The sequence below is a fragment of the Nesoenas mayeri genome (genome assembly GCF_963082525.1).
Source record: "Nesoenas mayeri genome assembly, chromosome: 2".
NCBI lineage: Eukaryota > Metazoa > Chordata > Aves > Columbiformes > Columbidae > Nesoenas > Nesoenas mayeri.
In genome coordinates, this window is record NC_137543.1 from 141,848,670 (window position 1) to 141,920,758 (window position 72,089).

Here is a 72,089-nt window from a genome sequence, read left to right on the forward strand (position 1 = left end):
CCTGTTGCTGAGGAGAGGGAGTGAGAGAGCGGCTGGGTGGGTGCCCGGCAGCCAGCCAAAGTCAACCCACCACAGAACTCCACTGTTCACCCATTTCCAGATGGAAACCTAACATACACCGTACAGACTTGCACAGCACATATCCTCAAGTGTCACGCAAGGCATATTCTCTTTCTGCCACTACTATAAGATCAGTGCAAAATCTCCAACACGGGTTTCTCCCCCACACTACATACCTTATTTTCAACCAAATCAGTTTGTTTTCCTGTACAATGATCATTCTAGAATAACGTTATTCACACATGAAAAAATATTTTTAAACATAAATAGGACTGAATGCTAAATTCAACCCTGCTGGCAATAGCATAGGCTCTGCAATCACAGTCAAGATGCAATTAACTGTCTTTTGTGTGGGTTTTTTTTCTCCCCTCCCTCTGTTTCCCCCCCCTGGAAGATGTGTTCAACTCAAAACCTGACATTTCTAAGCCCATGGTCTCTTTTCATCATCTTAGAGAGGCAGTAAACAAGTTTGATTAAAACCAAACTTAAAACGATACATCATGATCCAAGGAAAAGATTTTATTTTAGGGCTAACAAGTTGATAATAAATAAAATAATATAATGATGTAATAACAGATGTTCTCATGCACTTAACACATACAATAATGCTGGCTTACACTGCTGTTTGGAGAAACTGAGAAGAGGTATTTGGCAATATTATAAGTTTGAATGGTTTAAAGGTTATAGGACAAGAAATTCTTTCTGCTGTTTTTACATTTCTTTTATACAAATTGAAATAAATATTAATACATCTATTTTTCCTCAGAATTTATGTTCACTCTTAACATGCCCGATAACTAAGCCACAGTAATATACAACTGCCAAGAAAAAGTATTTATGAATTATACTTATTAATTACTTATTCCTAAAAATGTATCATATTTATGCCACATTGTGCAAGCTCTTTAGGTAAAATTAGATTTTTAGGAAAAATTGCAGAAAATTTAAAGTCATTAAAACATATCCAGTGCAAAGGCCAGTCTAGTCCACACATTATGGTACTGTAATGTAACCAATATAATTTAAATAATAAAACATGCCTATATGATTCAGAGGAAGCTGCATATGGTTTATGTTTTAAAGATCTGACATCTAATATGCAGATTCTGCAATATCAGACACTTTTCAACTCTTCATGAGATGGCAAAATAATGTTAAGACATTATAAATAGGCTTTTTTTTTTTTTAGGATAACTCACATTAACAGTACTACAGTGGCCAAAAAAGACAAACTATTATAATAGAAATAAATCTGATTAAAAAATTAAATATTCCAATTAACACTGAAAAAGTGTTTGTAATCATTATTTACAATTAATCAATGATACCAGTGTATAACTTCACACAGTCAAAGTGATACCACCTTCCAAGCAAATACCACCTGTCGTATCTCCATTCAAGTGTTCGATTGTAGTATGTTCTTTATGCACAACATCTCAGTTTAAAGAAGGAGATCGATCTGTGGTCCAGAGTAATTCTATGTATGGCCATTTGGTTTGCAGGCAGCGTTTTACAGGAGTATCGTCAGTCTGTAGCATTGGCTCTTCAAAACCCATAACAACTGCTGTGCCTTCTACATACATGACCTGTCAAAAGAAAAACAATTATGTCAGCCTGTTTGTTTAAAAATCCTAAGATGAGAAAGATGAGATGATTCTTTTCACAGGGTTAGGAGAGGATGTGTTATGATACTTTTTTTTTACTACAAAAATAAAATCTGTGAAATTTTATATATTTTTTTTTTTTTAATGAAATGAGGTATGAAATTAAAAAAACCAACCCTAATCTCTTAGACTCAAGTGCCTGAAAACCCTGATCAGGCCATATTCACTTCACTGTTTACTTTGAGAGACAGTAAAGGGCAAAATGGGGAAAAAAATAATCTAGGAAATGCAATGCAAATATTCTGAGACAACATATGTTCTACTACTGTTACAATGCAACATTGTTATTTCATAAGGACAGTGTTCCTTAGACTTAACTTTATGGAATTTATTTTCCATGAAATGGAACTTCTGTTGCAAATCAGCTCTATTCATACAACAATATTTTAAATGCTCTGAAAAGAAAAAATTGTTTAAATTTTCTTGATTATGTATATATGTTCAATGGTGAAGATAAATGCATCGTTTAATGCTTTTGCCTACATTTTAGGGTATGAAACTGCTGGAGATTTTATAAGGTTAATGTTAAGGACTTGACTCCAAGCTATTTCAAAGACTGAGTATATACATCTTAAAAGGTCTCCTTACTTGAAATAATTTTTGCTCCTCATGTCTATTAATGCCTTACACTCTTCTACCCTAAATGCTAATTCAGAACTAACTCAGAAGCAGTCATGGTATATTAAGGATACCCCTCCTTCCAAGAAAGCTGAAAATGAAAGAGGTTGCTTTTGTATTCACTGAGTGGTTCAAAAAAATATTGATTTTTTGATGCAAGGCTTTTTTCTCCCAAAAATCCAAACATCTTAATTTCCATGTAGGGTTACTTACAGAAATTGCAGTTTGTCTGTGTTACACCTCCATTGTCTTTTACAGTTCAGGTCCCCCTTCTCATGGATAAGCATGAGAAATGCTATGTTCAAAACTCATAGGTTAGCCATCCAGTACACTATACAAGCTAAAATATGACTAGGAGCACAAAGCAGCTTCCAATTCCAAATGTATAATTTTGGAAGGAAATTATCAAAATAATTGTTTTGTAAAATGTTTGTTTCAAGTTAAAGTATTTTGCATGTAACTATCATCAATTTTGCATGTTAATTGTTATTAGGGCTAGATTGATGTTTCTTAAATCTTACCTTTTCATTATAGTTAGATTGCTTCAGTCCATTGTAATGGTAAACAGTGAATGACTCCGAAATCCTGGAGTCCTAGTAGAAAGAAGACAGTTAATTTGACATGATATATACATCCTGCCTTGCCAGTCTCTTCTCTTTACAACTAGACAGATGCATTAAAACAGCAAGTCATGGTTCTTCTTTGTTCACCTGGACACTCTGAACTACATACAGCTTCAGCACTGACCAGGTAGAAACTGTCCTAATTTTTAAAGTCGGACACCTTAAGTAGTGGCCACATTTCTGTGTACTTATGTTTATTTGGATGCTATGAAGTTAAATATTTACTAAGGACCAGATTCAACCTCCACCTCCCCATTTGAGAGCTAAAAAGTAATTTACACCTGTGCCTGCCTAACTGTGCACTAATTGTGAAGACACCTGTGCAGCAGCGGCCCAGTGGCAGCTGTTCTGCCTTTCTCAATCATTACCATTCCAGGTGTTTAAACACTTTAGTCCTAGAAGGACTGAAAAGCTTTGCATTTCACTCAATCAAGGAACACAAATCAGGTGTAATATCATCTCTTTTATATCTGCTGGACCAGGCTCCAAAGAAAAGCTTATCCTTGTTTAAGTACATGGAAGTAAAGGCTGGAATGAGAAGATATCTGTTCAGGTTACAGGACATCCATCAGGTTATGAAAAGCCCTCATTCATTTTTCTCCTCTTAAATGATTCACAAACCTTATCTCTGTATGGGTCTCTCATGGCAACCTTGGCTACTCAGTGGTGGGAGGGTGGTGAAAAGGAAGGTAAGCAGTAACTCTACTTACAGAGATAAATAAAATGAAGCTTTGCTGCAAAGGAAAGAGACACTTTTTTTCCCTGAGGAAGGTATGCTCACCCTGAAGAAAAAGAAGTGCTGCCTTCCAGTTCCTGTCCCATGGGTGTTAAGAATTTCATGCAGTAATTGTTTCCCAAAAAAGGGCTACCAGGGAATTCAGGAATCCTCTTGCCCAGGTGAGTGTCCTAAGCACTGAAGAGTCAGGCTTGCCCTCTCAAGCTGAATGATCTTTGAATGTTTTTATTCTAAGCCAACAGCTTTGAAAAGGAAAGCTGATACACCTTCCTGCTTTTGATGTGGAATTTAGTAATTTCTAGGAGAGCAAGAATGGGGGTTTGAATATTCTCAGCAAAGATGGAATTGAGGCAACAGAGGCAACAGCCCCAGCTGACGGCTGTTTTCTCCTCCAGCCACCCCTGGCCTGCAGTACCAGACAGCTTGGGCACAGCCAAGTAGAGAGGATGGGCCTTCGCTTTCTGAATTTCATTCTAAGCATCTGAGGCCTAAAATTAAGCAGTGGAGTCTTCAAGATTTGCAAGTGTAAAATAACTGTAAGAAATAAGATTAAATTATATTCAGTTGTAAAGATATTTCCACTTCTGGATATACAAATGAAAGTAAGAAGAATCAGTTGGGAAATACACAATGCAGATGTAATTCTGTAAATCTCAAGAAAACGAACACTCTAACTCCTCCTTTTTCCTGTAGATGATGAATCATCTCTTAATGATGTATTCAGTCCCTACCATCTTTGGCAGTGCAGTTCTAGTGTCTTCTGAATGACCAGATTGTTCCATAGTACAGAATACTACATCCAGACAGCGCTGCAAAACCCTTAACAAAGACACTCTTGCTGAAGGCATTTTGAAAATATTAGTTCCACATTTCCTTGGTTGTAAAAATTAAGCCATATAGTTTCAATGACATGTTAAGCCACAAAAGCCTCCAAAGTCCTCCTCTCAGCCCCTTTCTGGCCTCCACCTGGGTAGCTTTCTGTTCCTGGGGAAAGCCTCTCTCTTCCGCCAACACAAGCATTTGCATGGCCGTGGAACAAGTCCCTACAAACCTACAAAGGGAGCGCTCATCCAACCAGTTCCCTCTTCTGGTTTATCACATATCTGTACCAAGAGGGTGCTGGTGGCAGGAAGGAGGGAGCATGAAGGCGGGAAAATGTGACCACAGGGAGGACAGGACAGTGGTGCTGGGTGAACGTGTCTATCTTAATGAACATATGGAACAGACTGAGAGTTTGAAAATATTTCCCATTACCCTGGCAGATACTGACTTCCATATATGCTAAACATAACCCTATTATGACTTTTTGTTAAACTGTCACAAATTTTACAGTATTAGAGAACTACATAAAAAGTTTTAAATATATTTGCAACCTTTCCCAATTTGCTAGCAATTATAGCAGACATTTGTAATATTGACAAAACCAATAAGGTCACTTATTCTCAGAAAAAAACAAACTCAGATGAACTTTCTAAGTAACCAGTTCAATTTCATATGCAAAATGATTATAAGTTTCCTGAAGTTAATTTTAGAACTTGTCACTACAATGGAGTTCCTTTCCAGTGTGAAGCTGACAAAATCACAGACACCTTATGCAAAACAGAAGCCAACAGTTTGTTGTGTAATACAAGAAGTTACTTGCTGGTCAGTTGTGTTGAATGCATGCAATACTTATTACTAAAAGTAGCTCTGTGATACTGATGGAAGTGTTTCATGAATCTCAAAGACAAGCAGAGCAGACAACGCTCTACAGCAATAAAGCTATATTGATTACCTGCTCAGGGAAGAATTCTTGCAGAAAGGGACCCAGTAATATAATTCCCAGTCCTTCTGGGTCTAATTTGGTCTTCATGAGGTTTACACTATGACAAAAACATTGAATATAAAAGTATGAGTAAGACATTTTTATTCTTGCATGACTAAATTATGCTGTACTACCACGGTACTGGCTGCCAAGTATAGCAATACTATTCTATTTTTAATCATTAAGTGACAACTGCACCAGAATGGCATGCAAGTTGCCAAAACATGGTTATTTTTAAATAAAAGTAATCTGTTCTTTTAAATTAAATAAGTGATAATTCTGAAGGACCACCATATTTGGTAAAATAATTTGAAACCCATATAATACAAATCCAGGTTTACAGCCCAAAAGGCATTTTGCTGTCTTGTTAGCATTCTTGAATTTAAGATACATAAACCAGTCATCTTTTAAATACAGCTCCCTAACTGCCAAACAACCTGCTTTTAAAAGGAGATTTGAGAAGCCTCCAAGATTTTCTAAGTACACCGAAATAAAATTTAACAGATCTAGTTCTTATTTACATCATGTTCTTGATATCAGAGAAGCCAAAACAAATAAACAATGAAAATATTAACAGTACTAATCTGAAAGCCTTGCCGCATGAATATGGTATAATTTCAGGTCACTAAAAATGAATGTCAATTATAACTTTATATTTCTGTTTAAAAAACATATCTCTACAGGCATCAGATCACTTAAACATTTATCTGCATCTACCTTCCTCTTGCCTAAGTTACAAGTTGTACCGTACACAAAAATGTCCTCAATGGGTCAAACCAACAGAGCATCTTGCCCAGTATCCTGTCTCTGACACTGGTCAGTAGTGAGTGCTTGTGACAGAGTACAACAGGGCAAACATACAGTGATATCCTTAGTCCACCCTCCCCATTTCCAGCAGTCTGCTGCTCAAAGACATCTTCAGTGACAGACAGTATCTAAAAGACATGTATTTTTTCTTTCCATGCATGTACCTAATTGGCTTTGAACCCATATACACTTGTGGCATTTGATAAACTCCACTGATAAAATTAAAATAGAACTATAGACACTGGGAATAAGTAGTTCCTGATTTGAACCTGTCATCTGATAGTTCAGTTTGATGACACCTCATTTTTGTATTGTGACAAGCAATTAACAATTATTCCCTATTTATTATGAAACTCCTGATTTTAGAAACCTCTCTCACATACCAACGGTTGTCTGTCTTTTCCAGATTGATCAGTCCTAACCTAGTTCTTGCTTGTAGTAATGACATTCTGTACCTTTGATTAGCCTCGTTGCCTTCCTGATACCTTTCTACAATGTTCTTTTTTTTTAAGATGGAGTGAAATCTCATGCATTTATACAATGGCGTAATTCCTAGAAACCCCACTCCATTCATCTATCCCTGATTATGGGTTTAAAATCTGTTTCCTAAATGGCAATTATCTACTTCACAGCCCAAAAATGTGTCTGTAAAATTAGGATTGTTTTATCTCACATGCAATCAATCTACATTTACTGTATTGACACTTCTCTGTTACCCTGTCTTCCAGTAACTTCTGCTGCTCTTCCACACCATTTTTTAGTACCTTGAATGCTTTTGTGTCAGCAGCAAACTATTATATTAATGCCTACCTTCACATCCTCACCAAACTTCACAAACCTAACGCAAATTCCTGTAAAATTCCTCTAATGATTTCTCTCCATTAAGAAAAAATGACATTTTTATCCTTTGATCAGTTATTTACCTACAAGAAAACCCTCCTTCCTATCCCATGTTTACACATGAAAGATTTACATGTGAATTTTCCCCAAGTGGGCCTTAAAAAAATCCTTTTGTAAGTACTGTTGTCTATTTGTCACCTTCTTGTTCTGGTACTGTCTGGTCCCAGGACAGTTAACAGTGCGATGTAACCTAAAACACTTCAGCAATTTGATTCTGATGTTTCTTCAAAGACTGGGGGTTTTTACTTATCTTGACACTTCATGCTCTTACATTACTCTGACCACTCATAAAAAGGTTTAAGTGTGGAAACCTCCCTGTAATCTTTCCCAGAGAAGATGAGAACTAATCCCTTTTGTCTTCCCCAGTGAACATGAAGAGGAATTCACTACTTTTCTTACTGACTGAATTCTTTTTAATACTGGGGATCACCTATCAGAACTACAGACCTCTTGCAAGTCTCCTGGTTCTGATTGGCTTAAAAAAATACTGTTAGCTTTTATTTTATAACTTTGCAGATTAGTCGTCAGAAGATTTTAACTATGCTCTACTTTGTTCTTACATTTAATGTTCCATATATGTAGATACTCCCCTGTATTTTTCACATAGGAATTATATTTTCCCTTCAGAAAACACAGTCTTAGCTTCTCAGAGCTGCCTCCTTTATCACCTCGGCTTTTAACCACCCTGGTCTCTTCTGTCAGGGGCTATGGGCAAAAAGCGTCTTTCTATCTAAGCTCTTATTGATTATTGTTGCATGTAAGCATTTCATCCCTCTGGCTACCACTTTGTCTTCATTTTTAAGTATCTTCCTTTCTTGGTCCTACCATAGTACTAGTAGTAAATTATTTGGCCTCTTTTTGTTTCTGCCTCAATACGCACAGAATACATTACACAATTCTTAAGAGGGTGGTTCTGTTAAGTTCCTTGGAAGAAGAACTTTAAAATTCAAAAACATTACTGTGATATCCTATAAACTACGTTAATTTAGTATCTGAAAGTTTCACTGCTCAAGTGAAACTACAACTGAGGACTTGCAAGATACTGGACTTTCTTTAACCCTTCTATTGTTCATTCTTACTGCTCTCAAAGTACAAAATTTAAGATATTTCAGTAGCTGTCTGAAACCTGCTCAAATTCTTGAAATGCTGTAACGGAGTTCTAAAAACACTGTGCTTGTAAACAGAACCAAGGCAGACTGAAGTAAAGATCATTTTGAAAATGCACTTCAAATTATGTCAGAAAATTAAAGAAAGCTATATGGTTGCTAATGAAATAGAAGAACTGTTTAAAAATGCAGACCCATACTAAGCTTTTAAGTATGGGCAGTGCATTTTAATAAATTTAATACAATTTGATTGCTGTATGTTTCAACTGATGCTTTTTCATTCAGCAAATAGCTAATGCCATTCAGTGCTACCAAAACAAGTGCATGTATGTGTTTCAGTCACTCCAGTGCCAGGTCTGGCATCTTATGACTGTTACGAATGTTGGGGTGGTGACATTGGTGGCTGTTATGGCTGAGAAGTGTGGGGGGACAAAATCCTCCAGCAGTGGTCAAATAGACAGATCGGGTAAAATGTTTTAAATCAGCTAAACCTAGATAGACAGATATACTCAAGTCTGTGCCCTGAAGAATATCAGGTGTTCTTGTAGAAAGAAACCGACAAAACAAACAAGAGAGCTGGGTTCTCAGATTTATTTACTAGAACACTAGAAAATGTTACTAAAATCACATGCAATGGCATTCAGTATTGGAATGGCTAATCCACCCTGTTGATGCACATCTGCTCTACAAAGTTTTCCCCTCTATAATTATGAACTCTAAGCAGGTCTGACTGTTATTCATCTTGAGATTCTGAGAAGCTTAAAGCCTTGGACTGGATGATGACAAAGAATTTCCATTTAGTTCTTGAACTAAAAAATGTAAATAGTACTCTTGGAAGCAATGCCTTTAATTTCATTTATAAACAAACAAACAAAAACCAACCAGAAAATCCTGTATGGAATTTGAAATGTGTTATTTATACTTGTGTTTCACATTAAATAGACAGGACATCCAGAACCAAAAGAGGGTAGGTCCACAAGATGGTAACATCAGACAACATCTTTATTTAAGAGGAGATGTTTCAAGACTGAATATTCCATGGCTTGATTAGGGCTTTTCAATGTAGCAGGCGTTCTGACTGGCTCTTCCTACATCAATTTATATTCAATGTGCTATGGACAATAAAATAGGCCAGGGCTGTGCCACAAACACCCCGAGGGCCAAATAGTCAAATGGAAAAACTGCTGAATGCAGAAAGAAGATTTTTTGCAGATTTATTGAGACAGCAGAACAAATACATCAAAAGAAAGTGTCTCAGACCTATTTAAACTATGGCTTTTTTCTTTCTCTCCTTTTGAAAAAATCTTTTGCAGATTTCACCACTCATTGATGTAATATGAATGGCAGCCTTTTGGTCTTGTGTTTTCTTTGGTTTTAGTTTCCTCAGGGTCTTTTGATTTCAATTTTCACTCCTATTTTCCAGAGATAACAACTCAGGAAACTTCCTTGTACTTAATATTCAACAAGAGGGAAAATGGCATCAATCAAATTTCAGATGGCTGGGGTAAGTAAACTTGCAGCCTCCACGGACATTCTACAGGAATAACCAATTTAGACTCCAATAAACTGGTCTGTATGTTTATGAAAGAACAGAACCATCTCTTGGAGATGGGAGAAAGTTCAAGCACGTGGTTCTCCTTTCTGGGTTAAGCATTTAATGGCAAAACATGGTAAGCTTTGACACTGAAGGTTAACTGCTGTCACTGAATATTGGTCCTGTCTGTCCATATAGGATCTAAAATAAACTACCTTTTAAATTTGTTAGTTTTAACTCTAATCCTAGGAATCAAGGTGTCATTTCTGGAAACAAATTACACTTATAAACACTTCAAGGTACTGAGTGTTGGTGGAAGCAAAAGTTTAACTGAAGCCATTTCAGCTTCAAACTCTGCAGACAGACCCAGCGGCAACGCAACACTCATCCGCCTCTGAGCACCTTGCTTGGTTCCTCTTTTGTCACCGTTTCACCCTCATTAACGCACAGAAATATATTCACAACTGCCTCCTCAATATGTAGTAATGCAGCAGGTCCGAAGGGTTTTCTGGCTTCTAGTTATCACTACTGAAGTTAGAGACATTTTAATTTGAATTCCTCCCATTTAATTTAAGGCTGACTTAAATAGTTCAAAATAACATTCTGTGCCCAGAATGCAAGCTACAGAAAATACAGAAGAAACCCTAAATTATAATTCATATATAGTCAATTGAACACATAAAATCACTTAGATTATAATTAATATGTGGTTAATTATACTTCTGTAGTATTTACATTTTATTATACTTACTATTCAGGATCTGAAACAAGGTCCAGAGCCTTCATTACATCTTCTAGCAGAGTGTCAGGTATGAAACCATTATCTGAAGAAGTAGCAGAGCTTCTCATTAGAAAAATAAACAAAATGCTTTCCTGGAGTACAAATTTTTCTCAAAAATACAAATACTGCACATCCTTCTCTCTCAAATTTGCAAACAAATGGTGGGGTTCTAGAAGGAACACAATTTTCAAACAACTCAGAAATTGTGGGTTTATCATCCATACACTTAAAAGCTTAATAATTGCTAAGAATTAAATCTCTCTGTAGCGATTTCCAGTAGATACCTTGGGATAATGACTGTACATTTTTTCCTTTTAGTTAAAATAGCACCTGAATGTTAGACATGCTCCATCTTCCAAAACAGAAAATTTTCTACATATGGCACGTACATTCAAGAACAAAGTTTCATGAAGAATGAAATCATAGCAGAATTATTTTATGAAAACGTAATATGAGAAATCAAATGAAATTTAAACTTTATGTTAATTACAAAAAAAAACCTTACAAGGTTAAAAAGCTTATGCTCTAAGAACTCTGCCTCCTATTGCACAACACTGTACTCAACCTCCCTTACTACTGAATTCTCAGAAAATTTCTTCATATCACTTGTAGTTGACCATATTGAAAATATCTTAAGTACTAAGTATTTCATTCCTTTCTTAATCAGCTCAGGTGTAAACAGTGGAAAAAACAATGGATTTGAAAGTGCGGTATTTGCAACAAATTTTGGAAAACATTGGTCCTATTTTTGAAGAGATACCCCACACAATGCAATATTTATTCCTAATTGGAATTTGTCTTTACTGAATGAGTAAATTCTGATTATAAAATCTTGTTTCAGGAAAAAGTACAGCCCTTACCCTCAGGGTCATATGTCTGGAAAACCCTTCTAGCTTGTTCTGAAGGTGCTTCAGGAGCAACAAGGGCCATATCCTTAAGGAAAAAAAAAAGAAAGAAAACAAAGGAAAAAAAACTTTCAGAATATCCTTAATTCAGATAATTAGTAAGGAAATGTTTAGCCACGCTACACAGGTTTGGACCTTAAATTAATGAAAATTTAAATACAACAAAAGAATAATTACAGTCATTCAGCAATATTGCTGACAGAGATGTAAAACAACCAAGAAACATGTTAAAGATCATTCCACAAATTCCAAGAAAAATTTGATTTCAGTCTTTTCATGCAGATGTTGTGGCACAAAAACTAATTGGAGAGTACATGTATTATGTGGAGATTTAGATTTCTAGTATCATTTTTTAATATCTGAAAACACCAGAGAAATTCAGTGAGTGTACTACATATACATTGAAACATATAAAAATTATTTAGATAGAAAGCTGTGGGAGGATGTGTTGAAGCCCATTTCACAGGATTGCAGAGCACAAATTTGTTATGTGCAGGAAAATGTGTGATTTCAGTAGTAGCTGTTGTAATGCTTTTATTTATCTATGACTTTTATCATCTCAAATACAATCAAGCTTTCCAAAACATACAGAGAGGCACATGTCTATCTCCAGCAAAAAAGCGCATCCCTCTGGTTTTAAGCCAAAAGCATTATTATAAAAAAGTGAAATTGTTTAAGTCATTAATAAGAAATGAAAGGTGCCATCTACAGGGTAAGAAAGGCACTATTCAAGATACCCTTCAGTTTAAAAAGATATGAAAACTTGATGTTCAAATAGAACATGAAACTCCAAAATAGAGCTCCAAAAACTGCTTGCTAGAAGTACTTAGGTCCTACATCTCCTCTTGCAAATTTGTGATCACTTTGCTCTAAGGGAAACACTGCAATACCCTCTCTATAGTTTTTCTTCCCGTCAAAGCGAAAATTTAATGTTACCTGCTATGCTATGAACAGCAAACACAACCCCCCAGAAATAGCAGCATTGACATCACTCTGAAAAACATTAAACCCTGGAAATACACTTTTGTTCACAGTGTATTAACTGATTAGTTACAAATCAAAAAGTTACCTTAAGCTGTTTTACAAAGTATACATAATCTTTTATTTCCAGTTTATTTCAACTTTGCTTTCCAAAGATGACTTAGATTTTCTTGAAAGAGAAAATCACATCAACATCCTCTCATTATACCTGTATGTGCCAAGGGTGAACTTTGGTCTAAACTGTACAAGTCTGTATTGCTTCATTAGAAGGAAGGCACAGAAAAGAAATCAGAAAATGTAAAATTAAAAGATGCATAATGACCTACTGTTCTTTTACCAGATTAAGAAAACTGCTTCAGGAAAATAACAGAAACAAACCATATATTTGACCAAAATTCCACTCTTAACTGCTTTCTTGTAATAGCTGACTTCAAATCAGCCAAGAATTTTAAGTATACACCTAATGGCATCCAGCATATACTTAAAAAACTTCCCTAAATGAAAGACAACTGCTTAGGACACACCAACAGGGATGACATAGGACACAAGACACTTAAAAATAACAGGCCACAATTTTACTTCGAGCACATGAACGATACAGCTATCATGTGCCTAAGGTGCTTATAGTGGGGGTTGCAGAGCTCCCCCCTCATTTCCACGCACAGCAGAGACAAATACTTGGTCTTATACAGGATCATATTAGACAAAAAGTTGAAAGGAGACATCTGCCCTGTCTTCCAAGGCTCTAGATCACCAGCCCATTATATTTTCCCTCCTAAGGGCTGCTCCATTGCCACTTGAGCACAATGCAAACATCTACACTACCAAGTGATGCAGCGCATGGAGGGAAGGATTTGGGTTCAGTGTCCTGTGATGTATTAAGGGCATCCACACCACATCTTTACTGGCAATGAGGCTCGTGCCAAACCTCAGCCCACAAAGCACACTGTGCAGGAGCAGAGACAGCTGCTCTGAGCCCTTGTGTTCACACTGCAGGCTGAGCACTTTGGGCTTGTCTCGTTTGGAGAAAAGGAGGCTGAGGGGTGACTTCATGGCTCTCTACAGCTTCCTAAAACGTGGAGGTGGCGAGGGCGGTGCTGAGCTCTTCTCCCCGGGATCCAGTGACAGAACATGTAGGAGCAGTTCAAGGCTGCGTCAGGGGATCTTTAGACTGCACATTAGGAAGCATTTATATATTGAGAGTGAACAGGCTCCCTAGAGAGGTGGTTGATTCCCCAAGCCTGTCAAGTGTTTAAGAGGCAACTGGACATGCCCTTAAAAACACAGCAGAAATTTTGGACAGCCCTGAACTGGTCAGGCAATTGGACTAGATCATTCTGTAAGTCCCTCCCAACTAAAATTATTCTATTCTATTCTATTCTATTCTATTCTATTCTATTCTATTCTATTCTATTCTATTCTATTCTATTCTATTCTATTCTATTCTATTCTATGCTATGCTATGCTATGCTATGCTATGCTATGCTATGCTATGCTATTCCTGTAAAATTTAAGAGTTGGTCACATATTACCAAAAAGTCTGGAATACTCCAGAATTGGAAAAGTTTCATTTTGGGGGGGTCAATATTACAGAAAATATTAAGTAGGGGTAGATTGCACTATCAGTGAATTACAGCACACTCCTGCAATGAGTTCTCAGTTTTAAATAGATGATGCCATAGTATACAGAACATAATAACCAAAAAAATGGCCAGTGATTTTTATATTTAGGATTTAATTCTAAAGAGGGGATATATTTATGGCAGGTTCTTATTAATGAATTAGCAGCTCACGGAAGCAGCGTAACAAAGGAGAACTCGTAAACAAATTCCCTGCTCTGGAAGGATATCACCAAAGTAACTTCCAGCTGCACAGACAAATTAACTCCAATGCAAACTACACAGTTCTACTTCGGTTTAAGGGTATGCAGTTCTTTCCACAAAATCTTAATGTAATTCAAGAGTAAAGACTATCATTTGTGTTGTCCTCCCTCCAAATTCTCTTGTTAATGTAGTACTTTCTATAGTTTCATGTGATGCAAAACAGATTTTAAAAAATAAGTCTCCTGGAACTACCAACAAATTTTTGATAGTTCAACAGCAAATAACGTGCATTTCTGTTAGCTTATTAATGTTCCTTTGTTACTTCACTGCACATATACATGGAAGAAGAAGTCAACTGAATGTATCACACTCAGTAATGAAAACTCTCCATGTCTCTCAACAGAACTTTTAAATATGATTAAGCCTCCCAATTATTACATTAATGCTTTTTTATTCATTAAGTCTGATTTACTGACGCCCTAAGGAAGTAATTTCAGGAAGCAACTTAGAAAAGTTACCTGCCTTGGAGAGATGACCAGAAAAACCCACCCCCTCTTATCTTCAAAATAATTCTAACCTTTCACTGAGACTGTTATCCTATAAATAACAACAAATGCAAGATTTTAATCCTGTATATACAAATCCCATGCACCTCCTAACTTATCATGTCATTTGTTTCCAGTATCAAGAAAACTTTCAAAGTTCAACTAGTCTGTATATCTGTATCCGGGGCATGGGGGAGAAAAAATGTAACATACCTTCTTCAGGCAGCAAAGCTGAAAATGTGACAAACATCTAACAAAAATGTGTATCAGCTGCCCAGGCTGACATTTCAGTATATGTGCCAAAATATACCCCCCCCCCCCCCAGACTTATGAATTGTATTTTGATGTATTCCATGCACTGAAAGTTCCATATAAGGGAATCTCATCAGCAGTTAATTATAATTATTTCCAATAGTAAGTGCATGTCCCAAAATCGTGTTTCGCTCACTGGCTCTTGTGATAAACAAACAAGACATTTTATGTTACTTTGAAAAATTATTCTCATCAGAAGTACCAGCTATTTTAAGATCCCATGTTTACCCTGAGAAGCAAAAAATACTCTTCATAAGTTTTAATGAAAACATTCCAGAAGTTTTCATTCTACAAATCAAAAGCAGAACATAATGGCAAAGCTGCACTCACATCCTGGCTATGAATTTTTAAAAAGATTCTGCCCTGAAAGTCCTGCTTCCCTTGAAAATTAAATCTGTTCACATATGGACTGCTGTTCTACACCACTACTGTTGAGTGATACATTGAAGAATTACATATTGTAGTGCTAACTTTCTTCTTAAAAAATTGCTTAAGGACAATATAGAAACAATGATAATTTATCCAACAATTTAACTTGCTACAAGAATACTGATTATTTAATCCAGTCTTGTATTACAGAGAAAAGTGTGCATTTTTCAATGCCATAATCAGTGGCTTTCAAGCCAGCAACTTTTCCAAAATGGTTTCCTAAGAAAACAAAGTTGATGGGATCTCTGAAACCAATCTCCACCACTCTAGCTGACTTCTGAATCCATTGCCCTATTTCAGTTTTATTCGACAGAGTGGGTGGAGTCTCACAACTGGTTGCTGAAACCGGAAGCCACACAGGGAGGAAAGATACACATTTGTACTCCCAGCCAGGGAAGGCAGAACCCAGCTGCGAATCACTGTGCTCAGCAACAGGGGGACAACCAGCCAGCCAGCACGGGCACAAGCCTGGACCTGTGACCGCAGGCCTGGCTGCTGTTGGGTGGACCATCACAGGAGGCACGTGGTGGGTTACTGAAGCAGGTATTTGTGTGTAGGGGAGAGGGAGACAGAGAAGGTAAAGACAAAAATGGAAAGGAAAAGGGTAAAAAAAAAAATAATAATTAAGAAAGGGTGTAGGAGACAAGCTACTGGAAGACAAGCTTCAGGTGGTCTGCTCTGTTCTACTCAAGGCACAAGTTAAACAAGGTGAAATATAATACCCATCTCTTCAACCATGCATGCCATCAGTGGCAGTTTTTAACAGTGGTGAAGTAAAAAGATAAAACTCAGATCAATCCCAATACTGTGAGACTACCCAAGCAACACCCAATGCATGGTGAAGAGGAAAGAATGCCACTTGATCTCACTGTGGAGTTGTTCAAAAAGAATTTGATTCTAAATGGAGGTAAGATTATTTTGGAGACTATCTTTTGAAAGAGAAAAGATGTTTCATCCAGTCCTACTGATGTACGACATGACTGTACCATTATGACTTGGATGCACAAGTCTTCCACATATGACCAGAATGCATTTCAAACTGGATAGCACTCTAAAGTAAGAATGTGAAGCTTCAATTCCTCCTGTGGCTGTAATCCATCTGCAATGAATCTTCAGATCTGTAAAAGCCACATCCAATGTCAGTATCCTGGAGGACAAAGAGACTCAGAAAAAGTCTCTTTTTCAAATGCTGAAGGGATCCTGCCACCAAAGCCAGAACTGATGAGGTGCTCTTAACAGCCTGAGAAATAACAACCCACTTAACTGAGGGAGAACAGACTGAATGCAGCTTTATTTGGGGGAAAAGAGCAGAAGCGTCATATGCAGCACCACACATACAAATGAGGTTAAGTGTCCTAAAGGTGTCAGATACAGTTTTACTTGCAGAAACTGGCTAGGAAGTGAATTGGAGAAGAAAATGTAATGTAGACTGGTGTCAGTTCACAAGTAGGAAAGCTATCATTGCTCCAGAAGTAAAAAAAGGTTTAAAGTCTTGCTGTGATATAAAATTTAGTTGTTGACTCTCACTGAGACTGAGAAGATTAAACAGAACCTGGGCATTGCTTGAAACTAAATAAACAGCTTTCCTGTAGGTCTTCCTAGGAGCCAATTATCAAATCAAGGAAAGAAGAAGAATCCTTCAGATCTGAAATAAGAGGCTGTTATTATCATCATACAAAGAACTGAACAGGTATGGAAAGGCCATAGATCTTTTTTCCTCTTAGGCACTGCTAAGTAGAAGCTGAGATTGCTGAGGTATTTGGTTACTGTCTATAAAAATACTCATCAACATAGCATCTACTGTCAGTTTAAGCAGACTATTGTGACGGGTCCCTGAAAAGGGACAGAGTTGGAAAATTATGCTGTGTCAAAAAAACAAATGAAATCCTACAGCCCCCACCTATGAAGTCAATACTAAAGCATTTGATGTTATTTGACATCAATGTGATTTGAAAGACTCTGAACAGAGAGATGGCCAATAAAGACAGGTTCAGGATTCCCATTTCTGCTCAGGTCCTCATCATCCACACCAATAGTTTGGAAGGGCCACTGCCCATCGTTGTTGCAGTGACAGAAGTATCCTCTCCAGGCTGCTTACAACGCTTTTCTTGTGCTGGCTGGTGGAATATGAGATTGTTCTGTGGCATATTCTATGAAAAAAAGGCTTTCAAAAATGTCAAACAACTAGAAAATACCCACAGAATACTTTAAGGAGTAGAAGATTTTCCACCTTGAGGCCTGCACATGGAAGAACTGAAAGAAATGTCCTCGACTTAGCTGTCTCTATACAGGAGGTCTGCAGCCACATATGTTTCCACTTCAGGATGTCGGGTGTCAAAGATCATGTCCTGGATCCTCCTCAGCCTTGAACAGGGGCTTTTGGTCCACGTAGGATCCAGAAAAAGCCAAAAGAAAATAATTTCCTTGAACAAAAGAGGGAAAAGACAAAAAGGGCAGCATGCCACCCCCAAGGTAGCACGGTTCTTATCATGGGTCAGAAAATATAATACAGGCCTTGTACTTCAGACCAGAAAAAGATGACACAGTTTATCTGAAAGTGTTCATCAAGGGGCAGAGGTGGTGGTGGAGGAGAAATTCACACATAGCAATTTGTTTCAACAAGGTGGCTGAAAGGAAGCAAACTGGCTCCAGTAGCACTCTGCCTTGTGAGGAAGAGTGGAAGGATTATTGCCTTTACTTTACAGTACCTGCAGCACCTGACTGGTGCTGCAAATGGAAGAGTTCTCAACAGGGCAGAAGGAAAAGCCACACATGGATGACTATTTCAGATCCTTTTTCACCCTCACCCGCACTACTCAGACAGAAGAGAGCCTACTTGATCCAAGGGTTGGGTGACGCTGTGGGGGAAAAGCAAACACAAACCAAAACCAAAGAGCAAGAATTAATAACAGAAATCTACAGCGAGCAGGCTGTCAGCCTATCCAGCTGGAAAGCCGGGCTTTTAACATGCACCCAGCTAAGTCATGGAAACCACAATATCTGTTCCATTCCTGTGGGAGAGGATGGTTTAATGAGACAGCCAACAAAAAAGCCAGCATTGCAGTTTTTCAAAAATAAGAGAAACTCAAACTGCAGCAAATACGTGTTTAACAGTTACACTGCCACAGATGGTGGTGGTTTAGTTCAAAACGTTACAAGAAGGCAACAATTCACTTGTTGACATGTAAAAAACATAAGGGCTTCTTCACCATGTTCCCTGGTTTGCAGGACAGATGACAAGAGATTACTGTAAAACAATAAAGATTAGATATACAGTCATCTTTTTATTCAAAGTTACTAACTTGGTTTGCTCATCATCACAGGACGAAGTCTTTGTTTTGAAAACAAAAATACATTACTGGAATTACAGACCAAGAGTCAGCAAATTTGAGTTTACCGGAATTCTTATCTAATTACTAAATTACATATTCTCCAGCCACAAATTTAATCTGAAAAGGCAGCTTTTCAAATTACCCGTTGTCTGCCGTCTTCAGATTTCCCCCCTCTCCCCAAAAGACAGAATACAGTGCTATACAAAAGCCAAACTTTATTCCTGAGAGGAACCAAACTGGAAGCAGGCAAATTCCATGGTTTATGACTTCCAAAAACTTCCAAATGTAATTCACTCAAGATGAATGGTAGCTTCTATTATCATGCTACACTTTTTTTTTTTTTACTTTAAACATTTTATATTTGCATTAAATACTATTTCTATCTCTATTTCAGCCTATAGACATGCAGCATTTGTTATAGAACCCATGGTGAGTATTAATCACAGAATCACAGTATGTTTGGGATTGGAAGGGACCTCGAAAGATCATCTAGTCCAATCCCCCTGCCGGAGCAGGAACACGTAGACGAGGTTACACAGGAATGTGTCCAGGAGGGTTTTGAATGTCTGCAGAGAAAGTCTTTTTGGCAATTACAATAAGGAGATGGGAAATGAAGAAGTACAACAGGAACATTTACCAGCAGAGTTAAAAGCCAGTGAAGATGTACTGCAAAACTTCAAATCTTCCTAAGTGCAGTTCTCACAGTACTGTAAGCTGCAGCTAATGTTGAAATCAGGCTTCAAGTGTTCAGTTTCCCACTTAAACCACATAATTCTCTCTTGGGATGATGAAAACCCTCTGGTTTGCTTCAATCCAGAATGATATTTTTGAAAATGGACCAGACAAATTATTTTGTAACGCAAATATGACAAAAATATTTCTAAAGGACAATTAGTAGCCTGATTCATGATTCTAACAGTGATATCTTATGGCTTCACATGTGAAATGCATGAGTTCTATGAAGCAATTTAGAAAATATATTAATAATGACATGTATTCCCTTGTTATTTTGTACTGTTAAGTTGTATTTTAGGGAATCCTCATACACACGGGTTGATACACATATGGAGGAAATACTAAAATTCCCAAACTTTACACATTTTCATGTATTATAAAAACAGGATCTCCTCTTTTTTCATATTTGAATTTGGTACTTCAAGTAGCTAATTCCAGTAGTAGCGGAACAGCACAATTAACTACAAAATCCAGTATGCTTATTCCTTTACTTAATACAAAACTTGTGATATTTTTCTCCTTAAAGATGTCTTATACAGTAAAGCCAAACTCACATATCACTCTAATGACATTAGTTTTCTTAACTCTGCATAGGCAGTCACTGAACTTTTTGTCTCTGTACATCCACACTGTCTCAGTATTTCCATATCGAAATCTCTTTAACACATTCAAGTCTTGGATTGAAAACTTTAGGACCTCTCTGTAACACAAACAAGCTATTTTTTTAAGTACATGTATAAATCTATATGCACATAAAGATTCCCTAAACGATCAATTGGTAGACCAAAATGACACTGGACTCCCTATAATACAAATTAAAATGCAAAAATATATTAATATATTTCACGCCCTTCTTCCATAAAACAAAGTAACACTGGAAAAAGTGCACTTATACTGAACTCATGTTACTACCCTTTTAGAAAAAAAAACAAATATATTATTCAGATAGCTAAACAAATGTAACTTCTGGTGTCAATGAGAGGAGAAATAAAGACAGAAAATTATGGTAATGTCTTAATATCACTAAGTGTTCTTCTCTGCTAGGAAGACCTAAAAACTTCCTCCACCATACACAGTCGTGCCCCCCTGGCTTTTGTGTATTTTTTTTCTCCTTCCACATTTAGACTTTCAGTTCATTCATTCACATAACCTGAAGTAGAGCTGCCTTAGCAAAACATTATTCTGTATTATTATTATGTACACAGTAAAATTGCCATCAGCATGAAAGAAGACAACACAGGCATGAAAACCTCATTTTTTAATGCTTCTCAAAAAGTGGTTAGAAATGGATAAGGATAAGGGTATTTGTGACTGCACTTGTAAAAGGTTTATTTCCTGACATGCGTTGGTTTAGCAACTTTGACAGTCATGCATATTTACTTGTTGAAAAAGCATGGAAACTAAACTCAGCTTTTTTCCACCTCCATGTGCTGAGGCTGCATCTTATCACTAGAACAGCATCTTTTACCTCTGCCTTATCTCTCTCATACATACAGTCACGCCAAAGTCTGATGTGAACGCTAGAGCATACCACTGCATTTACATACTTTCTGGAAAGGAGTATTCTGCTGCATGAAACACACACCCTTCTTTCTGTTCTCCACTTGATGCCAGATTAACCATTAAGAAAGCTAGTATTTTCTTCCTAATGGTCTGCGTACTATTCAATGATTTGCAAACCAGCAGGAAATGGAAGTGCACTAAATTTACTGAAGTCAAAGCTTTTGGGCTAAGACTGTAGAAGGTCTTTAAGAGAATAAAGGAGAAGTTTATGCCTGTCCCCTCCATCTAGTCATGAATACTGAATGAACTACAAATTGATTAAGGTGCAATAATACCTGTTCCACTATCAAGAGTGCTCAAATAAAAAGGATAGGTTTATTATTTGGGGGAAATTTGAAAAATATCCAAATACACAGAGAAAGCTAAAGTGTAAAATCATTTTGAACACTAAAAAGCCAAGGTATAAACATCCAAATGAAAAAAGGGTTTTTGAAGCAAAGTTGTATTTTTCAGGCCAAGATCTACTGTGAGCCTTTAACCATGAACACATACACAACTCGGAAGCCATCAGACACCAGAAGGATTCTAAGTTGTGCTGTATAATACTCAGTAGCAATAACCCAATAGAAGGAAGGGTCTGTAAATCAATTACACAAAGACATATATATATAAACAATACCTCAGTTCAGAGCATTATGAGCAGACTGGAATAGCTGCCAACATAGCATGTGCCAAATGCAGAATCAAGACGGCAACCGGTAAATGTTAATGCATTGAGTGAGGTGAACGTGCCTTGTGACTCAGAAAAAAATGAAAAAAAAAAAGTAATGTAACATATGAGAGTGCGTTACATTAAAAAAGTTGTGTTTAAGAAAACTTCAGGTCAGTACTCACTGGCTGGCTGTATCCTATTGCTATCTGAGCAACAGCATAAACAATACTTCGCTATTTAATATACCTGAAAACAGAACTAAAGTGATAATTGTGGCAGAACTGAGTAGCAATTGTACCTAGAAAGGCTGGGGCACCTCACTAGTGGAAGAAGCAAATGATGGAGGAAAAAGTCGTCAGCAGTTTGTTTTTCACTTGATTTGGAATTAGGAATAACAATTTTTCACACAAAACACTTCTCTAAATATAAATTTAACTGATACTTAAAAACTGCAATACTATTAAAAACTCTATCAATTTATTCAACATATTTTAATAACGAGCCGGGATGCCTATTTCTCCAAATTTGAAAAACAAAATATCTACCCGTCATGTGATGACTCAGGCCCAATGTCTTCGCTATTGTATCAAATATAGCTGGAACCAACATTGGTTTCACACCTAAAAGGGATACAGAATGACACAATGATGTTCTCCGCCTTCGTTTCTCTGCTGTATGTTGACTTTCAGAATTTACTCGATACAGTGACTTATAAACTATACAATTGCATTTAGCAGTGTCTTTGACACAATTACTATTTGCAAGCCGCTCTACATATAGTACCAAAAAGAAAGAAGAAAAAAACAAAATGTGTTTCTTTAAAAATCAGCCTTCCATAGGATAGGCTAATATACATACAAACTATATGTTGCTCATACCCTCCTTTCTGAAACAGGAGGCTATAAATCCTTCTAGATGCTACTAAGTACTCTTATGGGGCAGGACCCAATCCATTACCTTCCAGTCCCTGCTTTCAGTTTACATATGAAAGTCATTTATTCTAATATGAGGAAAAGGAAAAAATACTGCTCAGGACTGCTGTGCCTACAAATGGACAGTAAACGAACCACCATTTTTACGCTGCTTCGTGCAGTTTTCACAGCAGGCGCTTTACACATTCACCACTACAATCTATTCCACTATCATTTAAGCTATAGTAAAAATATAATTTCATGGACATGACTGCAGATTAGTCTCAAGTATATTCCCAGGGCCTACTGATAACATTCACAAATCAGACAAAAGTTTGTTTCTTAACCAACTGAAATGCAAACTCAGCAAACTGAAAGTAAACAGAGCATTTGCTTACAAGGGAACTAGGAAGTTGGAAACCTGAATAAACAGATAACTACTAGAATCACTTTTCGTAATTGTATCTAAAATAGACATGCAATGATTAACAATACAATGTTTCTAAAAAATGGTTAGTGTGATATTCATGGTCATTACTTGAGCATATTTTCTTTGTAAGTTTTCCAATTCTGAAGTGCTCCTACAATATATTACATTGAGGGCTTAGCAGTGGGAGTGTTTTATTTTGAATCTTTAGATCTAAATTTTGCTGGATCAGAAGTTCCTACTGAAACTGCCCCACACCCCATTTTACAAGTTTTCATCTATTAACAGGTTTGGAAACAGCATGCGAGAAGTCAGTACAAAGTCATTCTTTCATCTGCCTCAGCACAAACCAGTATCAAAATGTGTAACATGTCAGGAGAAAGAATTCAGTGACACAAAAATTGGAACAACTCAAACATAAACACATGAAAAGTGATATCATCTAAGCAGCCCTACTCTCAACTACTTCATACATAAGAACTGAACCTCCCCCTCTGAAAGAAAACAGATGGATGAGAAGTCTCTTCCCAAAAGGAAGTAATTTGCTTATTTGCTTAGGGTTATATACAATTACATTTCATGGTCTGTATCAGGCAACCATGAACAATGTCCTTAAATGATCACTGTGAAAGCTGTATATAATGGGATAAATGGTAGAATTTTTCTAAAACTTTGGAGAACATACAGATATGATTAAATGGCTGAAATTAATCAGAGAATTATGGTAAACACAGTGAATGCAATTCTTCTAATACAAGAAATCCCAAATAATTGATTAAATTAAAATTCACACTCTTACATCTCTCAGTTTAGTGACCTGCACATTACAATTTCTGTGTCTCAGCTCTTAGAACAAATAATGCAAAACCTCATGACTGAGTTATCTCTTTGTGATCTAAGCGATAAGTCCTCACAATTGCTGCTCATTAGTACGGGATCCACAGCAATTCTGACGAGCAATACAAGCATTACAGGACCTTGACCTAATTCCTACATGTTCTCACTTTGGAGTTTTTGCCACAAGTTACCAAAATGCTGACCACTGCCCAAAGATTCACTTCTCCAGTATTCAAAGACATCAGCTTTATTACCCAACTTCAGGAACTGGAAGAACACCAGAATGCTCTTTAATACTTTCCACATGCAATTTTCACAACATATATGGGTATATTATTGTACTCTGTTCTTGATGAAAAATAATCATGTGGCCTTAGATTCCATGGTTATGACTTTATCTTCCTAGCTCCACATTTTTAGTTACAGTACTTGCCTAGAAAAAATGAATTCTCTATAGCTCGATCTCCACGGCCTCTTTAAAAATGTGTGGCAGGGACTCATAACACTTCATCCTCCCAAAAACACCTCAAAGACCCCAAAATCCTGAGTAACGAGTCCTTCCTGACCCTCGGAAGATGGAGTGATGATCCCATATCACCAACCCTAAAACTAGAAAAACCAAGTCAGGATCCACTGAAATCCTGAAAGCTTCAGTACAGCCTCTTGATTTTCTTTGATTTAGGATAAAATAATGTATGCTATAATCATAGTGTTTCCAGTCTACTGCATTTGAATAAAATTTGGCATCTGTAACATCTATTACTGGATTTCTTCTGGCACAATGACCTATGGGTCCTAACCTTCTAGCTCTGCAGATCAGCCACACCTGCGCATCACAGACATGTCCACCTCCATCTTCCTACTCAACCCTTCTGTGGTCCTCTGCATATCTCTGCTCTTCTTGGAAGTCCAGAGTTCTCCAAGACACTTTGTAGGCCTGAAAGTATGTCAGGGAGGTGGCAAAATCAGAATTAGTTCCTCATGTCTTGGACTGGAGAGGGCATATTTGGCTTCTTCACCACCTTTTCGTCTTTCCCAAACCTTGTGCAAAACATGGAAAGGAACATGTCCTGCAGAAAGTTGCTATAGCCACTCCAAGGACCTTTAGTTTCTCCACTATTCAACAATTCTTTTAGAACAGTTGAAGTACAAACCATTAAAAACTAAGAGGAGACAGAGAGATGGGATTTTTCCTTGCAGCTATCACTGTTCCTTGCTCATTCCAATATTATTACAATGAAAAGTTTAGACAAAATCTAGAAGTTACTTGGATAAATACTGGTGTGAAAGTCACTTAACATAAATGAAAAAACCCACAAGTTTACCCCCGAAAACTTCCCAAACAATAAACAAAGAAACCACCCAGAATTGCCGATTCGTAGAAACACATATCTGTAGAAGGAACAAATTCATCTTGAAGGAAAATTTGAGTAGACCCACAAAGAGCAGAATAACGTTTCACAGTTGTGCTCTGTGATCTTGCAGAACTACAATAGGGTGGATACCTTACGGAAGTATTTTATTTTGAGGTGCCCCCTGCCAACTCTGAGACCTCGAAGTTGGCCTTTCTGCTAGGAAACTTATATGGACAAAACAACTGTTATAAACTGGTGCATTATTCGGAACAACTTAAATTCCTTTAGCAATAGCATTTACACTGTGATGCTTACACCAACCAGCAGAGTAACTTCAGTTGTCTTTGAGGGTCCATAATTCCCACAGGAAACACCCTGCTCTAACATAAACGTTTAAAAGGGGTCTATTCCTGCAGAAAGGAACTCTTAAATTAACGGCTAATATAAATATTTGAAGATTCTCTGCTGATTCAGCCAAATCAGAGCTATTGTCAAGAACAGAGCAGCATTTGTCTCCCTGCTCTTAATCAGCACATAGAAAACTTAAATCTTACTTTCGCCCAGAAGTTACTGCTGCAGTTGCCTCACAAATCTCTACTCTTTCTATCAGATATCCAGACTGTCCCAACCACAACCAACTGCATTTATTCATGGAAAATAAAACTCTGAAACCACACACTCTGTAACTATTTCCTGAAGTGGAATTCTTCAAAATCTGATTTTGATTCCTTCTCTGATGAAGACTTTTTCAAAATTTGATTACCTGCATTCACCAGTCATGGGAGCAAAAAAACAAAAGGAAGGGTGGTGCAGATATTTTTTGCTACCTTCCCAAAGTAGAAGAGTTCCTGAGTTAAAGGGTAGGTACAATTTATTTGGATATCCACAGGTTACTTTTGCAGAGACCAGAGCTGTTAACACATACTAGTATTGGCTGAGTTTTTGCATATAAATCTTATTTTCTTTGATGGTCATTGACATTTTCTCTTGATGTTCTGAGACTAAATGGTATGCCCAGTAACACTCCCCCTAGGCCTGTTCTGGTAAACACCACTGACCCAAATTCAGGATCTCAAATAGCAGTGTCAGTGTTGCTCAGGTGTCCCTCTGTTTAACTTTGATGAAAAAGATTGTTTAGGGAGAGAAACCAATGTTCTTTCTTCTGAGAGACAATACTATCAAGGATGCTGAAGAAAGGCCCTGAGAACACGAAGAACACGTTACAGTGATCAAAGTTAGAAAAACAAAAAAACGTAACCCAAAACCGTAAGTACAGTCCCAACACAGCAAAACAGGCACACTTTCCTTGAAAAGCAATAATTTGTTACTTATTCAGATGTCCCAGCAAGGAGTTTCCTCTGCTTATCTGATTTTTCAAGTCTAGTAATGCTACAATGCTGCAACTGAAAATGGATAGCCCATTCTGCTGTGGCCTGTGTGCTCCAAGACCTGGGAACAGACTAAGGGAATAGCTGAAAAGTTTACCGAAGTGTCCCCAGGGGCAGCTTCAGTCACCTGAAGTCAACAGATATACACTCATTCTATGCTGTCATTTCACTTTCCAAGAATCTGAATTCAAACTTCCATACCATATGAGTTTGCATGTCAGCAGATAGTACTGAGAAAGCAGCTATTAACCTGCTGTTGTTGATCTTATTGTTTGCACTGAAACATTTTCTTGTAATATTTCACGTAACATTTCAACCTGTTGGTATTCTTTTATACAGTGTCTGACCACACTCCGACATTCCTAAAAGTTTTGAATAGTCTCAGGTTGTCATAACTTCCTACGTTACGAGTATCCTAAAAGAAACAAGAGCTGACCATACAGCATTTGATCCAGACCATCACAGCCTTATCCCTGCATGAAATAATTTAGAGCCACCCCCCTTCTCATTCTCTTTTTTCCCTACAATAAAATAAAGGCTGTAACTTTAAAGTTGATTTTTAGAGGACATTTACAATACTGTCTATTTGCCTTAGCACCATCTGACAGAGCATGCGGGATACTTAGTGTGTCAGATGAAAACTTTCTTGTTTATTTTTGTTGGCCTGAGGCCATTTGAAAGTTTTCTTATTCACTGAAAGGGAGAGCAGGGAGAGGCAGAAGTGATGGCTGCTTGCATTTCAGTGTCACTTTTCCAGGGAAAATAGACCTTGTTGCAAATGCAGAGTCCATGACCACTAGAAGTAATAGCCATCCTTATTTTTTCAGTAAGTGTTAAATTTGGATTGCTGATCACCAAGCAACTTTCTGGCCTTACATACACACAATTGTAATTGAAACAAAAAAAATATGCTGGCACTAATTAAGTTCCCTGCTAACATTTGTCTCCCCTCCCAACTATTTACACAACTTTTTCAGCTCTATTATTATATGCATACGTGTCAGAGTTCTGAAGAACTATTTAGGCAACAGAAATGTTTGCATGTCATTTCCAACTCATTACATACTCATGTGCATACAAACTGTAGTATTTTTGCTCAACACAGTCTATCTTAGAAATGAAAACATGGAAGATCGGAGGTGAAGCTTCATTTCAGATGCTTCCAGATTCTATTTCTTTGTCTAGAAAGAACACTTCCACTGAAGTGCGTGATAGTGGATGAAAACATTGTGATGAGTATTCTCGTGCACAGGAGACTGTACACTGCATTTCAACTTGTTGTGTCTGCATGGTTGCCTCCAAAATATCTAATTTATATTATTATATTATATATTATATATATTATCTAATATATAATATCTATTGTTCGGCTGCTGACAGGTCAGCTAAGTCCCAGGAAGAAAAAACACTTATAATCTCTTCAATCAAAATTGCTCTTTTAAGGAAAAAAAAGATTTCTGAAGTTGTTTCTTTCTACCTCCAATTTCTTGTAGTAAAATGAGGCTAATAACATCTCTGTACATATCAAATGAGTCTTGACCATCCTGATGTGGAGATGAAGACCATGCAAATAGAATGAAATTTCTATTATTTTAGTAACAGGGGAAACTGCTGACCCACTCGTAGGCTTTTGTTAAAACTAGGAATTGACTCAGCTGTCACCATTTAGGGCTATTTCAGTTACAAGAGAACTTAAGCCCAATTACATGCTTTAGTTAATTTATTTTTATTTTCACTTTAAGCTATAAGTGTGATCTTCAGCCCAAAGATGCTGTGCTGCATTTTCATTAAAATCCACTGAAAATGCAGAGAGTTTTAGAATGGCAGTTATGGACAGATCTATGCATTTTAGAATGTATGACTGAAAAACATGTCTTTGAAAGTCACAAGTCCAGCAGAATGGTCCACATTTAATGTAAATATATTCTGGCACACAGCAATAGATGTCTATAGTATTTAATTCAAAATATTCTGAGACAGAAAATCAAAGTGGATGGTGGGAGGACAATGTTTATTGCTGTGCTCCACCTCAAATGCAGAAATCTGAGGGAAGTACCTGAGCAGTAGAGAACAGCAGCCAACTTTCTTTGAGTGGGGTGGGATGCAGAATTTAAGTTAACTCTTCTGCTTGTTGAATCTCCATGCTCGAAAGAAGTCCACAAGACAGCTATGTCCCATTCCCTAATTTCCCCACACTGCTCGTCCATAGTGACAGTATTCTAAGACAACTGCTTTTTTCTAGGTTTCTAGGCCAAATTACTCAGCTAATGACGAAAGTGACTGCTATTCTGCTTAATTGCCTAATAATTGCCTAATATTCTTCTTTTCAAACATAAGGTATAGGCTCCTGTAAATCATGTGCGGCTTGAAAGAACTGTATTTTTCTTCAAACTTAATCTGCGCTGCTTTTGGCTCCAGACTCCGTTTTCCTCATTTCATTCTGAAGATTTCTTTCTCGTGCAATCAAACTCGCCATCAAGCTGAAGTTATGTTCTCAATATCAAGCCCCATCTAGACAACTACACACACCACTTAAACAACTTGCTGACTGACCACTGGCAATGAATTCAAGTTTCTTCCTGTAGTTTTTGGCAAGTAGCTTCAACAGATAAACTAATGGATTGCCGACAAAATTCTTATTTCCAGTGAACCTGACATCTCTGCTCTACCTGAAATGCTCACCAGCCCTCACTTTAGAAAGGGCGAGGTCAGATGTGCAAACTATATATTCAAGGACTCTTGGAAGTTTTACACACCTTCAGCTCCCACTTCTTTAATAAGAAAAATTCTGGGAAATTCTTTGCCAAAAGCCCGTTGCTTCCTTTTCCTGCTTTTTAGTATCTAAGATATTAATCAGAAGCTGAAACCTTCCCCAACTGAAGCGGAGCTCAGCGAAGAAAGAGGAACCAAGCTGCATTGGAGGCACCAGATGTTGATGCCAAATTACTTTAAACCCAGCAAACAGCCCTCAGCCTCTCAAAAGAAAGAGAATTACAAATGGATTTCTACCTTGAAATGGTCACCACAGACACAAAACATCACAAGGTATAACAACATTCTGGACAGGTACACTTGACTTGTACAGTGGAGTAATTATGCCTATTTGCATCAGACTGCTACCTGTACAACACGGTACTGACTTCAACGGTATAAAAATTGTGGATAAAATTTCAAAACTGAAATAAAAAAACAACTTTACTAGGAAAGACTGTTTGGGGAGAGAGGAAGGCAGAAAATAAACCTCAAAGGATGATAAGGATTCTTCTGCTACCATGGAGTAGGGAAGAAAGAGCATTTATCAGACACAAGGAATTCAGGGAAGCTCTAGTATAGCATTTGCATCAGAAACTGCAATAAAATAGAAAATGTGTAACACGGACTAATTAATTTAAAAGATTTAAAATTTAAGTTTAAAGGTAAACAATACTGCTACACATAAGCTTCCAATGTATTGTGTGGTTTTTGTTGTCGTTGTTTTTTCTACAAGAAAAATCTCATGGGTGTTGTGTCCTCTTTTTAAAGCTTAGGTCAAAGTTTTCTTTGAGGAAATCCAACAACTCAAGAAATTATGCCTTTAACTTTGTCATATATTCTCGTACTTACTATCAATATTTGTACCCACAATACTCATTCATTTTTGAGATATTAAGTACAGGAAAGTTCATTCCTAATAAATACTAATAAATACACTAGTAAGTACCATTTAAAGTTTCAATTAATACTTTTAATCAGAAACACATGTTCTATACAAATTAAAAAAGTAAGGAATACAATTTACAGTCTTCAACTAAAATAGAAATTGTTTCCTCAGAAAACTCATCTCAAGAGCATTTAGTATGCTCCACAGATTACAGTACATAACTGACAGAATAAATGTAAGAAATTATCATAACACTCCTGATATCTATTTTTGATCTAGATTAAAATTTGTGAAATTACTGTCACTAAAAGGCATCCACACAACTATTTTCTTTTAATATCTCTCTTGCACTATAGAAATTGAAGACAGTATTTATCCCAGGTATGGTGTTCTAAAGCATGCCCTTCCCCCAGCCCAATAAATTAAGATAGAACAAAAGACTTCACTAAAATTTATGAGATATCGTTAAACCATTTGAACAATTCTGTCCTCAAGGGAAAGCTTAATTAAAGCTTTGGTGACCACATTTTTACATTAAAGCCACATGAAACTCACATTGTAGCAAGATCTGAACTTTGAATTTATGTGGTGTTTATCTGCCTGAGGTTATCAAAAATCACATCTAACATACCTTGGCAAAAAAGACTGTGAGGTGTGTTTCACTGCCAAGTATCCAAATGGGAAATTTTGGAGACTTCAAATACGAGCCAACCTAAAAAGTTGCAACAAAATAAGAAACATAAAGCAAATCCAGGAAACTCATCTAGCTACTGATCAAGTTAACGACAATTCAGTTAGCGAAGTCCCAACTGCTCTGAAAACTGATATAAAATGTCCAATAAAGTGACAATATAGTGTGAAATACTGAGATTCTGATTTTGATCACTGATTCCTGTTTCACTTGGAAAACAACATAGCTTATGATAATTAACTGAAATGAGACATCAGTGAGAAAGTTATAACAACAGCATGCCTTATCCCAACCTTGAAGACACGCTTCAAACTCTGCATGAGTAAGTACTCCTGTCCTTAACAATACTATAATCAGATGCTAAATGAGGTAGAAGTCCACCGGATTTATTAGCTGGTTTTGGATGAATCCATTTGGAATCGACATTTATTTAATAAATGAAGGCACAGTTAGTTACAGTCAATACACCAGTGCTCTGCTAACTGCATTATCCTCTTGATTGAAAAGGAAGCAAAGAACAGCCAAAAGCCTTTTGAAATTAAGAGTATTAACGCTGTTTCAAAAGTAGTGTTTGTAAAGCACAAAATTTCTCAAATAAAAACCTTAAATCCAGAAATTCTGTGTCACAACTATATGGACTAGGTTGCACTTCAGTCACAGATGTTCACAGACGAATACATAAAGTAACTTTTAAGTCTTGAATATACTATATTCAGAACACATTTACTTAATAGTAGTTTTACCATTTGTACTTATGGCTATTTATTTTAAATGGAAAGCAGTGATAGCATAAAATACCCCACGCAGTGTTCACAAGCCACTTTGGGACTTCACAGTTTCATAACTATCCACATAACTTGCAATATGCTTTATTTTAGTAAAAACATAGGCTTCTAACTAGCTATATTACATTGGTACAACAAAGTTCTTATTCAAATATCATCAAACAACATTTACTCAATAAGATGCATTTAACAATCTTGTTATATACCTGTTCTAAAATATTATTATTCACAGTTTTAATTTGAAGTTGAACAAACTTTGGAAGTTCTTTAACATCTCCAACTGTACACAGTGTAGCTTTTAGTAACACTGTTAAAGACGCCCACAACATCTTAATGAAAGAAGCATTTTAAATGATGCAGAAATCGGCTTACCTTACAATATCTCAGGGATTCCATCAATGTCAAAAAGCCTACTGTTGCCTGCTTATGTATACCAAGAAGTTCTGTGCAAAACAAACCACAAAAATTATTAAAACAAAACCAACCCAAAACAAACTGCAAACCCTCTTTTAAGTCATTTTTTCTTAATTTGAAAATTGGTCAAGTAACAACAATTTTAGAAGTCATGCAGTTTCAGCAACAACGGTAAATCATCAAGTTATAGTCAGAAAACTACAAAGGTTTAATAATTTCCTCCTCTATAAAATAAGAAGACCCAAAGGCATGGCTTCAAAAGTTTTTGGGTTTATTAGTACATGAAGTAATTGTGATTTACACTAAAATTATTCTCAGAAAAATTTAAGAAAAACAGCTATCTTGAAGGGGAAAAAAAAGTATATATGCATGTATGTATTTTTCTTTCCTTCCCTTTTTAATTTTTAAGACTTCCCTTGCTATATTTATCTTAATCATTTGACATTCTGAATAATAAAACATCATTTTGCAAATAACATTTTTGTCAGTAGGAAAGAAAGTATTAACTCAATTTGATTTTCTGTACCAACTTAATGTATCATGCAGCTCTCAAACACACAGCTGTCAAAAACAGCTGAAATACTTACATACAACAGATTGGAAAAACACTTACAGAGCCTTATTTGAGGCACTCTAATTAAGAACGAGAAAGTACTTCAAAATTCAAGCTTAGAAACTAGTTATAATCATAAGTATTCGAAGCACCTCTGGGCTTATACATCATCTGAACAGTGCAAGTACTATCCACTCAAAACAGCTCTACTGAATCCCTAAACATTGTCTAAACAAAGAGCAGAACATACCTGATCCTGCAAATACACATGGGAACATCTACCTCAGTCAATTTAACAAGACCTCTATCTCCTTTTTTCAGAGAACTTTCACTTTTGTATTTGAAAGTCCCTTCTAAAACACTAACTCTCAACTATATTTTTTAACATTGATCAGTCATGGACCTCAGAACCATAGCAAATAAAAGAAACTGTTCAAAATTTAAAAGATTTCTGGACTTCCAGAGATCAGCTCTGCATTTCACTGTAACTCCCAGCAGCAGACATGGTATGCCATGCTTCCTTCACCAGCTTCAAGATCACCTCACTGAATTTTGCAACAGTGTAGAACAGTTATTATAGTAATAGATTAACTTTATCCTCTACTGTTAAGCAAAAAACTACCCAACTCCAAAAAAACAAAACCCCCGAAACTTACAAACACTAGTTTGTTCACTGCCCTTGTGGCCTAGAAGTACAAATCTTTCCTTGGAGTTGTCAGCTATAACTATTTAAAGGCTTTATTTGCAGTGACTATTCCTTTGACTTGAAGCTGTGCTTTCAAGGATTAGGATTATCTTCAAACTTGCTTGGAATTAAAACATTTGGGGGTGCACAGATAATACTTTGCAGAACCCCATTACCTCACTGACTTATAGCTGTGTTGCTGTAAATTGCTGTACACTGAGACACTTCATCCTTTCTTTGAGCCAAGGACAAGAGAGCTAGCCCAGTTAAAAAAATAGTGAAGGATCCTTCAAGCTAGGGAATAGTTACTGTTCAGACAGATATTTTTCATTCATTCAGAAAGATACTGTTCATTTATATGTGCAATGAAGGGAAACGAATGGCAGAAATTAACAATAGTACATTAAAGAAATAATTATAACACATCACATGTATTTCTTAACCATTAACAAAAATTAGTGCAAAGTTCAGTCTGCTAAACAAGGGCTTCATATTCAGGACCTGATGCTTGGAACAGAACAGCAAAGTCACATATAAAATTTACTACTCAGAAAATAATCAGATTATTTAAGTATTTTGTTCCCCTAGCGGACAACTAGATGAGAACTCTGTCCAATAACTAGAGAGAGAGATGGGGTCTCGGCTACAGCAGCAGATGTAGAGTCTGAATGTCCTGACTAGCCAGTAGTCAAGCTACAGAGAGCATACATCTGAAACCTATTAGACCAACTTCAGCCTGTAGTCACTGGTCTGCCCATGTCTCCTTCAGAATTAGCCAACAGAGAAGACAGACGCAAAAGCAAAAATCACCCTCAGATGACTTATAAGGAAACAAAGGGAGACTAGCTGCCCTAAACCACAGTTCATCCCTGTGAACATCCTCACCCCACAGAAAGAAAAAACACCTCTGGAAGAGATCTAGTAACACCAAAGACCATCTAAGAAAACGAATATGTATGTCTCTTGTCAGAAAGTTTCTCCTTTCTTTTTTTTTTTTTTAAAAAAAGTATTTTTGCAAAGTACTCAAATGTCTAAAAAGGAAGAAAACCAGCCTTTAAAAACCAGTCAGGCCCAAACTAATGATGGTTTTAAAATGTAACAACATGGTTACCAACTGTATCCAAATACCACCACCTAGTGACAACATGAAACATCACAAAGTCTTGGCACTAAGAAAAAGCAACTACAGCATTTTTTGTATTCATACTAAATTGCTACACTTCACCTAAGAATGACAGTCTTTTATAAAGGAGAAAAAATATCTACCTCCCCATATCGTCCTACCATGAATAACTGTGGCAAGAGAAGATATTAGAGTAAGAAGAAAGGTTTAAAGGGGGATATGTAGATAGTTGAAGAAGAGGGATCATTTCATTCATATTTGTACCAGTGGTGGCCAAGAGCAATTCCAGTTAGTAACTCCTGACCTATTTGGAAAATACACAATACCGTGAGAGTCGGAGCTCTGTGTATAATCTGCAAATTACCTGGTAATTCCTCAAGTTTGTAATTTGGTATGTTCTTGTCACTGATAAAATTACCGACATTCACATTAAAATGGCTATAAAATAATTTTAAAGATTTATTTATTAATTAAAATTGCGTGGCTAAACAGTTGAGCAAGAGGTAAAGTGGCCTTACACAACTTCTGAAAAAAAAGTGAGTGCCATTCTGAAAATTCAGTTTAGTAAATGTGTTTAGTTATGATAACAGCATCACCTATCTAGCATTTTTCCTGCTCCTGCCTTGAGACTGAATCTTCTCACTATTGCTTCATTGCTGTCCCTGCAAATATGCCATGATTCACATCACATCCAGTGCTTTCTGCAGTTCTTCAGCACCACCTTTCCCTCATGCCCAGGGACACCTCTCCTGCCCTTCCCTTTCAGAAGTTCACCTACTGATTACACCTAATCAAAGAAGTACCCAAAATCTCTTTCCATTATGTTTACGCATGGAAAAACCAAGCAGCACTGGCAATCATCTCTGATGTCAAACCTACCAACTTGTAGTTGCTTGAACAGAGGAATTTAAGACAAGTGACCAGTAATCAAACCAGAATCACGGAATCTTAGAATCATTTTGGTTGGAAAAGACCCTCAGGATCATCAAGTCTAACCATAATCTAACTCTGGCACTAAACCATGTCCCTAAGAACCTCATTTAAATGCCTTTTAAACACCTCCAGGAATGTGACTCCACCACTTCCCTGAGCAGCCTGTTCCAAAAAAACATACATGAAGCCCACTTCAGAAAACAGTCAGCAAAAACCTTCAGTTGTTTCTATTTTGACACTTGCAACCCTTCTGCATAAGAAACTCATAGCATTGGCAGAAAGGAAGCTGAAGACTAGAGGAAAAGTGAGCCAGATATGGGAGAAATGATTGAAGGACAAAATAAAATTGAAGAAAATGGAGGGCTCTCAACAGCAGGTAAGTTCAATTACTCAACTGGTAAAAAAATAACAGGACACATAATACCAAATTCTTAAGATATACTAAAGATTATTTTGTGCTCTTCTTCTCCCCCCAAAGAGAGACAGATGTTTCTATGGGAGTCCTGGTTAACGACTTTTAGGGCAGATAGACTGAGAACCAAAATGTGGAATATTACTGTGTGAAAAGAGAGTTTGGTATTCCCAGAAACAAGAAAAAAATCCAGCTTCAATAACTAATGAATAAGGTCTACCAGAAAGATAACCTGAATGGGAATGAACTGTGAGATTTCAAAAAAAGATACATTAAATTGCAGAACATCAAATTATCTCAATGTAAAGGAAAGTTGCAAGAACAATTCAGACTGATCATTATCTAATAATTCAGGTTGATAAATCAAAATTAAATTTTCAAGAGAAAATTAAAAATGCTCAAGAGAACATACAGATAAATCCAACAAAAACCCAATAAATTTCAGTTAGATGGGGGGATAAATGACAATGATGTTCTATACATGCAGCATGAATCAGGGCAGGAATTAACTGATAACATAAAAGAAAATGATACAAAGAAAATGCAAGTATTCAAAGCCATCTTTGCTTTAATTCACAGAAAGGTAAATGATGTTGTATACTCAAGAAGACTAATAATGAGACAGTGGTGCCAGCTGTGAAAAAAGAACAAAATTGGCTAAAATAACTGTAAATAAGACAGACATGTTTAAGCTTGCAGATCCTATGCAGCCTTTCAGTACTTAAAAGGCGCCTATAAGAAGGATGGGGACAGACTATTTAGCAGGGCCTGTTGCAACAGCACAAGGGGTAATGGTTTTAAACTAAAAGAGAGGAGATTCAGGCCAGACATGAGGAAGAAATTTTTTACAATGAGGGTGGTAAAACACTGGCCCAGGTTGCCCAGAGAGGTGGTAGATACCAAGGCTGGGCTGGATGGGGCTATGAGCAACCTGATCTGGTTGAAGATGTCCCTGCTCATTGCAGGAGGTTGGACTAGATGAGCTTTGAAAGTCCCTTCCAACTATTCTACGATTCTAATGAAATTCACTATATAACACTTAAATAACTAGACGAAATAAGTCTCTGAACCACTGATGATTACATTACATATCAAAGATAAAGGAGGTGTCAGAAGACCAGAAAAGATAAAACAGGGAACCTACCCTACAAAAAACAACAAAAAAGCCTAGTGGAAAAAACCGAGGAGAAAGGATGATTTTAATTTCCAAAGGGTCTTGAAATGAATTAGTAATCAATTTGCATGCACTAGGGAGGACCAAAAAAAGAAAAAAGGCAGCCAGTACAGGCTCATCAATACTACACTGCAATAATCCAATCTAAAAACCCTGTATAAGAAGTCTAAGAAGTCTATCAAACAGGGATGAGAAGAGTTACATATAATATCTAAAAGACATTCCGAGAAGTCTGATGCTAAAGTACAGCCTGTATGGAGTCATAATTGGGTGGAAGTCTAAAATGTTTCAAAGGAGATTGTACCATTCATTCATTATCAAACCAGAGCATTTCAATTCAGGTCTTGCACGGATTTGTCTTGAACCTCAGTTCAAGTCAGTATTTTTAGTGATGACTTAGATGATGGAAAATCCTGGTAAAAAGCATGCTGATGAACCTGAGATGGACTTCATAGCAGTGGAAGAGAAGATATGAACACTTTCAGAATTCAAAGCGTTCCTGCTTTTAGATCATCTTCTCTGTAAGATGAAATGCAATAAACACAAAAGGCCCCTAATCACCTCGGTGGCCTTCCATTGGACTTGCTCCACTATGTCAATGTATTTTTTGTGCTGCGGAGCCCAAAACTGAACACGGCACTAGAGATGTGGTTTCACAAGAGCCAGATAGAGGGAAAGAACCACCACTTCCAGCCACCTGCTGGCTGCCCTCCTCCCAACGTAGCCCATGACGCAGCTGGCCTTCTTTGCCAGAACGGCACGCTGATAACTCACGTGCAACCCACTGCCCACAGCAACCTCGGGTCCTTTTCTACAAAGCTGCTTCTCAGCCAGCCACTGCTGCCCTGTGTTGTTGCACAGGCTTCTTCCATCCCAGATGCAGGACTTTCATTCCAGATGCAGGATGCTCAATTTAGTTGGGTTCCCTTCCGTCCGCTTCTCTAACACAATGTGGCTGTTCTGAATTGTGCCCTGTCTCCAGTGTATTGACCAAGTTTCCTAACTTGCAGAGGCTGCCTTACCTTCCATCATCCAGGCCATCAGGTACCTTATCATTTCAACTTGTAGCTGACAATCCTGCATTCACTGATCAAAGATTCAGTGTAAGTATGTTTTATTTCCATTTGAAGTCTGCTTAAATCAAAGGACACTGAACTAGGAGACTTTGAAAACAGAAACAGAGCATACTCCAAACCTATACATCAGCATCTCATAGAATGTAAAAATTAAGAACAAGCATAAACTGGAATCAACTTACTCATTCCTGAACATTCTCTGTCTCCATCCCACACATTAGAAACAGCATGCCCCGTCAACAGGAGGTTAATCAAACTTTGGCTATATAACAGAAAGAAAGAGCCTATTAAAAGGGATATACAATTTATTTCTGAAAAAGTGGTTATCTCTACCAAATTAAAAAGTATTGTATTACCCAGACAGCTATGCAGACATTCTCTAACTATATTCCTTTAATTAGCGTGTATTTGTAATTCAGCAATGCTAATATGATCTCCATTTTTTCCACCAACAACTTGATATATGTAGTCCTGAATTTGAGAACTATTCCTCTAAAAATTCAGCAATAACAGAAGCATTTCCTCATAACTGGTGCATTAAATGGAGTAAGCAGTGAAAAAGGCATGCTATATTAAGTGTCAGTTTTAGCTATTATAAAGTTATAATTGAATCTTTGTCGTAATGTCAATAATTTCCTAAAAGAATGATCATTTACAGAAACATTAAAGAGTAGCCCACTCATCTAAGTGGTAGCAACCATATTTTGCAGCTTACCTTCCATGACCATAAACAGGATCTATCAATGGCTCAGTCGCATCTTCAATTTCATTTTTTATGTTTTCAATACCCTGCAGAAAAAATTACAAATACTTTTGCTCTTTTAAGGAATGAATTGCAACACTTACAACAACAGAATGCAATAGCAAAACATAGGAGGCTGGTGTTCTTACATGAATTGATACCTAAACACAATTGTTTCTCTTGATAAGAGATGGTAGGAATATAGAAGGGAGGATGTTTCCAAAACCTGACAATCGCCCAGATAACAAAAAAAGACTGAGCATTTCAAGTTTTTATGCTGGAAATGTACTGCAACATGAATGAAGATACCAATCCATTCACTTATCTAGATTTGACTTATTTTATTGGCTGAGTTCAGTGTTCACCTTTTACAGAAAAAAGGGTTACAGGATCAAACTTTCTCTTAACAAAGAAACAAACCAAACACACATACATAAAATATCAAACAATCCACAAACCTTTGTCAGTATTACAGAATACAGAAAGAGCAATACTCCAAATCTGTTTGTCCACACTGAATATTGATCCCAAACTGCAGCCTTTAGCTCAGGGAAGCTTTTGAATGCTCGTTTGCTAAAGACAAAAAACCCAACAGAATAGGAAAATGTATTTAGATAAAACATTCGAATAGTGTCACAAAGCAAAACCAAGAATTATTAACACGTGACATGAAAATGTCCAAGTAAAAAGCAGAGTAAAACAAGTGTTATATATAGAATGACACAGCAGCTCTTCTGGAGTTACTATAACTGCCACAGAGTCATTAGTATTTACCCATCAGAAGATATATAATTGTGGGCAACGTACAAAAATGAACATAGTTTCTATATGCAAACACTAACTACAAAGTTACATACAGTTGTGAAAGAGTCAAGTGGCTTGAACCAGTAATTCTATAGAACAGTTACTGAAATGGGGAATAGACTGTATGTCACCAATATGTTTGCATTATGTACTGTATGTTCTAAAAGACATTCAGTCCATAAATAGTGGAGAAAAACTTCCACTTAAGCAGGTAAGACTATTTTTCAGGCCTTCAGAGTAATTGCTACTTTTCCCATGACTATTTGCTTTTGTTAGACTCCAGCAAAACACAAAATGTTTAAAACCATGACTGGTACATTAACATTTGGGAAACTAACTGGTTGTACAATAGGGTTGCTGTCTGGATGATACAGTAAGACCAGGTGATCATACATCAGAAAGAAAAAAAGTAAAATAAAAACAGAGGAAAGAAAGAGATTCATCATGATTCCAGTGATTCCACTTTCTATTTCTTGGGATATTTAGAGCTAAATACTGCTTTTCAGAACACAAACATTAGTTCTTATTGAGTAATACAAACTAGATCACACTCTCTGCTTATCTTACACAAATTCAGGTATATTATTTACTTTTTGATTCCTTGGACACTTTCAGTAAGTCTTGTTTAAAAAAGAAACAAACATCTGCAAAAATATATCCATTGATGGGTTTACTCTCACCAACACTTGAGATTTTTAAACTACATTATCAGTGGGGTATACAAGGCATAGGAGGCAAAGTCAGTTCTGAACTCCATCACTCAGCTTGCTCTGAAGGTGTATGCCAGAGCGTTCATTCTCATTGAGAAAAGACTGAAAAACAGCTGAAGTGGGTACCACAAGTCCTAAGATCAAGGGGGTGAGGTAAAGTTACAAAAACCTCTTTCTTCTTTCCTCATATGACAATGGGTTTAAAGAACAAACTGTAACTACTACTGATAGAATAAGAAGCAATTATTTCAGTTCTAATTAGTAACATTTTCCACCTCAAGTTTTTTTGAATTCTGTTGCTTTTTATTTCCTCTTTGGGGATTTATTTGCATAATGGTTACAACTGTTCACTGTGCAAATAAAAGGCTGTTACCTTTAAAGATAAACTCACTCGAACTGTAAGCTCTGTATTTACACCACAAAAAGAAAATAGTGTTTAAAGTATGAACCAAAAATTCATTCTTGTATCTGACACATTTTTATAAATGTTTCTTACGCTATCTCAAATAAAGAAAAATACTAGCTGACTTTTTTTTTTTCCAGCATATATAGTACAAGTATTTCAGATAGAATCACCTGTGAAGACTGTGCATAAAAAATTGAGGATTAACATCTTTATCTTAAATGTACCTCTTAATTAGCTGTGCTCATGTACTTGAAATGCACAAGTTATTTAGCCACTTTTGCACATTACATTGCTCCAGTTTATTTTAAAGCCTAATACTTATGCTCAAAATAATATTCCATTTTAAATGGCAAAATGCATAGGAAAACCACCAAAACCCCCAAACCAAAACTTGAAATTAAAGTTTAACCTGACGTGTAACACATAAAAAGCTCCCCAACACACCCCCTCCTTTCAGGGCTGTGGATGTTAGCGTAACTTCAAAATATTGTATTTTAAATGTTCCAACATATTACTTACTGAATTAATGCATGAAATCGCTCAAAGCCAAGCTCTTCGACAGCCAAGGCAGCTATACACAAGAGACACTTTTCAGCACTACACATAGCAAAAAAATGACACAAGATACACACAGCAAGCTACTATACTTTCAAGCTTTAATTAGATTCTCGATTTTTAATCCTCCCTTGACATTTAATTTTTTTAACTGATTAGTATAAAGTAATTTAATGCAACATTAACATTCCACCATACAAATTAGTGAGAACATTTCTATTTTGACTAATCAAATTATTAAAAGCACAAAGCCACTCAAGTGCGTAGACTTGAAAATATTTGCCAAATACTAAGCTGTTGATTTTGTACAAAAAAAGTGGCTGTCACAAAGTCATCAAGCATATGCATACTATAGATATAGTTTTGCAGGTCAACAAGAAATACTATTTCCTAGAAAAGCAAGCATGATTATTTGGATCATTTTATCAATGTAGGTAAGCTGTATTTTTTATTCAAATATACATTTCTGTTACTGAAATTCTAGGGATTTTTCCCCCTTTTTGTGCTGACTTATTACAAACAAGTTAGTAGAATTATTCTACACAGTGTTTTCTTTTAATAATGGACAAAAAGCCTTTTAAATAAGTTTCATGTCCAAAAAAGAAAAAAAATACAGCATTAGTGTCTTCCCAAGTTCAACACAGGCTTTATACCTTTGTTTCCCTCACAACATTTCCGAATCAAGGAGATAAAATGAACTTTCTAAATCAAATTTTCTTCTACCAACAGGAAGTTACACTCACCACTGTGTAATTATCAAATTCTACAGGCATTCAAATAAGAGTGCAGCAGTCTTTAATGCCCTCTATGTCCATAAGGACTTTATCTTTCTGCCAGTAGAATAATACACAAAACAGATAGATCTGCTTTCTGATAAAGGCCACTTAATGCTGGATATTTAAATAATGTCTGATCACCTAGCTACTGAATTTGACTGCATACAAGTCGTTAAAGACCTGAAGCCATTAGGGCTAAGACTACTTGTCAATGCTTCTCACAGGAATTCCAGAAAGGGCTTTCTATGCACTTTTCAACTGCATTTTGAAAGAAGCACTTGATTTGCCAACATGCAAATACAACGTATTCTGCAGTGACAGAATACTTTTATTTTCTACTTCAGAAATAAGGCAGCAGTTGCCTTCAGAGTGCTAGTTTCTGCCTTCTGAAAAACTAATGGAATTGCTAAAATTAGGTTACCAAGAGCAAAACTAGACTTAGTAAAATGTATTTTTAAGATTTTTTTTTTTTAAATATGCAACCTTGAAACTAAATTGCAGAAAATGCTATGGAAACTAATCCTGCTCTAAGAACATAGGATTTTGTAAGCAGAAAGTTAGAGGGACTAAATCATATAAAGCAATCTTTGAACCTGGGAACTTGCACTACTACAGCCAATGCATGGCCAACAACAAGTCACTGGTATACACAACAAAAGCAGATGAAAAATGCTATTGCATTCAGTAAGTGTGTTCAAATCCACCTTTTGTTCACACAGCAGGATTACAGTTTCACTCTGTTACTACAAAACAGAGTAAAATGGCAAGAGAACTATTTGAAACAAAGGGAAAGAAGTAGAAATCTGAAAGAGAAGTGTATCTCCGCACAATCCAAACAGGGCTAAATAAAGACAGTGCTTAATAGAGAGGAAAAGAAAGAATAGCAATAGAACATGAGCTGTATGAGAAATACAATTGTATAAAAACTCTTTAAAACAATACTAGATCATGCTGTGCCTAATCATATTTCATGGTTTTATTATAAATATATTCCCATATGCAATTCCCAAATAGCAGTAGCCTGCCACGTGGAACTGTAGCTTTAATACTCCCTCACACACATAACTCCTCTCTTAGGACCTAGCAACTATGACAATGCCTGTTTCTGTTTTTATTGATCACAGCAACCAAGCAAGAAATAAATGTATTCCTTTGCATTAGCAATAGCAGAACTCTGCATTATTAACAATACCTTATTCTCCACATCTTTGTCCCAAGCCTAACCAGCCAAGGAGCTGGTTTATAGTTAAATAGCAGGACAAAAAAAAAATCTCTAACAAATATATCTTGAATCAGGAAGTGTATTGCATTATACACACAAGATAAAATACTGTTTGAACTGTAGAGGATATACAAGAGGTACATCCACTATCTAGTATGGAACATAGAATATGGACAATGAAAGAGATTAACGTTGCTTATGACAAAAGCAGATTCTTCATGGTAAATGCATCCAGCTCTTCCTAAGCACATTCCATGGTATTAGGGACAAGTCAGGCAGAACTTGTAGACTTGTACAGAAATAGGAAAAATGTAGATATGTAGTAGAATGGATTAGTTTATCAAGTGTCAGTGTTGAGAGTAATTACTAATCAAGTGTGTGTTTAAAAAGACTTTCTGCTGAACATTTGCTGCAGTGAAGAGTTCTATAGAATGAGCAATATATTAACAAAAAGGACAGTAAAAGTCTGTTGATAACTAGGCTCTGCTTCACTTTTTCTTCAAATGAAACTTTATCATACGAGCAAGAGCTTCAGAGACAACTGGAAAATTCACAGGAATTAGGAGTTTCAGACTTACAACTGTCTTACTATTAACTTGCAAAGGAAGATTTTTTTTTTAGTAGAAAACTTGTAGATACAAGTTTCTGTATAATACTTTTTCTTAATAAAAAAAAAACTTGCTCACTTTCAAACACTTATGTGGTGACCTTTTGTTTTTTCAAATAAGTAACATTAAAATTATTACCATTTGAGCCTTCTAAAGCACATGGAGCACTTGATCAAAGCAGATAAAGATGACTTGTAACATAAAGAACTCCAGCACTACCAATTGCTATAGCTAACTGTGCATGTATAAATCTACTTGCACAATTCCTAATTCGTAGTTGTGCCACAAACTGCCAAATAACACATCAGTTCCATCAACAGAAGGCACCTTTACAAGCATGTTTTCATGTGAAGAGTTCTTCATACTTCTTAATAAACACATTGGAACAAAAACTCAAAAGAAAAAGCAGCTTATCTCTTAACACGTTAGATATCTCCTATTAAAAGACTAATAAATAAACATCTCAGTGATCACATGTGCATAATAAGTTTTCCATGTCGCTGGCTCCTCAGCAGTTAGATATGACCAGATGCCATATCTTAGTGCAATAGATGATGATCATCAGATCCTTGATGTCAGTAACTAATGAAGTAATCAAGACTTCTGCAAAAAGCAGGTAAGTGAAAAATTCTAACCTACAAAAAAATTCTGTTTATCTGCTAGAAGGTGATTTGACTAAACTGTTTTGGTACTACACAGAATCAAACAAAGGGAAAAAGGCTACTTATCCATAATGGGATCCAGAATATTTTAGAACAGATAAAACTTTGCAGAATTTCCTACAAAAACTCTTCTGAAATAAAGCAATGAGTGATATGTCAAAATATTCATCCAATGTTAGGAAGCATGTAGACTTTTCCAAGTTAAAGACGTGTGAGGTCCCAATAAATTTCAAAATTAAACTGAAAATATTAAGAGAATTGCCCAAATTCAAGAGAAATTCCAGAGACAGCACATTCCTTTCTAGAAAAAAAGAACAATGCCTCTAATTATCACAGACAAAAATTCATCTATTACTAACGGAATCACAAAGGCAAAAATCCCATCAGTATCATAATTAAAAGCAGTGGCCCCTGAAAAACAATGTAATACTTCACTAAGCAATGGGTAATTTAGTATAGAAATATATCTTACAAGTTTGTTCCTCTTGCCGACTAGATTCTGCAGGACTTTCAGAAATACTAGCAGTTTCTTCAGTTGTTTTTCCTCTTATCCACATTGCCAGAGAGTACGATTCAGAATTATCAGAGCAAGCCATTTCCAAAATATCACATAATGTATGACAGAGAAGGTTCTTCTGCTCCTCTTCTGAAAGATCAGAAACCTAGATGAGTTTGACTGCTGCTAATCAGTATCTTATACAAGTTACTGGTATCTTTTTTGTACCTTAATGTCATCTAAATAATTGAGTTTATTACTTTTATCTTATTAATTATTAATGTTAATTGCTATTTCACTATACTGGACCAAAAAATTATAAAGCTATCTTTAGAAAAATGTGGTTTAATCTGATTTCTAATCCATTCTCTTTCCTAATAATAGATTTCAATCAAATATTTCTAAAATACAGAAATACTACAGACAGGCAAAGACTTCACAAATGAGAGTTTTGAGGCAAATAGTGCACATACTACAGGTCTGATAAAATGGCACAGGAGCACACTTAAACAAAAAGGAAGTGTAAAATATTCAGATACTAGGATATGCTTTACAAATAATTAAAGCAGAAAAAAATAAAGAGAAGAAAAAGAGGTCTCAGTACCTGGACAATCTCTCCAAGTAGAACTTTCACTGGTAAAAAGCCTCTTCAAAAGGAATGCCTTTGTTATCAAAGCAAAAATAATATTAAAATACAAGACAACACCAACTTTTACATTATGTCACAAGCTCTATACCAAAGCATTTTTGCACATTATTAGAAGAGTTTCAAGCTGCTCATTGTTCTGTGAGAGATCCTGAGCCTACAATCTTTACTGATTTTTCCCATTCAAACTAACTACAAAGGTGGCCTCATACCTACATTCAACATTATTGAGTTTGAACCTCAAGTACCCTTCAAATACTCACAGTGCATATTTATATGAACATCTCCAGACTCACAGCACTGCAGTAGGAGCCACAAATATTTTGCAGTAATACTGATGAGTAGTACCAGGCAACTCGAGTCACTCAGACAAACCCCTTTAGTAGTTAAAAAGCTCATCTCATTTAACAACTCGAAGTCCCAATACATGTCATAATTCACAGATCAGATCGAAGAAGACCTATGCATCTCCATGTCCCTGCTCTCTTTTCCACCAACACTAATGTTTCAATTAAAAAAAAAAAAAAAGCAAAAGCAAAAGCTGTGTTCTAAATTACAGAGAAGGAACAATGAAAGAACAAATTTTGAGAAGTGGACTCTTGGTCTTTCTAACTACTCTGTAAGATGCTGTTTCAGGTATTTGTAGAACCTTAAAAATACCTGCTTCAACTTTCCATTCCTCCCTGACAGACTCACCCTGGTCTCCTGTCACAGATATTGCACACATCTTTTTTAGCAATTCACAGCAGCAGTAGGCACTGCAAGATTTGTTTGATCCCATCTTCCTTCCCCAGCTCACTCGGCTTACAAACATGCTTTAAATACATAATTCCAAGGAAGCTGAACTACGTACAAATCTGGGAAAACACTGCCAATAAGAACACTTATAATGTTAAAGACTTAGCATGCCCTTTAAGGAGCTGGCTGGCCCTTGTCTTTACTCTCTCCACTTCCCCCAAATAAAAGACTTGTAATTCTAACATCAGAGACCAGACACGCTACATCTGGTTTTAAGACCTCAGGACCAGGCAGAGCCATGTTACAGAGTGCAACTCGTAATAAAATACTTTTCTGTTGATTGTTTACAACCTAAACAAGTGGTGCTCCTGTGGTACAAGATTTTTGGTGGGATCGGGGTTCAGTGTGTCCTGAAGTAACCATAACAGAGGTTTTATGGAGTAAGAAAACCAAAAAAGCACAATCGCAGTTGGTTGAGTGTATCTGAAACACAAGTGAAATCCTAAGCATGTATCCAGAATAAAATATATTCACCTGACATAAGTTGATTATTCTGCTAAGCAGGACTTTGAAAGTAAAACATTTCTCCTTTTCTTCCATAGCAAACCTTGTTAGGTTTGAAAATCAATTACTTCAAATATTTCTAACACAGTCTGCTAAAGCAGCCATTGTGACACACACATTACCTTTCTTCAGCACAGGGAATTTGAGAGATGAGAAAGGATTAGGATTTCATCTCTACCTGTTCTTTTACTTGTCTGCTTTATCCTGCATTACCCACTTTAAAGTTACCTCTGCTTGGATCAACCTGCTGCACTTCCTCAAACAAATCCAATTCTGCAAAATTATCGTTCAAGATGCGCCAATCTCTGCCTTTTAACTGAGATTTTATCTCCTCCACACTACAATTATGAAATCAAAATACAATTGATCTGCAGTTTTGAAAATGTTTTAGTTCCACATATATAAAGAACACATTTTGGGCTTACTGTTTTTAAACCATTCCTATAATAAATGCATCTTACCTGTACAGGTGCAATCACTGCACAAGGGCCACCTTCAAACTGTTCTAATGCAGTTGATTCAGATTCACTAAAGACAAATCCTGTAAAATAATAATTAAAAAAAGACTATATTTAGTGAAATATGTAAACAAGCACGTTTATGTATACTACTTTCCTAACAAATGACACCTGACTCATTCGCCTTTAAAGATCTCATAAGTTTTCAACACTTTTTCCCCTGATAATGCAACAGAACATGGTTAAATTATCTGAAGAAAAAAAGTCATGAACACAGGTGAGAGCACAGAAATGAATCATTTATCTCAGCAATGAAATCAGGACCAAGAGGGCCAACAGCTAGGGTTTTAAACAAAATAATTTTTAACAGTAAAATTGTCACTAGTGCACATGTGGCTGGATATGTAAACCACAGTTTTTCTTTTATTATGGTTTATTTATTACAAATCAATTAAAATTTGCTTGTAAATGATAATATTTTGTCTCACATATGTAAATAAAAAAACCCGCTTTGGATCTTCCCTGAACATGCATAATATATTTCTGTTCCCTATGAAGGGTAGAGTATACCTCTCACGGATCTCATTTTTGGCCTATCAGTGTTTCTTATTAAGACTGAAATATGCTGAATAATTCAAATATTCACTTGTAACCACTGAAGCAAGCCTCTTAATGGTGTTTTTTCACAGAAGACACACTATACTTACTGAGATGCAAGATCACCTACTTCCTCCCTCCATCTTTAATGTATGTATTTGTATTTCAGAATTGTCTTACAGTCACCTAATAGAACAAATGCTGGAGCAATTGCTACAAAATTGTTACTGCCTTGCCCTTAAACTTGTCTTCAAGACAGAATGATTCATAGCTTGCACTTCTCATAGAAAAATGCATATAGACAATTACCTGGATGAAGCTGACACATGGCAACTTACAGTAAGCGATATTTTGCATCATTCTTTTAAGTGCTGATAAGATTGTGCTGAAGTGATTCTACTTCAGTGTAATCTAGAAACCATGCAACTGTAGTCAGCAACTAACCAGCAAGCACAAGCAAGAGAGGGCAGGAGAAAGGGGATACACATGCACATTTTCACAGCAGTGTCAGCCTCAGCAGAAATAATATTCAACTCTGCTTTTCCACAATTTCTGTTGTTGTGTATCATTACATGCTGCCATATCAAAAGCGTTCCTCACCTCTGGATGTGAATTTGAACCGGGAAAATGCCTCCCCCCACTGTGCATGACAGGGACATGATCCCAAGCAGCACAGGAGAGGACGACTGCATGTTTTGTAGGCCATATTTCATCAAAAAAATGACAGCTGTTCAACAACGTGATTTTTTATTTAAGATGGATCAATGAAGCCATAGTTTATTAAAAAATGGATTTTGCACTGTATCTGAAAGAAGGCTCTTTTTTTTTTAACTGAATGAGCAAATGTGCATGACAAAGATGCATTTTATACCCAAAATCCAGATGCACACCAGCATACATACTCAGATCTAGCTTCACCTAATGTAGCAACAAAGCCCCACTAATCCATACTTCAACTAAAGTTTGCACTAGGGCCATTTAACTGGCCTGTTAACATGCCCTGATATGAAATATCACCAGTCCTTTAAGCTTTCTGAATTAGTTTGTGCAGGCCTATCATATTAAAAGGTAACTCTCTATTTCGAAGCATTACTGCATGCCATCTAAGCACACTGCAAAAACAGGGGGTTTTTAGTTGTTTTAATGATTTAGTCACTGCAGAAAAACAACATACTTGGATGTAGTACCATTATACCAGACATAAATCTTGAATTTGTTTCACATTCTTCAGGCTTCTTATAGAAAACATGAATTTTTTCAGCTTAACCCTGCCCTATTTTTCAAAATTGCTTCCTAAAAATAAAGAAAATAGAGTGTGATACGCCAGAGTGAACACAAATTTGTGATAGGAAATTAAAAATTGATATTACACAGAATTTGACAGACTACAACCACAGGAAAAAAACATATATAATACCTAAAGGAAACTTTCATTTCTTTTTACCTAAATGCTGCTTAATGCTTAATAAACATCAAGGTTTTAAAAGCTGCTAAGCAAAAGAATGGGTTTCTGGGATTTTGGTCTTGCACTCTTTTTTAAAACTACAAAATCTGAAGTCAGCTCAGGTAAAATTTCAGAAACTAGCAGTCTGAAGTCCAGATGGGTCCAAGTCCACCTCAGCATGCAATTGCACCTACTTAACCTTTTTTGCTCTCCACAAAATCTGCATCTTGAGTCAATCTCTATAAACACCTATCAACCCCATACTCTTCCTTATGATTGACAGGTACGGCCTGGGCACCCTCTAAGTGACCAACTGAGACTAGCATCTCTGATCCAAGCTAAACTACACTTACTCTCGCTCTTAACCAGTCATATCTGTCACACAGCTTTTTTTACTCAAGATAAAATTTTAAGAACAAAACAGATGTAATGCAGCCAAAATATTTTTTAATTAATCTGCCTGCCATTTGTCCACGAGTATAATTATTATCATTTACCTATCAGAAATATAAAATAGTACAGTTATCATTCATCTTCCTTGTCACTTATAATGCTATTAAATGCCCTATTTAGCTCATTTTTTTCAACATTACTACTGCTCTACTGCTTTAACCTTTCTGGCTGCGGAGGGGGAGCAGGGATGGGGGTAAGTAGATCTAGATTCCTGTTGGTAATCAGTGTATTGCCTAATATTTGGAGCTATGGTGACAATGATATTCCCAAACCTGTCTTTATATCCTTTGTCCACCATTAATCACACAACGTGAAGTTTTATTCTCCTTATTTCCCCAAATCTTAGCATTTATCAAGGTCCAAGTTTCTTTTCGTACACCTGATTCTTAGCTTTTCTACATATAGTTTGCCAAAATGAACATATGACTTAATTACCTGCTCTTATATTTCATTAACATACCACATCTTGGCCCAAGGCACCACAAAACCCATTCATTTTTCTATTATGACAACCTCACCTCTTTCCTGCATCTTTTTATCATTTTCCTATTTTTAAAAAAATACCTCCTTTTTTGACATCTAAGACATTCTAGACATTAGTAACACTGCCATTTTACAAAGGATGCTGTATACCTGCAGTGTTTTCACTACGCAAAAACTAATTCTAGCTGAATGAAAGAGACAAGGGGAGTAGCTAAAGAGCACACAACATTAACCACACCAGGAAAAAAACTTGCTCTATCTCTGATCCAATCTAGCTACAACGATGCTGCACTATTCATTTTTTCTCCTGTTCTCTGCTGAGCTGGCCTCTCACCACCGAACTGCATTTCTTTTTCTCTTTTGGGATACACAAACTGCCTGACAGAAACACTAGAATAATCCACTATTACTCAAGTACATAATTTACAAGATGTCTTAATGTTTCATCCTCTCTCCAGAGCTGGGTGTAGAACGATAGACACATTTTGCATGCGGCTTCAGGTTTTCAAAGTGCGTTTTTATAGTAAAATGAAACTTCTGAAATTTTCTGTGTGAAAAGAAAAACCAAAAAACCCCCACTTTTTCCCACACACAAAAAGAAAGGAGCATTTACTACAGCAATACCACAACAAAATTCCACTTAACAGGTTGTAGATAAAGAGCCAGGAAGTCCTGGAAGGGTTTGAGGAAAGTATCCAAATTACCTGGTAGGCTACCGCTAAATTGGGCAACAAGCTCCCAGAAAACAAGGTAAGATTCCAACATGTCTGCCTTTTTTCACATCTTTGTAAAACAAAACAGCTCTGTGAAACTTCTGAATTTTGTCTGAAACTTCTGAATCCGTACCCTGGTATAAACCTGCTATGTGAGCACCTTTTATTTTCTTTAAGCCTGTCAGCCTTACCCAGAGTAAGGAATGAACTCACTAGCACCATATTCTTCCTTAAAGTAATACCAATGTCTTTTCAGATATTCATTTTTGGGTGCAAGCAGCAGCAAATAATTTTAGGTGGCACTAACTATTTTGCTAATTGTGGTACAGGACATTTCAAATTCTTAATGCTCTATGTGTATTCCAACTACATTAGCCACTATGCCCATTAGCCAGAAAATACAATCTTCTTAACAACTTCACATACATGTTCACACCCCATTTTTTTGCAATGAATGGTATCTTCTATTATCTTTCCAGTTTACCAGTGTTGAAAGGGCTGTTACTTACACATAATGACACAGACAGTCTCTCAAAAACTGATATTTCTGCCTCAAAGCCTAACTTTTCATCCCGCAAGCTTCACAAGAGGTTTTGTGTCCTTCAGAACGAAACCATTTTAAGACAACTCTGCATCACAGAAGCAACCAAAAAAAACCTCAAACCAACAACTAAACCACCAAACAAACAAAACTCGAAACCAACAACAAAAAACTGCAACAACAGCTTTACAGCCATGCCTTTGTTAAGTCAGGAATCAAAACAATATATTTAAAGCTGCCAACGCAGCAAACTGAGGGAATTACTGTCACTAACTTCCACCAGCATATCCACATTAGCCAGATCAGTTCCGTTAACTGCCCACAGATCAGTCTCTCTTCAGCTTTGAGCAAAAGAATATGATGGTTAACGAGTCTGGTGTGTGATGAGGATACCTGGAAAACTGGTATCTCTACTGAGAAACCAACTGGTTGGAGTCTTACTTTCCTCCACATCCTCCTGTGGCGGATGCATTTGACTCCCTGCCCAGCCAAACCAGCAGCAGTTTGGTCCAGGCTCCAGAGAAGGTAAAGGCCTGAGCTGTAGCCAGGCCCAAGAACTCCTTCCAGGAGACCCACAGGGAAGCAGAACGGCAACTGAACACCTGTGGCTTGTGGGTGCAGGGAGTCTTGTGCAGACTTTTCCTACTGTATGCAATTTGACTACAAGTCAACCACTCCATTCTATAACTATGACAGCCTGGATGAGCCCACTTGGAGCTTTCCCTGCTAAATAAGTGAGCTGTATGGCAATGGTTTTACTATTCAGAGGTCAGTGGATGAGCCCAATTCAAGTTCAATATCAATCATTTAGCTTAAGTAGATACACACCAAATGTAATGGATTATTTAGAGATATAAGGTTGTATGATTTTTAATATACGTTGATTCATGTTACTTGGTAGACTAGATTTGCTAAAATTTTAAGCTCATATTTACCAAAAGCAACTGCAGGCTACAGTAAATGCCTGCAAGATTAATTTTTTTTATTTTCTGAGAATTTTGTTTCCTGAAAGTCTGTTTTGCAACGGGCCTCGCCTGAAAGTTTGCCACTGGAGCTTTAAAAATAGGCTCCAGAGCAAAAGGTTACCAGGGATGTAATGCCTTAAAGTTCGCTTTTGCAAATGGCTATGGGCCTCCTTTGAAAGTTTGCCTTTGGAGCTCTAAATACAGGCTCCGGAGTGAACGGTTATCAGGGAGGGAAGATGCCTCAAAATTTGCATCGTGAACGGATACAGGCACCCAGAGAGAAGATCAGCAGCATTCGGCTTGGCATATTTCCCCTATGCAGTAAATAATAGAGTGAACCTGCCACCGAACTCTTTTAAGTTGTGCTTCTCTTTAAGAAATCTAAACGTTGTTCTGCAGCAAGCAGAACACTAAACTACTCCCCTATAACACCTCCTTACTTTATACTTTTCTTTCCAAACAGAAGTTATAGTTCTGAACTTCCAAGGGGTTTGAGAAAGGATCAGACAATATCCAGAAACTATCTGAAATAAATAATCAGTGGTGGCACTACACTCTAAAACACAAACAAACAAACAAAACAAACAAAAAAACCCAATACCAAAGTAGTTGTTAAAGCAAGTGTCATTTATACTTCTTTGATACTTTTGGCACATACGATGAAAACTTGGAAGTCTTTGGAAATAGTAAAGCTTGATTTTTATGTTTGTTTGGCTTTCCTTCTTTGTAATCTTGATGACTCAGTGTTGACAAGACTCCACAGCAGGTAAATAGTGCAGAACTTCTTCGACAAAATAGAAACTGAAAGCTGGGTAAATGTATTATGCTGCTACATAATGTGAGACTGACTTATTTGATTCCCAGCACAAGAGCTCCAAACAACACACCAACTCGACATCATGCGTTTTTACTAACAAAATTGATTATAATAGAGAGGATATAGAGAAGACAACAGATATACTATACAGTATAGTTACAAGACTTTCCTTAAAGGCAGATAGGAAATAACAGCTCCTTTCCAGGAACGTGAAAGGCCTTTTCCATTAATCTTTCACAGGATCACAAGGATGGGGCATTACAATGTACATTTAAACAATTTTTAAAACTGCTGCAATTTCATACACAAACAAGCTAGAAAATGAGAATTTTGGTAATCTAACATTACCAGTTAAATAATTAACACCAATTCTTTTCTTCAGAGTTTACAAAAACCTTGCATTGAAACAGCAGATCTAAGAGAGATTTCAGTAGGTATTTATATTTGAATAAAAATAACCCAATCACTAGGAAAAGTAATGGCTGGACTAGGTCTGCTTAAAGTCTAGAACTTGGGAGGAATTTGGCATTTTTTTCTTTATATATTTCTCCCTGAATTATTTGAGTGCAGATTAACCTAAGGAAAACAACCTAAGAGTCTGGTATCGCAGCCCATGTCCTGTGACAGAGGAGAAGCTGTGCAGCTACCAAATCAACACCACACATGCATCTACTGAAACTACAGATGACAAAACTCATGTTAAAAAAAAAAGAAGAGCAAGGAACAGAGGAGGCTAAGAGCATCCTTTTGTTCCAGTCAATTTTACCCTGAGATCTGAAAGTATATTTTTATCTATAAATTCCACTATAAATTGTAAATTTTCTCCAGGAATTATGGTTGTTCTTATTACGATCTTCATAACCATTACCAGAACTCTTCAAATCCCACAGTAAGTTATAGAGAAGGATATTGTTCCCTTCTTTCACCCAGGACAGGTACACGGACTCATTTCTTGCATATCATTTTTATTGGTACGTCTCTGTACTATGCCTTGCAATCACAGTTTTAAAGGAATACCAGAAAGTCCCTATCAAAAAATAAACTATGTGCAGGTTGCATTATTTAAATATAGAAAAAAAATCTTACAAATACCCCAGGTTCCAGGGTTATTGGTGCTTTATCTCCTGTCACATCCTAAAGATGGTATGCACCTGCTTCAACCCCCAAAGAACCAGTTTAAAATAATAATGATGATGATAATAATAATAATAATAATAATAATAATAATAAAGTGTGGGTTTCTGTCTCAAGCCTGTCCCCACTCTTGCCAAGTCTATTTGTGACTCCCATTTCCCTCACACACACAAAAAAAGAGCAACTTATGTTCATGTTTCCAAGAGCTATGTAAAATAATGGCACACATTTGCTTCCCTACTCTTTTAAGCTCCTTTGAAGATTCCCGGCAAAAGACGACCAGGCTGCAAAAAATATTATTTAGCAAGCGAAACTGCTGCATCATTTTTCCCGTGGGCCCCACGCGGAGTGGCCGGTGATGCAGGAACACGAACGCAAACAACCAGCTCTGTCCCCTCCGCGGAGGCGCGGGGAGGCCCCTGCTCGCGGAACGGCCCCACACAGACTCACGGACACTGCCGGACAGGCGCCCCAGAGCCCCACGGGGGCGGCGGGGAGAGCGGTGGGTGTGTCCGGGCAGGTGGGCCGGGAGCGGCGGGGCGGGCCGAGGAAAGGCCCCCAGGAGGAAGGCCGGGCAGGCACAGAGGTGGGGTAGGGACCGGGCGGGGTGTGGGGCTAGGGTAGGGCGCACGCAGGTACCTTGCGCCCAGCGGCAGAAGATGGTGTCGGCCAGCCCGCGGGGCCCGGCCTTCTTGCCCCACACCAGGTGGACAAGCTCCTGGCCCGCCTCGGACATGGCGGGGCGGCGACGGCCCTGCGGGCGGGCGGGCGGGCGCGGCGGAGGCGGCTGTGGCGGCCGCGGCGGCCGCGTCCCCTGCGCAGGGGAGGGGCCGGGCCGCGCCGGGTGGGCGGGGCCGGGCGGGGCACTCGTGCGGGAGGCGGGGCCTCGCCGGGCGCCTGGAGGAGCCGCGCATGCCCAAAGGCTTTTTCCCCCTCCCCAGCAGGCCCTGCTGCTTCCGCGGGCGCAGGAAGCCGGGAGGCCGGGCCGGCGGCTGCTGGCGGGGGCTCCGCGCCGGTTCGGTTCGCTCCGCTCCGCCGCGGTAGCGACAGTGGTGTCGGTAGCCGGGTGGTGGGGAGCGCCATAGCCCTGCACAGGTCGCACACCGTGTGTGTGTTGTGGGGGCGGCTGGCTGGGCGCGGCGGTGACTCCGCGGTGTCGCTGCCCGGCTCCGCGCAGCCTTCCCTCGCCCGCCGCGGTGGGCACTGCTCCCTACGGGCTGCCCTCACACGTCTTTAAAAATTGAACGGCGCAGAGTGGCTTCGGTGAGGAGGTGGTGGCGTTTTAACGCTTAATGTGAAGCTGGCAGTAATCATTGTAAAGACTAGATTTTACAGGAAATCTCAGGAATTCATAATCATACCAGTATAAGTAGTATATTTGCAGAGATTTATGTATTTATTGTGTAGTGTCTTGTGGAAGCACTAATATATAGGTAAAATATAGTGCTTGCATATACGCATGAAATATTTGTACTGTTTTAGAGAAAACTCTTACCAGGCAGTACCTATATCCATACAACAGCTTGAAATGAAGAATAAAGAGCAGACGTGATTTTTCTTAAATGAGTGGTGTTAGATCGACATCCCATTAACTTAAAAATTTTCAGATTTGGGAAATAAATGGGGTTTATCTAATTTGGTAGTGATTTCTTTCCAGTAGAGATTCTAGAAATAAAGACTGGGTATTTTTGTAAAAGATAATTGCAGGGGTTTTTTCGGAAAGTTAATTGCCATTCTAGTTGGAATTCTTCATGGAGGCTTTGTGGTCAGTGTTGTGCACAAGCTTAATATAGACCTTACTAAACTAAATTCTTCAGAAGGGTGGTAACCATTAAAACTGACAACTCTTAGAAAAAAGAGTTTCAATCTTAAAAATTTTCTAGGCGAAACTGTATTGCATATGCCACTTCGAATTCTTCATGTGGCATACAGATTAAATTAAGCTGTGGTATCGTGCCAATCCACTTAATCTTACACTTAATTACTTTTATGGAGATTCACCGTGTATTGAGACTGTTACATGTTCAATCGTTCTACAGCAAGTATGAAATAGCCAATATCAGGATATCTCTAAGCTTTCTGAAATGTCATACCACAAATTGATCAGAAGATGGTGTGGTTGTACTTCTGATTTTTAAGCTTTTTCAAATGCTTACACAATTAAGCATTTTCTGAATAACTACTCTCAAGCCATCAATTTCCTTCAATATTGATTAACAGAATGGATTCTGGATTTGCATAAGTAATGCTCATAATGCACACTTTCTGATTTTTAGCATAAAGAAAGAATAACTCCAAACAAGTGGATTGAATTTAATTAGAATTTAAGGCATCGTAACAGAAGAATCATGTTCTGTACATATTATAATAAAGGCCATCGTGTCATTAGTTGTTGTGTATTTTGAATAAATTGTTCAGTAAAATGCAAATTTTCTTTTAGTACTTTGAGTGTAATACTAGGTATAGCAGGCTTGAAATCGTAAATGTCCCTTGAGCCAGAGGAAAATATCAGAGTATACATATTTTACAGTGTATTGAATATACATTTGAAATATTTCAGAGAAGTATATGTATCAAGATTATGTGATAAGGCAAGCGTAAGTCAGCTAGTTCAATGAAGTTCAGACTATCTGTTGACAAAAGGACTTCAGAGGAGGAGAAAAGAACTGCCAAATTTTAGTCCAGCTCTTCAAGATGTTTTGAGGATGCAAACTTATGTTTTCATGGATGGTCGGAGTGCAAACTGACAAACAATTCTGTGAATAAGTAGAGAATTGAGGGGAGAAGGTGCTGTAGGACAAGAATGCTGAATCTATAACTGGACAGTGGCTGCTGCTGTATGGAAGAGGAGTTGGAGGCACTGAAAGTCTGGAAAAGCTCCTCCTCTACATCCCTCCCTGGTGTGTTGGATATCATTGTCGAAAGGAAGTTAATGAGAGTGCCCTCCAGTTTCATGGGTGCAAACAGGTATTCACACTGAAAGAGATGTAAGCAAAAGTTCACTTACAACCTAGGGACTTGGGAGCCAGAAGAGGTGCCACAGTTTTAACATGTTCTAAATAAGCATAGCTGTTTTTTGTCATAGAGTGGAAGAATGCTTATCAGCCCCACATCTGTATTTATAGACCCACAGATGAGCTGGCAACTAATGCTTCAGTAAGGTCACAGTATCAAGTTAAACTGAATATTTCTAACCTGAGTTAGAATGACAAACAGCCATGTTTTGGTGTAGCAGCAGTTTATTGTGTAGCAGTGACAGGTTTTAGGCTAATGACCTGTGTTGTGTAAAACTGATTTCACTTTTAAAATGTCTTGCCAGCTACTGACTGTTGTGTACCTCTGATATTGCTAATTCGCTCCATATAATTTGAATGCAGAGATGACAAAACACATCATGAGAGTTACTCACTAAACTGACAGAAACAAAGACAGTAATGAGAGACACAAGATGCAGAGTGATTTGACCCATCTTGATTTGGTTGGCATAGAGCACATGGAATTCAATATAGACAAAAATGAATGAATGTGGAAACAAGGGAGCAATTCTGGGCATATGTGCCAACCATAACAATCTGCCATGTGCTGGTTAGGGGAAGCATTAGGAAATTATTTTGGAAATACCACTGAAATCATTAGCCTCACTAATACAAATGGTAAAAGGCAAACTGTACAGTCAGCTGTAGAAAACAACACTGAACAAGAGAGAGACTGGATGTCGTCAGTTATGACATCTCTCATGGATCATCTTTTAAGTTTTGAGCATTCGTAAGCTGGCGATATATTGCATATGCATACCAAAGAATTGGACTGGAAGATATGTATGTATGAGAATTTATGTAGATAGTTGGGTTGCAGTTAGGGAGGAGGAAACTAAGAAAAAGAGGCTTAGGAGGAAAGCATACAAGAAAACTGGTATTTTGGAATTAGGAATGCACCAGGACTAAGCGCTCAGTCAGGTCTAATATCAGGTTGACATGTATATGTATACTGTACTTCAGAAACAGAATGTATGTGGATTGGAGTGTGAACTCTGAACAAAGAATGTGCAAGTCAGCAGACTAACACATGGAAATAGTATTTGCTACAACTATGACACAATGTTATTTAGATCTTGTTTCTGCGGACTCTGGGGTGTATGAACTGTACTATGAAGTCAGGGTTTCACGGAAGATATAAAACAGCAGACCTCTCTGCATATAGGGTCTTTACCTCCTTAAAAATGTTTAGAGGTACACAAATCAAGAAAGATTAAAAATCACTGCTCTTTAGCATTGCCTGAATGTATTCTGAGAAGTATGCATGGATTTGAGCCACTTTTTCAAGTAGTTTCTGTTAAATGCACAAGTGGTTTTTTTGTGTGGTGTGTTTTTGTTTTATTTTGTTTTAATGTTGGAGTGCCATCATGTGGTTGGTTTGCTGACTTACTGCACACTTTTAAAAATACCTGTAAATTTTCTTTTTCTCCTCTTACATAATATGCACTATTCACTTATTTGTTTTTTCCATGTGAAATGCTGTTAATTCCCTCTGCAGGCTGGTTTGGACGTTTTGGTTTTTTAGGAAAACATGGCAACTGCCATTCTCTCCCTTCTAATCCCTAATCCAAACTCACTTGGTTTAGCTTGATTCTATTAATTTAGTATGTGAGATTTTAGAATGGTTCTTTGCTACACAGAAGAAGGTAAAGAACATAAGTATGTACTCTGTATGCGTGCAGCCCCTCTTGGTTTACCAAATGTGTTTTTTAATCATTAAACATTTTCATGAAAGTTTTTGGATTAATTGAGATTTTATGGGTTTACTGCTGTGAACTGTTGACAGACTGCAATACAAGTTACAGACATTGTACATTTTTGCCAGACAAATCTCAAAGATCATCCACACTGAGATAACTTTATCTTACTTGTCTTTGAAAATGCATTGTCTGGCTTGGATGGTAGGAAAAACAAGTATATTAATAAATGCCAAGCTACTTTGTGCATACAGCTCTGAAGGGAATCACAGTGGTGGTGTACAACTAAATTTTTGTGATATTAGTGATGACCTGTAATTGAGGATTACAATTAAAGTTTTCTACAGTTCCTTTTTCTGTTTACTTCCATTTGATTACCTCCAAGCCACCCCCCAACAAAACAAAAATCACACTATCAGATCTATAAAGAAAAACTATTACTAAGAAGTTGAAAAATTGTGGTGGGCTAGAAAAGGCCATTGAACAAATCATAAAAGTGTTTAGTTGTCTATCTGTTGCTTGGACTGATGAGAAAGTATCTGGATTTTGTTGACAGTGCTACAAGAAGTGTTATGTACCTCTTTGCTCTTGCGATGATTTCTGAGAAGGAATTTTGATATCAAAAATCCTACTCAAAATCTATTTGTGGGCACATTTGTGTCTGGGAAGTAATTAGTGTCTCCAGTTTACAGAATGCTGGTCGCTCCCTCTGCTGCAGCAGAGGTAGACTCTGGACTGTGGGTAAGCAGCAAGAGTGAGTGACATCGACCCTTCCAAATTACTGTCAGTTAAGAGCTAAAGATAAAATTCTAACAGTGACGGCAAAGTGCTGTGGAAGGGAGACACTGATCCGTGTTTTTTTGCTCAAGTCAGCCAGTGAGACGCTATACAGAAGAGACAAGAACAAAAGGTCATCCTTGTCTGCTCAGTGTTGCCATCCTGAATTGGGGGAGCCCTGTGAGGTGTGTTGCCTGGTGAAGAGCAAGGTCCCACACTCCTGGGAATGGGCAGAGTAAGTTGCTTTCTGCCAGCAGGAAGATGGGAGGGGAAATCGGAACACAAAAGAGAAATTCTTCATACTGAGGTGCTGAGGCTTGCATGGTTAATTTTTTTCTCTCCTTAGGCCTCCTTACTTTGAGAAGAGGGTAAACTTTCTTATATTTTGACCTGTGCATCAGCACCAGATTCCCTGAGAAGGTAGATTCCCAGTCTTAAGAAACATAAAGCTCTGGTGTATCCTGTTTTCTCTTTTTAAATGGTGAACTAGTGCTAGATTTGAAAAAGTTTGCAAAGGACTGATTCCTACTGACATTACAGAAAAGAGAAAATGGGCAATTTCTTGGTAGATATTTGCCCTCAGGATCTGTTGATGAGACAAAATGAGCTACTGATTGTCCTGAGTGTGTGTTTGTGGCTAACATCCTTGGTGGAAAGGGAAGGAATTCCTGGGGAATCGCAACTTCCTGTGATAGCCAACAGAGCTAGTTAAAAAGAGATCTTTCCTGCATATATACTATATATATGTTAATAGTATCTTAATGGTATAGATAATATTAGTTTTAGGTAAGCTGTTTAAAACTGCTGGAGCTGTAACTCCCATCATTTGCAGAAACACCGATGAGGGAATATCCCTGTGTTTGTAGTAAAACGTAGATCAGAACATAGCAAATGTAGTAAACGTACATCAGAACATAGCAATTCCACTCACTGTTGCATTTTATTTAAGATTCATAAGTGTAAGTGTAAAAAAAAAAGTATGATAAAATGGACTATTTTAGAAACAGTAATTTATTCATTTTTTGCAAGTTACCATGGTGTTTTGACATTGTTTAAAGACAAGAGTCCTTTTTTTCCCCTCCCAGAGCACACTGAGATTTTCTGGTATTTTCAAATAAAGTAATCTTACAGAGACAGGTAAAATTTAAACATCCATTATCCTTATGTGGTCACTCAGTGTATGGCTCATAGCAAATGCCTTTGGATTGTGGAATGCAATTTTTGGGGGAGAAAATGGAAAAAAACATAGCATTGTAATTGGCAAGAAAAAGTCTGTAATTATTAAGATTATTAGGGATATAATTAAATTAAGAATGTCAAGTACTAATGCAGTGATGCCAATACTAGATCTCTGTTATTAGTTACAAGGGACTCAGGCAAGGTTAATGAGACATGAATGGGCTAATAAGTTGCTGTGCAGTCACTGCCCTCTGGATAATGGCAGAGTTTATCTGGCACTGACAATGCAGAGAAGAAAAGTTAAAAAGAACTGGTAATACAGTTAAATTTTTGAAAGGCATATAGAATCATCCAGCTTAGTAATGTGAACTACATTCCAAACCAAGAAGTTACAAGGCTGAGGGAACTGGGGCTGTTTATCCTGGAGAAAAGGAGACTGAGGGGAGACCTTATCACTGTCTACAACTACCTGAAAGGAGGTTGTAGCACAGAGGGTGTTGGTCTATTTTCCCAAGTAGCAAGTGATAGGACAAAAGGAAATGGCCCCAAGTTGTGCCAGGGAAGGTTCAGATTGGATAACAGGAAACATTTCTTCATGGAAAGGGTTGTCAGGCATTGGAACAGGCTGCCCAGGGAAGTGGTAGAGTCACCATCCCTGGAGGTGTTTAAAATACACATAGATGAGGTTCTTAGAAACACATTCTGATGGTGGACTTGGCAGTGCTAGGTTAACAGTTGGACTTGATGAACTTACAGGTCTTTTCCAACCACAGCTATTCTGTGATGCTGTAAAAGACTGAATTGTTTGATTTAAGTAAAACTGAATTGAAATATATTAATTGTATTGAAATGTTAAAAGAATGAAATACCTGAAATTTAGTCAAAATTGGACAGGAACGTTCCAGTTTTGCAAAAGGACTTGTTTCCTGCAGAAAATTCCATCAAAGCATTTAGACCAGCTTTTATTTTTATCTTGGAGAGATTAGGGAAATTTAGTTTTACTGAGGAAGTTTTGTTTTGAAGCAGGTGATGTGTTGGAAGAATGCAAAATGAAGAGATGGCTCACACTGCTGATAGGAGAAAAGAAAGACACTCAGAAAGTGGTCTGTACTAAAGGGACAAGAACCTCATTCCCTAAGTGTGGCAATCAAAACCATTTGCCCATTTAAGTGTCTTGCTCTCTTAATTTTTTTTTCATTCTCAGGTTTTCTGTTTTAAACTCCTCTAAAAGCCCGACACAGTGGTACTCCTTTCTTTATGTTCTCATCTCCTTTTCATCTACAGTACTTATGTTTAATGACACTTGCCTTTTGTTTCATTTTCCATCCTTAACCATTGTTTTGTCTCCTTAAGTATTAATATAAATGTTATTGCTTTTTTATTTTTGGAACAATCTGTTTCTTCCCGTATAACATTTTGTCCTTCACATCTGTTATGAAAATTCATTATTTCATCTCTTTTCACAGAGCTGGCTGAAAATCCCATCTACTTTCTATTGATACTCTTTCTGCAAGAGTCAGTGAGTTCCTTGGGCCTGTGACACATTTGTGTCTACAATGCATTTTGCAAAAGGTTCACATACTCATGACATTTTAAGAATACATAAGAAGGAATGCAAGGACAAGAGATTGACAGGCACCAACCATGTTGGGAACAATGATTCGTTCAGGGGAGATGCTGGGAAGTATTGAGAGAAGCACCCGTCAGATGAGAAACCTTAGGGAGAGGGAGGTCAGAATTGGTTCAAGATGGGTCTTTCCTCAGAAGATGAATTCCTATTTCCTCTTTACGCAATGTTGTCATCACACCAAAATAAATAATAGGATTTTATACACCATAATAGCTTACATGTAGCTTGTTGTATAGACTGTGTATATGTGAGTCATGTGCTCAAGTTCGATGTTTCGAAGAACGCAACCAGTGGTTACTTCAGATGGTTTAAATGAACTGGTTTACCGTATTTGAATAAAAAGTCTTAGCCCACTAGAGGGTGTTGTAGTTCTTAAAATTGCTCGAATAATGTTACTTACTTTAACTAAATTCAGTGCAAAAAATCCTCGGCACAATCCTGTAGTTTAGAAATTAAGGATCAGAGAGCTTTGCTGATTTATAGCAGCTGAACATCTGCTTTGGAACACACAAAGTTAAGGATTTCAAATTTACGGTTTCCTACAACAACCATGACTTGTCCCTGTTCTACACACTGTTGGCATTTTCACTGACACCTTTTATTCTTGAACATTTAAACAGCTTTATTCTTTTTTTTTCTTTCAAATCTCTCCATGTACAAAATTCTGCTGACATTTTTGTTTACTTCCCATTTTCTTACTTTCTTTATAACAAAAGAATAAAGACTAATAAAATCTAATACCCTTTCTCCTGTCATTCTAAGTAGCAATTGATAGGCATCAGAGCTTCAAGGGATGGTTGTGATCTAGAAATGTCTAGATGAATTAGGAACATATCCTCATACCACATTCCTCTCACAGTTAAAAACTGTGTAGATGAATAGGAGCATTTCCTCAATACTACATTCTTCTGTTAGATAAAACAATCTATTCCTGAGATAAAATACCTAGAATGATTCATGGTCCTTATGGACCATGGACCCCCACTGCAAGTACTAGAAAGGATTTTCTTTGAAATTTTGCCATTAGGTGGGAAGAAGTAAGTTTCACTGTTTTGTGCAAATTCAGTTTTCTTCGGGTTTTGTGAAACTATCAATTGCAGGAAGGGCCGAGCCTATTAAGAGGTGGCTTTTTAATGTTCTTACTTTCCTTCTGAATAGCTTTAGGTATTACGTGCTCTTAGAAAAAGTTTTTAGTGAACTCCTGCCTTTGATTTGCTCTGGTAGCTATAATATCTGCATTTCAGTGTATACCCATCCATTAGACTTTAATGATCTGTTCAGTCTTCCCATTTGATTGTCTCTTATGCTGTTCTTAGTGCCTCTTGTGCAATTGCCCTGCAAGTCACATATGCTCACTCTCCTGTACATCTTTCCACAGCCTCATGCTTTCATCCAGCTTTCCTTAGCTTCTTGACAATAATCATTCGCCACCGTCATCATCATTATATTTCCAGCACTAAGTGTCCACTCAAATCTTTCCATCATATGTTAGCTATTCCACCTTAGTATAGCTGTTATGTAGTCCTCCATTTTTGTTGTGTTTGTATCTGCTGTCCATCTTTAACATCCAACACATGACATACCTTGTATTTAATACTAAGGAGATTTATATCCATGAAGCCACATTTCTTCATTTGTATCCAGTATGTTTCCTATTGATAAATCCATCTTTCAGATGAGAAGAAACTAATGACTTGCAATCATTCAGGCAGAAAGTTTGTGTAACTGTGCTTGCATTTTTTTCTCTAATTTGGGCATGTAGTCAGAGCAATCACAATTACAGTGACTGTGTGAAAGGACAGTAATTGCCTATGCTTATTAGGCACACCATTGAGAGCATTTTTTTCCCGAAGATTTATGCTTAAAATCATTTAGGCCTTTTCATACAATTAGAGATGGTGACAGTCCTCTAGCAAAATTCAAAAGTATTCAGTGGTATACCACTTACCTATTTCTCAACTGTAGATTTGACTGAATATATTTTGTGCTTTTTATCTCCTGCTCCAAACTGCTGCTTGTGTTTCTTACTTTGTAGTGGTGATTATATTTCAGCGTAGTGGCAACTAATATATTTCTAATATGCAGACAAACGTGTAATGCATATACACATATAATTATTTGTGATGTTTGAATTGCATTTATTAAGTGTAGTAAAATTCTTAAACAAAGAACAGGAAATAAAGCATTTTGAAGCATATATTTAATCATGGCAAAAACCTGTTCTTCCACTTAAATGATTTCACTATTTGATTGTTAATGATTATGGGTCCAAAATATTTGAAAGGATCAAATTCATCTTAAATCATGAAATTCTGGTTATTCTGCCTCACAGCAAAGTGAAATTTTGCCAGATGTTTAAAATACTGGTACTGCAAGGCTATCCAAAATTAGTGGAAATTTTAGCCCCATTTTCTTTTAAAAATATATGCACTCCTGAAAAGTAAGGCTAAGAAGAAAACTGCTCATACAACACAACAGTGGGACTGCTGCTAACACTACTGTTAAGAAAAAATAATCAACAGATAAATCCAGAGTATTATGGCCACTTTCATCTTAAGATGGCTGGCTGTGGAAAACAGAGGAGACAGTCTGATACCTGAGCATCTTGTTGAGTCACTAGAAACAGTTGAAGCTGAAATGCTTGTTATTAAATTGTATGAAACTGGTAGTGTCAGCGCCTGTTCTGCAATTTGACATATGGTACATCCTTGCATAGTCTTCTGCAAAACTTAGCATTACCTGATGTGTATGCATGAGTTTCAAAAGCCGTTCATTTCTACTATTGCTTCACCATTTTTGTGGTTTAAAAAACCATCATAGGCAGTTAGCATTAGTATACTTCCAGTGGCATCGCCTGTGTACAGGGGAATCCTAGAGCAGCTTTCCTCTCCTCTTTCTTTGATAGCTTCATCCTGGAGAAGTGCAGCTGAAAGCAAAACTCAAGAGCTTGTCAGGAACCGTGAATGTAAGTTTGTGCTACGATGAATCACATGACGACAGAGGAATATTTTTGGCTTGGTACCTTTTTCACGTGACATTGCAAAGAAAATCAATGTGCAGCTAATGTGAGCTAATTTCAACAAGTTTTGTGTATTTCAGCAAAGGAATACGTCCACTTTAGGCAATTAGCAATGAAGATGTATAAGCAAAATGTTGCACATCAGAGCTTCCCGTAATTTTGCATTTGCATGAGGAGTTGTGACAGAGCAAATGAAAATCTTGACTCCTTTTTTTTTAATTTCACAGGGCATCATGTTTGCAACGAGCAGAACTCTGGGTGACAGGGAAGTTTCCTCACAAAATTTCAGAAGAAAACGCAAGGCCAGCAAGGAACTGGTTATGGCTCCCCAAATTTCTGGATTTATTTTTTTTTCCTAGTTTGTACTGGTTGGAAATGGTTGCTGAACAATTGGTTCCAGTGTCCTCTGGCCATTCATTGTCTATGATAAGCTTTCTTTAGGTTACCTGTATATCCTCTGTGCCATGTTGTCTGAAAGGGACATCTGTTTTCCATTCTGTGATTAAATGACTAGCTGAGCAGATCAGGGGAGGGCAGTGGATGTTGTATACCTTGAATTTAGCAGTGCCTTGAACAGGCTACCTGATGTTCCTATAGCCAAACTGGTGAGCTGTGGATTGGATAAATATACAGTAAAGTGGGTGGAAAATTATCTCAGCCACTGAGCTCTAAGGGTGGTGATCACAGGTACAAGGCTCACCTGACAGCTGGTTATGAGTGGCATGCCTCAGGGATTGACACCAACTGTACTTGTCTTCAGTAACAACTTGAGTGACTGGATAGAGCGCACGCTTTGCAAGTTTGCAGATTATATGAATTGGGAAAGGTGGTCAGTACACTGGTCAGCAAGACTGCTGTTTGAGGGACTTTGTCAGGCTCCAGAAATGGGCTGTCAGGAACCTCATGAAATTTACCAAAGGCAAATGCAAAGTCCTGCATCTGGGGTGGAAGAAGCCCATGTAACAGCACAGGGCAGCTCTGGCTGTCTGGAAGCAGCTTTGTAGAAAAGGACCCGAGGTCACTGTGGGCAATGAGTTGCACAGAAGTCATCAGTGTGCCCTTCTGGCAAAGAAGGCCAGCTGCGTCATGGGCTACGTTGGGAGGAGGGCAGCCAGCAGGTGGCTGGAAGTGGTGGTTCTTTCCCTCTATCTGGCTCTTGTGAAACCACATCTCTAGTGCCGTGTCCACTTTCGGGCTCCCCAGCACAGAAAATACATTGACATAGTGGAGCATATACATCAGAAGGCCACTGGGATGCTTTAGGGGCTGGAGGATGTGACGTACAAGGAGAGGCTGAGAGAGATGTGTTTGTTCCATCCTACGAAAAGAAGGCCAATGTGACGGCGGCAAACTTATTGCTGTGTATAACTACCTAACAGGAGGATGTTGAGAACACAGAGTTAGACTCTTGTCAGAGGAGCACTGTGGAAGGACAGGAGGCTGTGATCAGAAATCAAAACATGGGAAACTCAGTCCCAGTACAAGGGGAAAAACTTTTGCCCTGAGACTGGTTGCCTGGATAGGTTGTAGAATCTCCATCCATGGAAATACTTGAAACACAACTAGGCACGGCCTTCAGCAGCTGGATCTAAATGGACGTATGCTGAGTAGGGGGTTGGTGTAAATGTTCTCAAGTGGTTCCTTCTAACCTAAATGAGTCTGCCTAAGGGATTCATTACATAGTAGTCATGGAATGTGTATGAGCTAACTGCAGTTAGAGAGATCTATCTTTATTGATATTTTTAAAGTAGAAGGTACAGGTCAATGGAGTTTTCTTTTGCAGGGGATGATATAAAGATGAAACAACTAAAATTAAAGAAGAAGAAATGAGTTACGAGTTTTCATTTGTATAGTATGTTACTTGAGTCTTAGAAGTGCATGAACAGTATAATATTCATTCCATCTTCTCTGTACCTTCTTGATATTTCAGTTGATATCTGCTTTTCTCTCATAAGAACTTCCTAGGAACTGCATTCACTTTGTCATTGCAGATAATCATGTCATGTAATTGTTTGCACACACTGATGGTGATCTATCTGAAAACTAGATGTTTTGCTTCTCCTTGTCCAACTGGGTTTTCTGTAACTTTTGATTCCCAGGCTAATTGTTGTTATGATCATGATTATTGTTAATATTAGTATTATTATTATGTGTATTTCTACTGCTGAGAGAAGTTTATTAGTATTTTTTCCAGGCTTATCTTCTGTGGAAAGGCAAAGTGATTTTACTGATGCTAAACTGCCTTGAGTCAGCAACTGTGTACAGAGATTGCATAAGCTATACAGTGAGTGCTTTGATTAGCAGCTTAGCAGTTTTCTACTTGAGCTGAAGTCTCTTGGTGCCTTTCCACCCCATTACTAGCTAGAAAATTAACAGGCTTTGAGATTTCCCCTTCTGACAGTCCACTGGTTGAAAACTTAAAAAGGAAAGGTTTGTATGTAGGTAGTAATTGGTTATAGGGTCATGTTTGTTCCCTCAGGCTAACGCTCCAGAGAAGAAAAGCACCAACACAAAACAAATGTGCAATATATACTGAAGTCCAAAGTCTGATTTCAGATAGGTTGACTGTTGCACATTGATAACTGATCTGTTTCTAGCCATTCTTGGTTTTCTCTCTTGTAATGTTGTGGTTTTTTTCCCCCAAAGTTATACATTTTCTGTATCAAATAATTTTATTCAGGAATAAATGGTAGTTATAGAGACATTATAGTCTCACTATGGGATTAAATACACAGACAGTTCTGGGTGACGATGTATAAATCATAACAGCGTACTCCATCAACTTCCATTTTTGTACACATAAGATGAGGCATTAAGTACAGTTTTATCTTGTAAAATGAAGAAAGAGAAACAATAAGAATTTATTACACCCAATAAACAAAAGGAAAGAAAGGGAATAGAATTTAAGAAATAACGTGGTAACTCAAAACAATCCAGAGATGAATACTAAATATATACGCTATATATCTAAAGCCATTCAGTGTAATAAATAACATGGAAAAAAACATTGTAAATCATAGGATCTAGTTTTGTTTCCATGCATTGTTGTTTTATGTAAGATCAACCCGGCCTTATACGAAACTACAGAGAATTTTTTTACAATGTATTCTGCTGAACTGCATTTATGTAGGTGGAGACCATGAAGTAATAATGTGCCAAATGTTTCCCCTGTTACCAAATGTTATAGCTACTTTGCTGTTTGCCTGTGGATCTTGCTATAGCTGGGTCTTTTTCTGTCTTTGAGCTTCTTAATAGGCATGGTCTGCAGTACTTGAATTCCTTACCTCACTCTAAGTTTTGATATGTCAAAATGAATATTTTAGATTACTGAACAGAATTAGGATTCAGCACAAGAATTTGTTATTGACTTGTTGGAAATTAGGTCAGGTTTGGAAGCATCGTATCCTGCAGTATGTTTTTGAAGTATTTTTCAAGTAAAATTTAAAGTACATTTTTAAAGTATTTTCAATAAACATCTAACTCTTTTGTCAGTACACTTTTCATAAGCATTAAAAAATATTATCCTCTTATATCCACTGTGCATGATAAAGAAATACTGTAGTGCTGACTTATGTAATCAGAACCTTAAGTCCAAAGAAGCCCAAAGTCAGATAGATTTTCAACAAATGATTTTGAAGGGCTGCCATCTTTCTGTACTTACCTATGACTTGTCAACAAACTATGTTAATAGAGCATTTTTCAAGAACCAAAGCGAAACAACTTTCGCAGGGGCAAGTTTTTATAATTAGGTTCTATATATTCACTTTTTGTAACACTCAGCCAAATACCAATAGTATTTCCCCAGACAGAAGACAGTCTCTTTCCTGTTTCAGAATAAATGAAACAATAAGCTTGGTTAGGATGCTGTTGGAAAAGTGTTGATGTTGGACGCAAAGTATGTCATGAAAGTTTTTTCCAATGCCTGTCCAAATATCTGTTAGTGTGGAACTTGGCATGAATGCCAGTGCCAGACCTTCAACCTTGTGTCAGCTTAAGGATCTGGCAGAGATTTGCCAGATGCTTTTCCAGCAGCTCACCTGGAACACTGATGGCAATAGAAACTCTGCTTGGTCTTTTGAAATATAAATCCCTTTAGCAGTATTGCAATACGGATTTCTAGTATCAAATACTCTCTTCATCTATGGAGGTTCTTCAGAATTATGGTTCTTCAGAATTATCAAGAGTTGAACAATGGGAGAGAGATCTGTGTTATTTCGCATCTAAAGTTACCTGAGAAGCTTTACCAAAATAATCACCTGCATGATATATTCAGCTCCAACTAGAGTGTTCAAAATCTTCTCAAAGCCATACTGTTATGGTATGCCTAAAATGAAAAGCTTGAAGACTGGTCATCCAAGACACATGATCACCCTGAAGTGTTTAATAACTGCCAATATCTGTTTTCAAGATGGAGAAAGCAATAAGGTACGCAGCAATAACTTCTTTAGATATTTGCATCATGCATGTTTCTAATGCAAAAACTGATAAAGAGTATAAGGTCCACTGAAAAATACATTCCTCATTACGCCTCATTTTACTAAGTTCCTTTCTAGGTGTAAGAGAAAGAATTACATAAATGTGAAAGGGAAAAAAAAAACAACTTTATTCTAACTATAAGCTTGTGAGGTTGTTTCATATTAAAGGAGAGAAAAGAATTAAGTTAGTTGAAAGAGATCAATTTAATCAAAGAAGAAAACAGCTGTAAGACTTAAGATATCAACAAAAGTGAGGAAAAATAAATGCACAAAACCTGAAAACCTTATTATTATCTCTTGTTAGGAGAAAAATAGGTTACTAGTGTAAAGGTAAACTAATTGTAGAAAGTAATAACAGTTATGTCAATGTATTCTGTAAATGGTTTCAACTGTACTTTTTGTTCTGGAGATCATGCTTTTTTGCATTTTTTCTCAACCTGTCACAAGTGTGATTTAAGGTTAACAAGGCAAAGTGAAGTGGGGCCATTTGACCTCTTAACAAGTGCCCTAGATGCCCAGCACATCCTCTGCAGCATCTCAGGTTTGTGGACTTGTTCCCTTTGTTCCCTCTGCAGTAAACAGGCAGAGAGCAAACACCACAAATGTCAGGGAAGCAGCAGACTTTTCCAGTGACTTCTGGTGACATTGACGGGTCTCTGACATGCCATCAGGTACTGCTGTGCAAGCCGAAAGATAAAGATCATAGGTGTCTCTTTTTATTGCTTTTGTTTAACCTGAATTCCTAAAGAAACAGAACATATGCAACTATTCTTTTGGTCTGTCTGTACATCTTTCCTTTCAACTGCCCCTAAAAACTTTTGAACCTTAGAAACTAATTTCAAATAACGTATGTGAGTTATCTGAGATCTTAAAGGTAATGAATTTTGAGAAGTTTTGTGAAAATTGATATTTAGATTGAGAAGATTCCTTCACTGCAGAGAAGACATAGAGAACTTACATGCGTAAGAACACATGGACTCACAACCTGTGCTGATACAGAAACTCGCTGGTCGGTCACCCTGTGTGTGCCACCACCAGCTGGTCAGTACATGTTTTGCCCAGATAAACAGCTGGGATAAAAGCAGGAGCTGCGTCAGGTGCGGTGACGGTTGTAATGCGTAACCTTCAAGGCGAAAAGGGCTCATTGATTCTGTTGTTCATGGAAAAATATTTATGTCATGTAATTCTTGTTATAGTTCATTGTAAAATATTTATGATCACAGCTGAAAATGTTGAAACACACTAGTAGATTTATTCCTTGTTTTTAATTAAGTTTAACTACTATATGGTAGTTACACATATATTTTTGTTTTAAATAACTTTTAAAAAATATGATATTCCAAGTGGGGTCCTGGCCTAGTCAACTTCGCACTTCTAGTAAAACAAAAAGACAACCAGGGTTTTGTTGTTGTTGTTGTTGTTGTTGTTG

At 37.2% G+C, this 72,089-nt stretch overlaps 1 protein-coding gene across 4 annotated transcripts; it reads right to left on the minus strand.

Annotated features, from left to right (window-relative positions):
* Window positions 1-564: 564 nt before the first annotated feature.
* Window positions 565-55,671, minus strand: MINDY3 (MINDY lysine 48 deubiquitinase 3). Of its 4 annotated transcripts, none has more exons than XM_080338535.1 (15): window positions 55,488-55,671; window positions 47,705-47,784; window positions 45,900-45,957; window positions 45,272-45,442; window positions 41,496-41,547; window positions 39,515-39,629; window positions 39,030-39,103; window positions 38,497-38,576; window positions 32,317-32,387; window positions 31,100-31,180; window positions 11,494-11,566; window positions 10,604-10,676; window positions 5,476-5,563; window positions 2,864-2,935; window positions 565-1,646 (listed from the first exon to the last, which is right to left on the minus strand). In XM_080338535.1, the coding sequence occupies exons 1-15, from the start codon at window positions 55,582-55,584 to the stop codon at window positions 1,497-1,499; spliced, it is 1,335 nt and encodes a 444-aa protein (XP_080194661.1). In that variant the 5' UTR covers window positions 55,585-55,671; the 3' UTR covers window positions 565-1,496. The 4 variants fall into 4 exon arrangements, with proteins under 4 accessions (XP_080194661.1, XP_080194660.1, XP_080194662.1 ...); XM_080338534.1 differs by having other exon boundaries at window positions 45,272-45,445; XM_080338536.1 differs by lacking the exons at window positions 47,705-47,784; window positions 55,488-55,671 and having other exon boundaries at window positions 45,272-45,461; window positions 45,900-45,953.
* Window positions 55,672-72,089: the final 16,418 nt, after the last annotated feature.

Excerpts from the sequence above, each read along its gene's own strand:
- MINDY3 (XM_080338534.1), bottom strand. The coding sequence starts at position 55,584 with ATGTCCGAGGCGGGCCAGGAGCTTGTCCACCTGGTGTGGGGCAAGAAG. Across the intron at positions 41,548-45,271 it reads TCGGCAAGAGGAACAAACTT|CTGCCTTGGCTGTCGAAGAG; the intron begins GTAAGATATATT and ends TCTTGTGTATAG. Across the intron at positions 10,677-11,493 it reads CCAGACATATGACCCTGAGG|ATAATGGTTTCATACCTGAC; the intron begins GTAAGGGCTGTA and ends CTACTTCTTCAG.